Here is a 72,089-nt window from a genome sequence, read left to right on the forward strand (position 1 = left end):
GGATGAGGGCTTTCAGGCAGATTTTAGGAAGCTAGAAAAGAGATTAAAAAGCAGGACCTCAAAGGTAGTAATCTCTGGATTACTCCCTGTGCCACGAGCTCGTGAGTATAGAAATAGGAGGATACAGCAGATGAATGCGTGACTGGAGAGATGGTGCAGGAGGGAGGGTTTCAGATTCCTGGGACATTGGGGGAGGTGGGACCTGTACAGAGCAGGGACCAATGTCCTCGCAGGTGGGTTTGCTAGTGCTGTTGGGGAGGGTTTAAACTAATTTGGCTGGGGAATGGGTACCAGGATGTAGCATTAGAAAGGAGAAACAAGGTGCACAAAGGATTGGGAGAGACAGATAGCACTAGAGTAAGAAATATTATGGTACTGTATTAGGTGGGGTCAGACTAAGAAAGAATACAAGAAGGTCTAAGATAGGTTTACAGTGCATGTGTGTGAATGCATGATGAGTGGTAAATAAGGTTCGTGAGCTGCAGGCGCAAATAGACACATGGGAATATGATGGCATGGTAATAATGGAGACCTGGCTGAAAAAAGGGCAGGATTGGGTACTAAATATTTCTGGATATAAGGGGGTCGATTTTAATTCAGGTGCGGACAATTGTCGGGTTCCCCGAATTTCGTGACTCCCACATGAATCTAAATGGATGTGTGAGATTGATGCAATTTTAACTCAATTGGCCAATTGATTTCCAACGTGTGGGAAGCCTTTGCAAATGGATTTTTCATGACTGCAAGTCCCTTCCGATGACGTCATCAACTGCTGCATTTAAGGTCCACAGCAAGCCTTGCTTCCTCTGCAGGCTTCCAAGCTTTCCCCTTATGCTGGCACAGGAGCCTGCAGGAACAATGGCCAGCGGGAGGGCAGGAGCTGCACCTAAATTTGATGAGGCATCACTGCAGGCATTGTTGGATGGGGCTAGGGCCCACAGGGAGGTCCTGTTCCCTTCTTCAGGGAGGAAGAGGCCTCCCAGTCAGACCAAGGCTGTGTGGCTACAGGTGGCTGGGGAAGTCAACTCCTTGGGGCTCACACGGCGCACCAGGATGCAGTGCAGGAAAAGACTCCATGACCTTCATCGCACTGGAAAAGTAAGTATGAAGTCTCCATCACCCTCAATCTGATCCCCATTGCCTTTCCTCACCAGCACTCAGCTTTAGCAATCTCTTCCTCCACATCCCACTTGAAACTTACATCCATGCACCCTTAGCCATTCCCTCTCTCTCTATGCTCACATTCACCTAACTATTCGACCATGCAGCCCTCACACTCCCTCTCATTCTGATGCTTTGAACACAACTGACAACACACAGGGAGGGCCCTTGGTCTTGCAACCTCACTCCATCTTTGTCTCCTTCTAAGTATCTATGCTATGCAATCTCTACACTCACTCCTTCATTCTCACTCAACCTCCACTTGTCTCCCTCATTGCAGGAGAAGAGAGCTCACAACAGGAGAGAGCGAGCCAGGACAGGAGGAGGGCCACCCTCATTAGCCCAGCTCACCCCCTGGGAGGAAGCCGTCCTGGAGATTGTTGGGGCTGATACAGATGCGGAAGTTGGGGAAGGACAGACAGGTGCATCCCCGCAAGCTGGTGACAGAATAGTTTTCCATCTCTCTCATTGACATTGCATGAGTCGCTGATAATGATTCTGAAGCTACATCATATGGACTTATGATCATCTGCAAAATGCAATGTGCATGTAACCTTGGCATCACATCTCTAACTTTTTCCTTGACTCCCCCACAAGACCATCGAGAGCCCCCGTCCCCACTCTGCAGGAGGAAGAGCCTGAGATTCCAGACTCCTCAGAGGAATCTGCAACCTCTGAGGGCGCAGCGTCAGCAGAAATAAGCGCACCCAGCACCAGCGCAGTCACTCACACCTCGGGGGGACCTTCGGGACATAGAGTAGTGTTGTCACCTGGTGTATCACAGCTCACAAGTGAGCATCAGCAGATTGTGGAAACAGGGACAGCAGTGGAGAGCCCTCATCGGAGGGCACAGGATTCTGCCAGCTCGGCTCAGCTGCATGTCGACCCTCTGCCTCTGGGTCCATCCATAAGATCAGAGGTGATGGAACTCCATGCACAGATGCAGGAGTCTCTGGCAGGTTTTGTCTCCAGGGTCGCTGCGAGTGTGGAGCGAATGGAGGAGTCCATAGCGAACATGAGCAGAGCCTTTGTGGAGTCATTGGTGCATGAATGCATCAACATGGAAAGGATGGCTACCTACGTGGAAATGATTGCTGCCTCCATGGTAAGGCTGGCTACGGTAGAAGAGAGGAGGGCTACGGCCATGGAGGAGGTTAGTCGCCAGGGTATGGAAAACATGGTGAGTGTTCAGAATAGAATGACATCTCTTTAGGAGCAATGGCCTTCTATTGAACAGAGAAACCAGACCTTCATGGAAGTCCTTCTGAGTAGGACTGCCATTGCAGATATGGGTCCCCATGGCCCCCCTGATGTGGAGCAAGGTGCTCTCAAGCCACTTGCAGGCGCGGAGGGGGAGCTGACCCATGAGAGGGAGGTTGGTGGCAGGCCTCAAGGAAGTGGGGGTTCCTCTCCAAGCGCTCACACTTCCATGCCACTGCAGAGCCCTCGATCAGAGCCCCGCCAGAGTCCACACCCAAGTGAGATAGACATCTCAACCCCTGCACAGCCGCAGGAGCAGCAGACTGCTGACGAGCCCTCACAGGCTCGCCACCCCAGAGGATACCCGCCAAAGGTGTCGAGACAGGAGCAGCAGGAAAATGAGCAAGGGGCCTCCGCATCTGCTGAAGCCACAGGGAAAGCACCATGTAGGAGCACGCGTAAGAGGAAAATAAAGCACAAGTAGTCGCAAGGGTAGTCACTTGGGTGAAATGTTGTGTATATTGTAAAAATGCCATCAGTTGGTTCTTGTGCATAAAAATTCTGATGTCAACTATTGCAGTTCTGGCGTGTGTCATTTCACGAATGGGGCTTTCACAATGAGGGCTTAGGATTACTTGCAGTTGTCAGGATGCTGGTCAAATAGTTAGGAATCCGCAGGGATTGGCCATTGTCGATGCTCAGGTAAGAAGCTGTGAGGCAAAAGAGTTTGATTTACTAGGCTAAGCAAATCTGGCCAGGATGAGTGCGTTCCTTGCATCCTGGGCAGCAATGTTCTCGTGTAATGCTGCCGCTGGTTGATGGGCCTCTGCAGGATGCTCGTTTACGCCCTCCTCCTCCTCCTCCTCCACCTCCTCATCATCATCATCATCTGAGGAGGGTATGTGAGGAGCCACTTGGTCCTCAGGAATCTGCAAGCCATGACGCTGTGTGTGCCATGTTGTGAAGTGCACAGCAAACCACGACGATTCTGTAGACCCTGGCTGCTGAGTACTGTAGGGCTCCACCTGATCTATCCAGGCATCTGAAGCGCTTCTTCAGCAAGCCGATGGTTTGCTCGAATATGGATCTGGTGGAAATGTGGCTGGAGTTGTAGCGCTCCTCAGCTTCGTTGGCTGGCCTCCTCAACGGCATCATTAGCCAAGTCCTCAGGGGATAGCCCTTGTCTCCAAGTAGCCATCCGTGAAGTTGGTCTGGCGGCCTGAATAGCGGAGGCACACTAGACTGGCGCAGTATGAAGGAGTCATGGCAACTGCCAGGGTACTTGGCACAAACATGCAAAATCTCCTTCTTGTGGTCACACACTAGCTGAACGTTAAGGGAGTGGAAGCCCTTGTGGTTGACAAAAATACCTGGATTGCGATGGGGTGCCCTGAGGGCCACATGTGTGCAGTCAATGATGCCCTGCACCCTTGGAAAGTCTGCCAGATGAGCTAATCCAACCGCTTGCGCCGTCACATTTGCGCAATCCCTGGTGAAATGGATGTGATTGTGCGCGAGGGCAAAGAGGGCATCGGTTACCTGCGTGATGCAAGTGTGTGCGGCCGACTGGGAGATGCCGCTGATGTCTGCTGATGATCCCTGGAATGAGCCTGAGGCAAAAAAGTTGAGTGCGGTGGTGACTTTGATGGCCACTGGTAAGGAGTGTCCACCAGGTCCTCTGGGCAGCAGGTCTTGCTGTATCATTGCGCAGATGTCAGCCACTACCTGTCGCGAAAGTCAGAGCCGCCTTTGGCACTGCTGCTCAGTCATGTTGAGGTAGCTGACCCTGTGTCTGTAGACCCTGTTTGGGGGGTATCTCCTGCGCCGACGGGCTTCCATGCGCTGGCCCCTTCTGGCCTGTGCTGCCTCAGGTGGGTGAGCAGCAGCCTGTCGCTCCTGCCCCTGCTGCTGCTCCTGCTGCTGCTGCTGTTGCTGGTGCTGCTGTTGTTCCTGGTTCTGCTGCTGCCGTGCCTGGTGCTCGATCTCCTCTAATGCCAAGAAGGGAAGGAGAAAAATGGCTCCCATGCTTCTGGCATATGCCTCCGCTGAGAAAGCGCTGAGTGAGGGTGGCGAGAGGGGTTTCCCAGGAGTTCACACTGGAGATGTGTGTGAGGCTCCAACCTTCCACAGGTGTGGTTAAGCCTGTTAAAAGTTGCCCCAGGCCTGAAACAACAAAGTCCTGCCACCTGCAAATGATGATTGATCAAATCTCCTCTTTAATGGTTGACCTGCAGCTGATAGTCAGCAAGCCAATAGTGCTCACACCAGGTTTCACAGGCGTGATCCCCACAAGGCGTGTTTTATGTGGGAAAAGGGTTAAAAATGCAAGGGCCTGTTAAAATGGCATTATAAAGGCCAATTATTGCTGATTAAGGGCCTGTTGGAGGTGGGACTGATTCGGGACCATCAGACACGCCTGGGTTAAAATGGCTCGGGGTTGGAAACCAGGCGGGGGAGGGTCCCGACCCCCAGTTCCTGCGATTTTAACCCCCCACATGCCTCAAAGCCCGCCTGACGGCTGAGTTAAAATCAACCCCATAGAGTCACAGAGTCTCAGAGTCACAGAATCATAACGGCACAGATGGAGGCCATTCGGCCGATCTAGTCCATGCCGGCTCTCTGTAGAGCAATCCAGTCAGTCCCATTCCCTCGCTCTCTCCCCAGAGCCCTGCAGGTTTATTTCCCTCAAGTGCCTGCCTAGTCTCCCCTTCAAAATCTTGAGTGTCTCCGCTTCCACCACTTCCGCCGGCAGCGAATTCCAGGTCATCATCACTCGCAGTGTAAAAAAGTTTCCCCTCACATCCCCCCTGTATCGCTTGCCCGAAACCTTAAATCTGTGTCCGCTCATCCTTGTACCATCAACTACTGGGAACATCCTTTCCCAGTCTAGCCTATCTAAACCTGTCATAATCTTGTACACCTCTATCAAATCACCCCTCAACCTCCTTTGCTCTAATGAAAACAAATCTAGCTTCTCCAACCTGTCCTTGTAGCTAAGATCCCCCATCCCCAGAACCATTCTGGTTAATCTCCTCTGTACCCTCTCAAGGGCCTTCACATCCTTCCTAACATGGTATCCGCCTCAGGGCGGCGAGAGCGGACCAGTGGGAAACGAGGCGGCTGAGCGGCAGCGGTTATTTAAAGCGGTGGCTGAGACTCAGGTAGGCCTCAGAGTGTACTAATTTTCAATCTCCGAGCTCAGAGGGAGGGAGAGATGTAAAAAGTAATCGAAGTGTGACGTCACCAGAAAGCAGGTAAGTGATTGGTTGGTGAGTATTTCTTTCTTTTTAAACTATAACTCTGTGGTTTATAGTTTTTAAGCTCTCTGTGGTGTAGCAGGGACTGTTGGTAAATCAGGGCCCTTAAATATATAATTTAACTGTAGTGTAATTGGTGGGATTGATTTGATTTAATTTAAATTCATTAAAGGGAAACTCATTTGATTTAATTTAATTTCAATTAATTAAAGGGTAAGTCATGACAGGAGAGCCCGGCCCAGTGGTATGCTCCTCCTGCGCTATGTGGGAACTCAGGGACACTTCCTGTGTCCCTGACAACCATGTGTGCAGGAAGTGTGTCCAGCTGCAGGTACTGGCAGACCGCATTGCGGCGCTGGAGCTGCGATTGGATATATACTGGACCATTTGCAATGCTGAGGACGTCGTCGATATCACATTTCAGCAGTTGGTCACACCGCAAGCAAAGGTTGGACAGGCAGAAAGGGAAGGGGTAACCAATAGGCAGAGTAGTAGGCGCAGGCAGGTAGTGCAGGGGTCCCCTGTGGACATCCCCCTCTCAAACAGATACACCACTTTGAGTACTGTTGGGGGGGGTGGCTTATCAGAGGAAGGCAGCAGCAGCCAACTTCCTGGCACCAGGGGTGGCTCTGCTGCACAGGACGGGAGGAAAAAGAGGGGTAGAGCTATAGTAATAGGGGATTCTATTGTAAGGGGAATAGATAGGCGTTTCTGCGGCCGCAAACGAGACTGCAGGATGGTGTGTTGCCTCCCTGGTGCAAGGGTCAAGGATGTTTCAGAGCGGCTGCAGAATATTTTGGAAGGAGAGGGTGAACAGCCAGTTGTCGTGGTGCATATAGGTACCAATGATATAGGTAAAAAATGGGATGAGGTCCTAAAAGCTGAATATAGGGAGTTAGGAGGTAAATTTAAAAAATAGGACCTCAAAGGTAGTAATCTCAGGATTGCTACCAATGCCACGTGCTAGTCAGAGTAGAAATAGAAGGATATTTCAGATGAATACGTGGCTAGAGGAATGGTGCGAGGGGGAGGGATTCAAATTCCTGGGACATTGGAACCAGTTCTGGGGGAGGTGGGACTAATTCAAACCGGACGGTTTGCACCTGGGCAGGGCAGGGGCCGATGTCCTAGGGGGAGTGTTTGCTAGTGCTCTGGGGGAGGGTTTAAACTAAAATGGCAGGGGGTTGGGAACCTGAGCAGGGGGACAGAGGAAAGGGAAACAAGGATAAAAACAAAAGATAGGAAGGAGAAAAACAAAAGTGGCAGTCAGAGAAATCAACGGTTTAAATCAAACATGGCCACAGTAAATAATAATTCTAATAGGTCTAAGAGTGTTAAAAAAACAAGCCTGAAGGCTTTGTGTCTTAATGTGAGGAGCATTCGTAATAAGGTGGAAGAATTAGCTGCGCAAATAGAGGTAAACGAATATGATTTGATTGGGATTACGGATACATGGCTCCAGGGTGGCCAAGGCTAGGAACTCAACATCCAGGGGTATTCAATATTCAGGAAAGATAGGCAAAAGGGAAAGGGAGGTGGGGTAGCATTGCTGGTTAAAGTGGAGATTAACACAATTGTAAGGAAGGATATTAGCTCTGATGATCTGGAATCTGTATGGGTAGAACTGAGAAATACCAAGGGGCAGAAAACGTTAGTGGGAGTGGTATATAGACCTCCAAACAGTAATGCGGAGGTTGGGGATGGCATTAAAAGGGAAATTAGAGAATCATGCAATAAGGGCACAGCAATCATCATGGGTGAATTTAACCTACATATAGATTGGGCTAACCAAATTAGTAACAATACTGTGGAGGAGGAATTCCTGGAGTGTTTACGGGATTGTTTCCTGGACCAATATGTCGAGGAACCAACCAGAGATCAGGCCATCTTAGACTAGGTATTATGTAACGAGAAAGGATTAATTAGCAATCTTGTTGTACGAGGCCCCTTGGATCGGAGCGATCATAATATGATAGAATTCTTCATTAAGATGGAGAATGAAGTAGTTGACTCAGAGACTAGGGTCCTGAATTTAAATAAAGGAAACTACGATGGTCTGAAGCGCAAGTTGGGTAGGATTGATTGGGGAATGTCAATCAAAGGGTTGATGGTGTATAGGCAATGGCAAACATTCAAAGACTGCATGGATGATCTACAGAATTTGTTCATCCCAATTTGGCATAAAAATAAAACAAAAAAGGTGACTGAACCGTGGCTAACAAGGGAAATTAGGGATAGCATAAGATCCAAGGAGAGGACATATAAATTGGCCAGAAAAAGCAGTAAACCTGAGCATTGGGAGCAGTTTAGGATTCAACAAAGGAGGACAAAGGGATTAATTAAGAAGGGGAAAATAGAATATGAGAGTAAGCTTGCAGGGAACATAAAAACTGACTGTAAAAGCTTTTATAGATATGTGAAGAGAAAAAGATTGGTGAAGTCAAGCGTAGGTCCCTTGCAGTCAGAATCAGGGGAATTTATAATGGGGAACAAAGAAATGGCTGACCAATTAAATACATATTTTGGTTCTGTCTTCACAAAGGAGGACACAAATAACCTCCCAGAGATGTCGGGGAACATAGGGTCTGATGAAAGGGAGGAACTGAAAGAAATCAGTATTTGTAGGGAAATGGTGTTAGGGAAATTGATGGGATTGAAGGCCGATAAATCCCCAGAGCCTGATAATCTACATCCTAGGGTACTTAAGGAAGTGGCCCTAGAAATAGTAGATGCATTGCTGATCATCTTCCAACATTCGATGGAATCTGGAACAGTACCCATGGATTGGAGGGTAGCTAATGTTACCCCACTATTCAAAAAAGGTGGTAGAGAGAAAACAGGTAATTACAAACCGGTAAGCCTGACATCATTAGTGGGGAAAATGCTAGAGTCCATTATAAAAGATATAATAGCAGAGCACTTGGAAAACAGTGACAGGATCAGACAGTCAACATGGATTTACAAAAGGTAAATCGTGCTTGACTAATCTACTGGAATTTTTTGAGGATGTAACTGGTAAAATAGATAAGGCAGAACCAGTGGATGTGGTGTATTTGGACTTTCAGAAGGCTTTCGATAAGGTCTCGCATAAGAGATTAGCGTGTAAAGTTAAGGCACATGGGATTGGGGGTAAGGTATTGATTTGGATAGAGAACTGGTTGGCAGACAGAAAGCAAAGAGATGGAATAAACGGGTCTTTTTCCGAGTGGTAGGCAGTGACTAGTGGGGTACCGCAGGGATCGGTCCTTGGACCCCAGCTATTCACAATATATATAAATGATCTAGACAAGGGAACTAGATGTAATATCTCCAAATTTGCAGACGACACAAAGCTGGGTGGGCGTGTGTGCTTTGAGGAGGATGCCGAGAAACTCCAGTATGATTTGGACAGGTTGGGTGATTGGGCAGAAGCATGGCAGATGCAATATAACGTGGATAAATGTGAGGTTATCCACTTTGGTGGCAAAAACAGGAAGGCAGATTATTATCTGAATGGCAATAGATTGGGAGAAGGGGAAGTGCAACGAGACCTGGGTGTCCTTGTGCACCAGTCGGTGAAGGTAAGCATGCAGGTGCAGCAGGCGGTTAAGAAGGCAAATGGTATGTTGGCCTTCGTAGCGAGAGGGTTTGAGTACAGGAACAAGGATGTCTTGCTCCAGTTGTACAGGGCCTTGGTGAGACCACATCATGAGTATTGTGTGCAGTTTTGGTCGCCTTATCTGAGGAAGGATGTTCTTGCCATGGAGGGAGTTCAGCGAAGATTCACCAGGCTGATACCTGGGATGGCAGGAATGACGCATGAGGAGAGATTGGGTCGATTGTGCTTGTACTCACTGGAGTTTAAAAGAATGAGAGGGGATCTCATTGAAACTTATAAAATTCTGACAGGGCTGGACAGACTAGATGCAGGAAGGATGTTCCCGATGGTTGGAGAATCCAGAACCAGGGGTCACAGTCTAAGGATAAGGGGTAGGCCATTTAGGACAGAAATGAGGAGGAATTTCTTCACCCAGAGAGTGGTGAACCTGTGGAATTCTCTACCACAGAAGGCAGTAGAGGCCAATTCATTAAATATATTCAAGAATGAGTTGGATATATTTCTTAAGGTTAAAGGGATCAAGGGATATGGGGAGAAAGCAGGGACAGGGTACTGAATTTGGATGATCAGCCATGATCGCATTGAATGGCAGAGCAGGCTCGACGGGCCGAATGGCCTACTCCTGCTCCTATCTTCTATGTTTTTATGTGGTGATCAGAACTGCATGCAATACTCCAGTTGTGGCCTAACCAGTGCTTTATAAAGGTTCAGCATAACTTCTCTACTTTTGTATTCAATAACTCTATTTATGAAGCCCAAGATCCCATATGCTTTGTTAACCACTCTCTCAATATGTCCCGCCACCTTCAGGGACCTATGCACATTAACTCCCAGGTCCCTCTGTCCCTGCACTCCCTTTAACACTGTGTCATTAAGTGTATATTGCCTCTCCCTGTTCCTTCTGCCAAAATGCATCACCTCACACTTCTCTGTATTAATTTTCATCTGCTACTTGTCTGCCCATTCTGCTAGCCAAGTTCTGGACAACTCTCCATTTGTTTCATTAGGTCACAGTTACAAAGGTGGTATAAAAGCTACCATTTTACAGCTGGTCACTGTAATGATATCAGCAAATAGTGATGATATTTGCCTGTTTGATTATGATGCCTTACCAGCATGTTTGCCTGATTGATTGCTTATGCCTGACCAGCAGAGGTCATGTGAGAGACAAGCAGTTTAGTTTAGTTTTGGTTTCACTTTAGAGGGATCACTAGCATGGTGTCTCCTGTAATGCTGTTATAAAGAGTTGAACAGACTTTAGATTAAAAGACATTCTCTTTCATAAATGTCTCGTCATTGAACCCACATACAAGTCGATACATGGTGTTAGAAGTGATTGAAAGAGATGAGAGGAAAAATCTGAAGTGAAATCAGCTCTCCACATATTAGCAAGCCAAAAGAGAACATCGTTACTTACCATTGGAGAATAGCTAACGAAGTGAAAAAATGGAAGGTTTACTCCCACCGGCGAAGCTTCAGTTGACAGGTAATGTGGCTGAAAATTGGAGGAGATTCAAACAACGTTTAGAGTTGTATTTAGCGGCAATCGGAGCTGACGAGAAAAGTGATAAACAGAAATCGTCAGTGTTCTTACATGTCGTGGGTGTTGAAGCGCTGGAGGTGTATAATAACTTCACATTCGCTGCTGATGGAGACAAAATGAAGCTAGATAAAATAATGGAACAGTTTGAGGCCTAATGCATCCCTAAACGTAACGTGATGTTTGAGAGGCACAGATTTTTCACATGTGTACAGAAAACGGGTGAGACTATTGATCAGTATGTGACTGAACTGAGAAACAGAAGCAAAACATGTGAATTTGGGGGACTGACAGACTCGCTGATAAAAGACAGACTGGTGTGTGGTATTCCAGATAATGGTCTAAGGGAAAGACTGCTAAGAGAGCAAGATCTAGACCTGGGAAAAGCCATAGCACTGTGTCGGGCTACAGAGACTGTGAAGTCGCAGGCAAAGGAGCTGTTCAGTGACAGTAGCTGCAACATGGATGCAGTGAGAAAGAACGGACACAAACCGTTTAACAAAAAGAGCGCCAATGTGCAAAAAGAGGCGTGGCCAGCGAACAAAAATGAAGGGGACAATCGAAAGTCATGTAGTCGATGCGATACACAGCATCCACCAAAAAAGTGTCCAGCATATGGTAAAAAATGCAATAGTTGCAACAAAAACAACCATTATGCCCGTTCTGTAAGAACCAAGCGCAACAAAGCAAGGTCCATGCAGTAGATGAAAGCGGGATAGAGGAGTTCAATGTGGATGTTGTGTCTGAAAACAAAAAAGAAGAAAGAGACTGGATGTTGACACTAAAAGTGAATGACATACACATTCCATTTAAATTGGATACTGGAGCACAAGTTAATGTGATATCAGAGACTGATTTTAAGAAAATTAGACCCAGACCAAAGATACATGGAATAAAAGTGAAAGTGACAGGATACTCAGGTACTGATATACCAGTGAAAGGAAGGTGCATTGTCAAAGTAACACACAAGGACAGAGAGCACATGCTAGCATTAATCGTGGTGCCAAAGGATGTGCAAGCCATACTAGGTTTAAAAGCCTGTGAGAGACTGAACCTGGTAAAGAGAGTCCTCGTTGTGGAAAGCGAAGGAGAGACAGTCTATGATGAACTCATGAAAGAGTACAACGACCTATTTAAGGGTCTAGGCTGCATTCCAGGAGAACACATGATCAGAGTAGATAAAAGTATGACACCGGTTATACATCCATGCAGAAAAGTTCCGTTTGCTCTTCAAAAGCAACTGAAGGCAGAGTTGGACAGGATGGAAAGCCTGAACGTGATTCAGAAGATAGATGAGCCAACTGAGTGGGTGAGTTCCCTCATCGTTGTGGACAAAAAGAATGGAAAGCTCAGAATTTGCCTGGATCCAAGAGAGCTAAACAGAGCAATAAAGAGAGAGCACTTCAAGCTTCCTACACGTGAGGAAATCATGTCACAGTTTGCAAATGCAAAGTATTTCAGCAAGTTAGATGCATCATCAGGATTTTGGCAGATGAAATTGGACGAAGCAAGTTCAAGACTGTGCACGTTCAACTGTCCATTTGGCAGATACAGATTCCTAAGGTTACCATTTGGCATTGCCTCAGCTCCTGAAGTGTATCACAAAACTATCCATATGATCTATGAGCACCTGGAGGGAGTTGATACATCAATGGATGACATCATAGTATGGGGAACCACGAGAACTGAGCATGACGAGAGTCTGAAAAAAGTGCTGGAAGCAACAAGGAAAACAAACCTGAAGCTGAATAGAGAGAAAGGCCAGCTCGGGGTGACAGAACTGACATTCGTGGGAGATATCCTTAGCAGTGAGGGCATCAGACCAGATCCCAGAAAGGTGTCCGCCATTGAGAATATGGCAAAGCCACAATGCAAAAAGGACGTGCAGAGGTTTACTGGAATGATCAACTACATGGGTAAATTCATATCCAACATCTCAGAAAAGATGGCACCACTGAGAAGACTAACTGAAAAGAACATAGAATGGGAATGGAATCATGAGCATGAGAAGTCATGGAGCGATCTAAAGAAACTGCTCACAGAGGAACCAGTTCTGAGGTTTTATGACCCAGCGAGACCCATCAAGATATCATCAGATGCATCACAGAGTGGGCTCGGTGCCGTTCTTCTGCAAAAATATGACTACTGGCAACCTATTGCATATGCATCGCGCTCAATGACAGACGCGGAGACGCGATATGCTCAAATAGAAAAGGAGCTGCTCAGCATCACATATGCCTGTGAAAGATTTCACCAGTTTGTGGCAGGACAAGCAATCAGTGTAGAGACTGACCATAAGCCCTTGATTGCATTGTTCCAAAAGCCACTAAATAGCTGTCCACTTAGAATACAAAGAATGATGATCAGGCTGCAACGCTATATACTGAATGTTGCGTACACACCGGGTAAGCTGATGTATACAGCAGACACGTTGTCCAGAGCTGTTGACCCAAATGAGCCCGCAAACACCAAAATGGATGAAAAAGTGAACGCCTACGTGGACATGATCACAAGTCCACTGTCCATAGCAGATGCAAAAATGGAGCTCATAAAGACTGAGACAAACAAAGATGAAACAATGAGATGACTGAGGAAAAGCATCTTGGATGGATGGCCCAACATGAAGCAAGACTGCTCACCTGACATGGCAGAGTACTGGAACTGCAGGGCGGAACTATCAGTGGTCGAAGACATCATCTACAAAGGAAGTAAAATAGTTATCCCAAAGAGTCTGAGAAGAGAGATGCTAAAAAGGATCCATGGAGGACATCTGGGAATCGAAAAGTGTAAGAAAAGAGCACGAGAGGTGATGTACTGGCCACGAATCAACCAAGATGTGACAAATGAGGTGTCAAACTGCACAATATGCCTGAAATATTGAGCAAGCAATCCGGTAGAACCACTAAAGCCACACCCAGCGCCAGACAGACCTTACCAGAAGGTAGGCGCTGACCTATTCGTATGTCAAGGGAAGGACTATCTTGTACTCACAGACTATTACTCCCTGTATCCAGAGGTTTGTAGACTGTACACCACTACTGCAGATGCTGTGATAAGATGTATGAAAGCCATATTCTCCAGACATGGCGTGGCAAGCGAGGTCTTCACAGACAACGGACCTCAGTTTTACAATGCAAGTTTCTGACACTTTGCCAAAGAGTGGGACTTTGTCCACACAACGTCAAGTCCTCACTATCCACAGTCCAATGGACTAGTGGAAAAATCGGTCCAGACAGTGAAAAGACTGATGTACAAGGCAAAAGACAGTGGAACTGACTTCTACCAGAGCATGCTTGTATACCGCACAACGCCGCTCGAGTGTGGTATGTCACCAGCCCAACTCCTGATGGGACGTCGGCTAAGGTCAAACCTACCCATCCCGGAGAACCTCCTGAAAACAAAAGAGGGGGAGAAAGTGAGGAAGTTCAAAGAACAACAGAAAGAAAAGCAAAAGTACTACTATGACAGAGGAACACAAAACCTACCTGAACTCCACACTGGTGACCAAGTAAGGTTCAAAGACAAAACAAACATATGGACTCAGAAGGGAACTGTCCTGAGTGAAGTTCAACCAAGATCATACACCATTCAGACAGATGAGGGTGCTGTTCTGAGAAGAAATCGTCGGGATCTTCTCATGGGACCAGCCACAGCAGGTCAAAAGACTGATACTGTTGAACAACCTGATCACACAGCAGGTCAAAAGACTGATACTGTTGAACAACCTGATCACACAGCTGAGAAACCATCATCTGAGGCAACAACTCAGGTTCAAGGACAATCAATCAGAAAATCCTCAAGACATGTGAAGCCTCCTGAGAGACTCATTGAGCAAATTTAAGGACTATTGTTATAGAAGGAAGTAATGTTATCTTATTCTTTCTTCAAGTTCTAGTGTATTTACATATTTCATGTGAACACACAAAGCAAGGTTAAAAAACCTTGATCATGATAATGATAATGTAAGTTCATTAAGTGTTACAGTTAAAATGCAGATTAATACAAAGAAAACATGTTGTTAGTTTAAAGTAAAATACTTTTGTTTTAAGAAAGGGAGATGTAATGATATCAGCAAATAGTGATGATATTTGCCTGTTTGATTATGATGCCTCACCAGCATGTTTGCCTGATTGATTGCTTATGCCTGACCAGCAGAGGTCATGTGAGAGACAAGCAGTTTAGTTTAGTTTTGGTTTCACTTTAGAGGGATCACTAGCATGGTGTCTCCTGTAATGCTGTTATAAAGAGTTGAACAGACTTTAGATTAAAAGACATTCTCTTTCATAAGTGTCTCGTCATTGAACCCACATACAAATCGATACAGTCACTTTCCAAACTCAGAAGCTTCAGCCTTCAGTAGTTGGAACCCAATTTTGAGCTTTATGCACTTTTGAAGTGTTTGGAGTAATCTCTATATCCACTGTCACCTCCTTGGAACAAACTATCTCAACATTGACAGGTTACTTCTGTCATCTCAACCTCACCTGCCATCTATTCCATCAGCTTCAGTGCCCTTGAAAAAATGTCACCTTGGTCCTCAGCCCCAACACCAGCATCACCGGGCACACCAGCAGCACCAACATCCATGCCAGCCTTCTCCACAATCAACTGATACTGCATAGGACACAGGGCATCAGCACCCAACCACATTGCTGCCCGGGAGGCCAGAGATGGACTCACCATGTCCAGATTAGCTTCACTTAACACTGTACACCCTGGCTGCCACATGATGCACCAGGTTGGCACCACCCCACACCAACACCGTAAAGCATCCCTACAATGTCCAAGCCATTTCTTTCAAACCCATCACCATTGGGGGGGGGGCGGCGGGGGGAGGTGCAACTGACGTTATATCTCACCATTCACTGCAACTCACTAAGACACTTTCAAAGGTGCACACAAATCTGTCCAAGAACGCAAAGTGTTGAAAATAAAGATATAATTGTTTGACAGCACATTACCAGAAACTTCACATGAACATTGGCTAAAACACACAACCCTTGTGTGTTGTTAGTTGGTATGCTTGCAGTAGGATGAGGATGAGTGTGAGGGGTGGCTAGTGAGATGGGGAAGTGATAATGTAGATAGAGAGGGATGGGTGGAGGTGCAAGATAAGTTGGTGTGAGTAAAGATGTGCAGGAGTAGGGTAGGGAAGGCAGAGTGATGGGGATGTGATGAGTGGCACAGCAGGATGAGGTTGAGTGTGACATGGCAATAACGTTTCGTAATCTACTGAGATTATTGAAAGGTTTGTGCCACTGCAGCCTGGACCTCCTGACGACATCCCTGCTTGTGTCCTCCTGTGCAACCAGGCTGCGTTGGTGTCCTGGGGCGGTGTCTTCTGCCCATTGGAAGGGAAGAGAACATCCCTGCGTGCTGTGACTCCCTCCATAAACATATGGAGGGAGTCATGGGAGAGCCTAGGTGCAGTGCTTGTCAGTGTTTGCAGCACCTCAATGCTGCAGAACACTGACAGCAGAACTGTCAAAATCAATTTGGATGCAGCTCCTTTAAGGAAACTGGCTGATGATGAGTCATCAAATGACGTCATCAGGCCAGCTTCCTATAAATTGGCCGGGAACCGCGCAGGGCGGGTTTAAAAAAAAAACAAACCCCATCAGCGGAATATCTTGTTGGAGGCCGGGATCGAGACAGGTGCGAGGACCCCACACACTTCCGACGTCGCCCGCCCCGGACCCGCCGAGGTTGGAAAAACCCAGCCCCATGGATGCCCAGCACCGATGACGTCACGCCAGCTGTTTGATTGACAGATCGGGGTGTGAATGGGATTAAAGTTACCAGCCAATGGGAGCTCGGCCAGAGTGCGCTATATAATCCAATGGGAACCTGCGGCACGTTCGGACACCAATCAGCGTGGCGCGGAGGTCGGCCTGAGGTGGGAACATAAGAACATAAGAAGTAGGAGCAGGAGTAGGCCATACGGCCCCTCGGACCTGCTCCGCCATTCAATAGGATCATGGCTGATCCGAATCTAGACTCACGTCCACTTCCCTGCCCTCTCCCCGTAACCCCTAATTCCCTTATCTGCTAGGAAACTGTCTATCTCCATTTTAAATTTATTTAATGTTGCAGCTTCCACAGCTCTCTGGGGTAGCAAATTCCATAGATTTACTACCCTCTGAGTGAAGAAGTTTCTCCTCATCTCAGTTTTGAAAGGGCAGCCCCTTATTCTTAGACTATGCGCCCTAGTTCTAGTCTCACCCATCAGTGGAAACATCCTCCCCGCATCCACCCGATCAAGGCCCCTCACAATCTTATATGTTTCAATAAGATCGCCTCTCATTCTTCTGAACTCCAATGAGTAGAGTCCCAACCTACTCAACCTTTCCTCATACGTCAACCCCCTCATCTCCGGAATCAACTGAGTGAACCTTCTCTGAACTGCCTCGAGAGCAAGTATATCTTTTCTTAAATATGGAAACCAAAACTGCACGCAGTATTCCAGGTGTGGCCTCACCAATACCCTGTATAACTGCAGCAAGACTTCCCTGTTTTTATACTCCATCCCCCTTGCAATAAAAGCCAAGATTCCATTGGCCTTCTTGATCACCTGCATACTAACTTTTTGTGTTTCATGCACCAGGACCCCCAGATCCCTTTGTACTGTAGCACTTTGCAGTTTCTCTCCATTTAGATAATAACTTGCTCTTAGATTTTTTTCTGCCAAAGTGCATAACCTCACACTTTCCAACATTATATTGCATCTGCCAAATCTCTGCCCACTCACTTAGCCTGTCTATGTCCTTTTGCAGGTTTTTTATGTCCTCCTCACTCATTGCTTTCCCTCCCATCTTTGTATCGTCGGCAAACTTGGATATGTTGCACTCGGTCCCTTCCTCCAAATCGTTAATATAGATTGTAAAGAGTTGGGGTCCCAGCACTGACCCCTGCGGAACACCACTAGTTACTGATTGCCAGCCCGAGAATGAACCATTTATCCCAACTCTTTGTTTTCTGTTAGATAGCCAATCTTCCACCCATGCCAGTATATTACCCCCAATCCCGTGATTTCTTATCTTGATCAGTAATCTTTTGTGTGGAACCTTGTCAAATGCCTTTTGGAAGTCCAAATACACTACATCCACTGGTTCCCCTTTATCCACCCTGTATGTTACATCCTCAAAGAATTCGAGCAAATTTGTCAAACATGACTTCCCCTTCATAAAACCATGCTGACTCTGTCCTATTAAATTATGTTTATCCAAATGCTCTGTTACTGTTTCCTTAATAATGGACTCCAACATTTTGCCAACCACAGATGTTAGGCTAACTGGTGTATAGTTTCCAGCTTTTTGTCTACTTCCCTTCTTAAATAAGGGTGTTACATTAGCAGTTTTCCAATCTGCCGGGACCTTTCCTGAGTCCAGGGAGTTCTGGAAAATAATCACCAATGCATCCACAATCCCTACCGCCACTTCTCTCAAGACCCTAGGATGTAGGCCATCAGGTCCGGGGGATTTATCCGCCTTAAGTCCCATTATTTTACTGAGTACCATCTCCTTAGTGATTTTAATTGTCTTTAGCTCCTCCCCCCCCCATTGCCCCTTGTTTGTCCAGTGTTGGGATATTTTTAGTGTCCTCTACTGTAAAGACTGATACAAAATATTTGTTCAGCGTCTTTGCCATCTCCATGTTCCCCACCACTAGTTTCCCGGTCCCATCCTCTAAGGGACCAACGTTCACTTTAGCCACCCTTTTTCTGGAAGCGCAGGCTGAGAATTACATTTGTTTCTTCTATCCCTGTTCATCCAAGTAAGATTATTTTAAAAATATAGTTACAAATCTTTTAATTGCTTTATTTATTTTGGAGGGACCGTATATTTATATTTCAAAGCCATTACTTAAATTAACTTTAGGTGAAAAGTTTAGCAAAAAAACTAATGCAAATTAAATAAATGTTATGGTTTTGTTTTAATAAACATATAAAGTATTTGAGAAGATGAAATAAGATTTTGTTTAGTTTCAAAATCAAGATTTTAACAAAAGGTTAAGCTACGGTTTCATGTTTAGTTTAATGCAGGAACACTTATAATTCCCGACCTGGAAGAATAATCCATTTGGATGCATCGTAGCTCTGCGAGAGAATTCTCCTGAGTATTGACTTTGTGCACTTAAACACATACTCCACCAACAAGCTATTTAAACTGGAAGGATCGAGAATGTTATTTGTGCTCATCCATTGAGAGAAAGGGCTAAATGGCCTACTCCTGTTCCTATGTTCCTAACTAAGTAATTCCCAGGTTCATGCTGAAAACCCGCATTCTTGCCGAATGGCGTTTTAAAAAATCTGCCAATGGGACTCATTACATTCTTAATATAAAACATACAGTGCTTTCTCCACAAGTGGACTAAAACTATTCACTCAAAGTCTTACCAGGAGGAGCCCTCACTTTTTTCCTATTAAATCCGATTTATAAAACTCTTGCTTGTTTTGCAGTAAAGCGGTCACCATGCCATTCAGCAACAGTCACAACCTTCTGAAGATGAAATATTCTCCTGAAGAAGAATTATTTCCGGATTTTCGCAAATATAACAACCTCATGATAAAGTACTCACTCTGGATCGCTACAAGAAACTCAAAGACACATCAACCCCCAGTGGCTTCACCTTGGATGATGTAATTCAGACTGGGGTTGACGATCCCAGTAAAACGCTTCAATTGACCGGAATAATGTAAAGTCTCTACTTTGTCACAAGATTTATCGATCCAGTTACAATGTAGTGTGATAAATATTTCAGTACCCTCATATGATTTGTGTCTGCCATAAATTCCCATATGATCATCACCGGAACGTAAAACGAGTCTCTTTAATTTAATTTAACTTTGAATGCACCTTTCACTTTAGTAAGTAAATGTTTCAGACGATTTAATGTTCAGTACGTAATGCTAATGTTGCAAGAAGTTGTTTCCACCCACCTCCCCCCCCCGCCCCCCCATGAGGTTAAATATTCCTGATGAATCCATGAATCATAACAACTGAGTGATGTTTTCAGATCCCTTTCAGCATTTATTTGTCTTTTATTTTAAAATGCTAACTGCTCTTCACAGTGATTAGCCTAATTGGTTGGAAATCCGTATGTATCAGGTTAAGGAAACGCTGTATGCATTTATTCCTACCTTTTTCTATATAGATGACCCATTTGTCCTGTCAGTAGGTTGTGTCGCTGGTGATGAAGAATCCTATGAGGTTTTCAAGGACCTCTTTGATCCAGTAATTCGGGGCTATCATGATGGCTACAAACCTACCGACAAGCATAAAACTGATATTCAGCATGAAAATCTCAAGGTCAGAGAATGAGGATAAATTCCTTCCTAAATATAAAATGCAATAGAATATAACCTGCATACGTGTGAAACCGCAACTGTGCACAGTGAAACGCCCAGCGTAACTCGCAATTTATGGTACTTCCTCCACTGTGCTGAATCCAGCCAGGGCATTTGTTAGTATCATTTAATATTATTCTGCGTTGTAAAATGGGATAAGCAGATTTTTCTGAATAGTTTTTAATGATTTGAGGATTTTTGAGTTTCCATTCACCGGGAGATATTTTTATAGATTCCTAATGAAGTATTTTGATGAGACTGGCAAAATTTACGTTTGACCTATTATTTGAAAGAACTTTATTTGTAGTTTTTTTTAATTTGTTCATGGGATGTGGATGTAGCTGGCAAGGTCAGCATTTATTACCCATCCCTAGTTGCCCTTGAGAAGGTGGTGAAGGTACTCCCACAGTGCTGTTAGGGAGGGAGTCCCAGGATTTTGACCCAACGACAATGAAGGAACGGCGATATACTTCTAAGTCAGGATGGTGTGACTTGGAGGGGAACTTGGAGGTGGTGGTGTTCCCATGCGCCTGCTGCCCTTGTTCTTCTAGGTGGTAGAGGTCGCAGGTTTACGAAGTGCTGCTGAAGAAGCCTTGGCGAGTTGCTGCAGTGCATTTTGTAGATGGTACACACTGCAGCCACGGTATGCTGGTGGTGGATGGAGTGTCAATCAAGCGGGCTGCTTTGTCTTGGATAGTGTCAAGCTTCTTGAGTGTTGTTAGTGCTGCACTCATTCAGGCAAGTGGAGAGTATTCCATCACACACCCGACTCGTACCTTGTAGATGATGGAAAGGCTTTGGGAAGTCAGGAGGTGAGACACTCACTGCTGAATACCCAGTCTCTGTCCTGCTCTGGTTGCCACAGTATTTATGTGGCTGGTCCAGTTAAATTTCTGGTCAATGGTGACCCCCAGGATATTGATGGTGGGGGATTTGGCAATTGTAATGCCGTTGAATGTCAAGGGGCGGTGGTTAGACACTTGCTTGTTGGAGATAGTCATTGCCTGGCACTTGTGTGGTGCGAATGTTACCTGCCACTTATCAGCCCAATCCCGAATGTCATCCAGGTTTTGCTGCATGCGGGCATGGAATGCTTCATTATTTGAGGAGATGTGAATGGCACTGAACACTGCAGTCATCAGCGAACATCCCCATTTCTGACCTTATGTTGGAGGGAAGGTCATTGATGAAGAAGCTGAAGATGGTTGGGCCGAGGACACTGTCCTGAGGAACTCTTGCAGCGATGTCCTGGGGCTGTGATGATTGACCTCCAACCACCACAAGCATCCTCCTTTGTGCTATAAAAAGAGCGGGAGCGGAGAGCCAGAGCGGCAGAGTACTATAAACAGAGCGGGAGCAGAGAGCCAGAGCGGCAGAGTACGATAAAAACAGTGGGAGCAGAGAGCCAGAGCGGCAGAGTACTATAAACAGAGCGGGAGCAGAGAGCCAGAGCGGCAGAGTACTATAAGCAGAGCGGGAGCAGAGAGCCAGAGCGGCAGAGTAATATAAAAACAGTGGGAGCAGAGAGCCAGAGCGGCAGAGTACTATAAACAGAGCGGGAGCGGAGAGCCAGAGTGGCAGAGTACTATAAACAGAGCGGGAGTGGAGAGCCAGAGCGGCAGAGTACTATAAACAGAGCGGGAGCAGAGAGCCAGAGCGGCAGAGTACTATAAACAGAGCGGGAGTAGAGAGCCAGAGCGGCAGAGTACTATAAACAGAGCGGGAGTGGAGAGCCAGAGCGGCAGAGTACTATAAACAGAGCGGGAGCAGAGAGCCAGAGTGGCAGAGTACTATAAACAGAGCGGGAGCAGAGAGCCAGAGAGGCAGAGTACTATAAACAGAGCGGGAGCGGAGAGCCAGAGCAGCAGAGTACTATAAACAGAGCGGGAGCAGAGAGCCAGAGCGGCAGAGTACTATAAACAGAGCGGGAGCAGAGAGCCAGAGTGGCAGAGTACTATAAACAGAGCGGGAGCAGAGAGCCAGAGCGGCAGAGTACTATAAACAGAGCGGGAGCAGAGAGCCAGAGCGGCAGAGTACTTTAAGCAGCACAGGAGCAGAGTGGCAGAGTACTTTAAGCAGCGAGGAACTAATTGGAGACAGCAGCGGCGGCGGCGGGACCTGCCATGATTTCTAAAAATAAGGTGTGACATCATAGGACAGCAGTACAGTCTGAGTGAGCGGACCTTCAGGAGGAACGGAGTCAGAGACTGGGGATAAAGGCAGCGCAGAGCAGAGGCCTGGGAGTCTGAGTGAGTGGAGTACCTGCGAGGGTGACAGTCAGCAAGTGAAACAACAAAGGAGTGACATCAGAGTTCACAGTTGTCGCTGGCACAAGGGAGCTGAGGTGTGTGTATAGGGTGGGTATTTGTGGTAAGTTTTTTTGTTCTGTTTTGAGTATATTTCTGCTAATTAGTTAATAGCCTATCTAATAGAGTGAAGTGCTGATTGGTGGGTAGCTGTTGAGTATTTCTTGTTAAGTTTTAAGTTTATTCTCCTAAATTACCTTCATAGTCTGGTAAATAGAGGCATGGCAGGGCAGCTCAGTCCTGTGATTTGCACACCCTGTGCCATTTGGGAAATTCTGGACGCTTCGTGTTTGACAAACCTACTGGAGTTTTTTGAGGATATAAAAATAGATAAGGGAGAACCAGTGGATGGGGTGTATTTGGATTTTCAGAAGACCTTTGATAAAGTCCCACATAAGAGGCTAGTGTGAAAAATTAAAGCACATGGGATTGGGGGTAATATACTGGCATGGATTGAAAATTGGTTAACAGACAGGAAACAGTAGGAATAAATGGGTCTTTTTTGGGGTGGCAGGCGGTGACTAGTGGGGTACTGCAGGAATCAGTGCTTGGGCCCCAGCTATTCACAATATATATCAATGATTTGGATGAGGGAACCAAATATAATATTTCCAAGTTTGCTGACGACATGAAACTAGGCAGGATTGTGAGTTGTGAGGAGGATGCAAAGAGGCTTCAAGGCGATTTACACAAGTTGAGTGAATGGGCACTTCGGCAGGAAAAACAGAAAGGTAAGAGTATTATTTAAATGGTGATAGATTGGGAAATGTTGATGTACAAAGGGACCTGGGTGTCTTTGTACACCAGTCACTGAAAGCAAACCTGCAGGTGCAGCAAGTAGTAGGGAAGGCAAATGGTATGTTGGCCTTCATTGCAAGAGGATTTGAGTACGGGAGCAAGGATATCTTACTACAGTTGTACAGGGCCTTGGTGAGACCACACCTGGAGTACTGTGTGCAGTTTTGGTCTCCTTACCTAAGAAAGGATATACTTGCCATAGAGGGTATGCAGCGAAGGTTCACCAGACTGATTCCTGGGATGGCAGGACTGTCGTATGAGGAGAGATTGGGTCAACTAGGCCTGTATTCACTAGAGTTTAGAAGAATGAGAGGGGATCTCATTGAAACGTATAAAATTCTGACAGGGCTAGACAGACTGGATGCAGGGAGGATGTTTCCCCTGACTGGGGGGTTCAAGAATGAGGGGTCACAATCTCAGGATACGGGGTAGGACATTTAGGACTGAGATGAGGAGAAATTTCTTCACTCAGAGGGTGGTGAACCTGTGGAATTCTCTACCACAGAAGGCTGTGGAGGCCAAGTCATTGAATGTATTTAAGAAGGAGATGGATAGATTTCTAGATATAAAAGGCATCAAGGGGTATGGGGAGAGAGCGGGAATATAGTATTGAGATAATGGATCAGCCATGATCATATTGAATGGTGGAGCAGGCTCGAAGGGCTGAATGGCCTACTCCTGCTCCTAGTTTTCTAAGTTTCTGTGTTTCGTGCGACCTGGACAACCACGTGTGCAGTAAGTGTCACCAACTGCAACAACTCGAGCTCTGGGTTTCGGAGCTTGAGCGGCAGCTGGAGTCACTACAGTGCATCCGCGAGGCTGAGAAATACTTGGAAAGCACGTTTCTAGAAGTGATCACCCCGCAGCCTCAGAATATGCAGGCAGAAAGGGAATGGGTGACCACCAGACAGAGGAGGATGACCAGGCAGGTAGGGCAGGAATCCCCAGAGTGCATCTCGCTCGCTAACCGGTTCACAGTTCTGGAAACTGGTGGGGGTGATGGCTCCTCTGGGGAGAGCCGCCAGAGCCACAGGTGGCTCCGCTGCACAGGGTGGGAGGAAGAAGAGTGGAAGAGCAATAATGATAGGAGATTCATTGGTTAGGGGAACAGATAGGCGTTTCTGTGGACGCAGACGTGACTCCAGGATAGTATGTTGCCTCCCTGGTGCCAGGGACAAGGATGTCACTGAATGGCTGCAGAACACTGAGGGGGGGAGGGTGAACAGCCAGAGGTCGTTGTCCATATCGGTACCAACGACCTAGGCAGAAAGAGCGATGAGGTCCTGCAGGCAGACTAAAAGGAGCTAGGAAAGAGATTAAAAAGCAGGACCTCAAAGGTAGTAATCTCTGGATTACTCCCGGTGCCACATGCTAGTGAGTACAGGAATAGGAGGATAGAGCAGATAAATGCATGGCTGGAGAGATGGTGCAGGAGGGACCATTTCTGGGGAAGGTGGGACCTGTACAAGCAGGACGGGTTACACCTCAACAGAGCTGGGACCAATATTCTCATGGGGGGGGGAGGTTTGCTAGTGCTGTTGGGGAGGGTTTAAACTAGCTTGGCAGGGGGATGGGTGTAATGTATGTACCTTTAAGGGGGAGAACTACTTTTTAGAGCTCCTGTATCCTGTAGTACCGGCAGTGACCACACCTGTATATAAACCCTGAGTAGTGATCTGTACAGTCAGTTGCAGTTTGAACCCTCATTCAGTAAACACCTGTTGATCATTCCCTGCAGTCTGTTGTCTGATTATTGAAGGACACAACATTAAGATACACGGATATAACATTGGCGACGACGCAGATTCGAACCTACATGCAACTCTGCATCACCTCCCAGGGATTCGCTCCTGGAGAACAGTGGAAGGAGGTCGAGTCCAGAAGCACGGGCGTCGACCACGGGCAACCGCCCAGTCATCCAGCAGAGATTTGAGCATCGCAGGGGAGGCTGTCGAGAGCCAGGCTTGGCTTTCCAGTCACGGTGGTCCAGCGAAGCGGGCTGGCAACAGGTACTGCGCAGACCCTTCCCGGACAGCGGCGGCTAGAGCCGACCGAGTGGCACAGAAAAAGGCCGAGCAGCGTCGACGGGGGAGAGAGACAGGGCAGAGCGCACAGGGTACAGCTGGTGTTCAGGACCGAGCGGCGTCAATGGGGAGAGACGAGAGAGAGCAGAGCACAGCCGGTGTTCAAGGGCCGAGCAGCGTCAACGGGGGAAGAGAGGCGCGCAGGAAAATGCGAGGTGCTGCCATTGCCACGAGGACCGCGGAGAGCGGCATTGGCAGCAGCGCAGGAGCAGCGCACGAAACCCACAGGGCATCGCCATTTGCCACGAGGACCGCCGAGAGCAGCGTTGACAGCAGCGCGGGAGACGCCATTTTAAGCCGCAGCAGGGAAGAAAGGAAAGCGCGGGAGACGCCATTTTAATCCAGTCTAACCACACCAAAAAATGCCGAAGAGTGGCAGTATCACAGCGTTCGACAATGAAGTCGAAGATTGGACGACATATGTCGAATGCATAGAAGTATACTGCAAGGCGAATGAAGTGCCAGATGACAAGAAAGCACTGGTATTGTTGAATTCAATGGGTGCAAAAACGTATGGCTTACTACGAAACCTAGTAACCCCAGAGAAGCCAGTAGAAAAGGATTTTGAAAACATAGTGTCAATCCTACAGGACCACTTAAACCCCACACCGCTGCTGATAGCAGAAAGATTTAAGTTTCACAAAAGGAACCAGCATAAAGATGAAAGTAATGCTGAGTATTTAACGGAACTGCGCAAGCTATCGAAACACTGCCAGTTTGGAACGGGACTAGCAGATACTTTAAGGGACAAGTTTGTGTGTGGGCTTCAAAGTGAAGGAACCCAGAAACGGCTTCTATCAGAAAAGGATCTTACGCTGGACAAGGCTTTCAGCATTGCAGTATCACATGAAGCAGCAGCACGGGGCGCTGCAGAGATACAACGGAGACCGCAAGAATATGGCACAAATGAAATGTCATACGGAACAGTGAAGTGTTATCGCTGCGGCAGAACAACACACGACCATAATGATTGCTGGTTCAAGTACAAAGTGTGCAGACAGTGTGGAAAAGTAGGACACATAGCAAGAGTCTGCAGGTAGGGAAAGAAAACCAGCAGCAAGAAATCTCCACAGGAGAAGTACAAGAAGGTACATAAGGTGACGGAGAGTAGTTCAGACGAACAGAAGAGTGATACAGACTCCGGAAGCAAGGAGCTGGGTTGTCTGAAACTACATAATGTGATCAAAACGGAGGATCACCAAACTATCTGGGTCACGCTCAAGATAGCAGGAGTCCACGTGAAAATGGAATTGGACACAGGATCAGCCCTAACAGTCATAAACCGAAGGGACTACAAGCGGCTATTCTCACATAAACCCTTGAGAGATACAAAGATTGTCTTGAAGACGTACACGGGGCAAAAAGTCTACCCCAAAGGAAAAATAAGGGTAAACGTTATATATAATGGCAAGGAAACACCAAAAATGGACCTATATGTATTGCCAGATGGAGGACCACCACTACTAGGGCGTGAATGGATCCGGAAGATACAGCTAGATTGGCATTCCATACAAGCACTGACTGTAGATGCCAAAAAGGATGACGACGTCACACCTGGACGACTGTCAAAAATGCTAACTGATGCACAAGAAGTGTTCCAGCAGGGACTCGGAACACTAAAAGGCATAACAGCGACGATCAAAATAGAGGAAAATGCAAGGCCAAAGTTTTTTAAGGCCAGACCGATACCTTATGTGATCCGCCCAGCCGTCGAAGCAGAGCTGGAAGGTTTGGAACGTTCAGGAGTACTGTCCAAAGTGGACTGGAGCGAGTGGGCTACACCCATCGTTCCTGTAATGAAGAGGTCGTTGAGTAATACGCCTGGGGAACCAAAGAAGGTTCGCATCTGTGGGGACTTTAAGGTGACAGTGAACCCAGTCCTTCACACTGTACAATATCCGCTTCCGCAGATTGAAGATATTTTCGCCTCGCTATCTGGAGGGAAACGCTTCACTAAGATTGATCTGGCCCAGGCGTACCTGCAAATGGAGGTAGAAGAAGCCTCGAAACAGTACCTCACGATCAACACTCAAAGGCCTCTACCAATACAACCGGCTGGTGTTCGGGGTAGCATCAGCTCCGGCTATTTGGCAAAGGGCAATGGAACAAGTCCTGCAAGGGATTCCAGGGACCCAGTGTTATTTGGACGACATCCTGGTCACGGGCGAAAATGATAGTGATCACCTCGCCAACCTGGAGCAGGTGCTCACTAGATTGAAGAAAACTGGGCTTCAAGCTAATCGCCACAAATGCGAGTTTTTCCAGAAACAGATCTCGTATTGTGGCCACATTATTGATAGAGGGGTTACATAAGTCCCCTGAAAAGATTGAGGCAGTAGTCAAGGCTCCAGCACCGGAAAATGTGTCACAACTGAGGTCGTTCCTCGGGCTGGTGAACTACTACCATAAGTTCTTGCCGAATTTGTCTACCGTACTACACCCACTGAACACCCTACTGCAAACGTGGGTATCATGGAAGTGGAGTGACGAATGTAAACGAGCTTTCCAGAAGAGCAAAGCATTGATCACATCAAAAGAGGTGTTGGCTCATTTCAACCCAGCACTACCAATTCGGTTGGCGTGTGATGCATCATCCTATGGCATTGGAGCGGTGCTGTCGCACAAATTCCCGGGTGGCTCGGAGAGGCCAGTAGCCTTTGCGTCTCGGTCACTAACCTCAGCCGAGCGTAACTATGCCCAGATTGACAGGGAGGCCCTCAGCCTAGTGTGGGGAGTGAAAAGGTTCAATCACTATCTGCACGGGCAGAAGTTCACCTTGCTGACTGACCACCAACCACTTGTCTCCATCTTTAATCCAAAGAAGGGCATTCCGGTGATGACTGCGCAACGGCTACAAAGATGGTCCCTTTTTCTAGGGGCGCACCAATATGAAATCGAGTATAAGGGCACGAAACAGCATGGAAACGCTGATGGGCTATCACGCCTGCCACTGCCTACTGCGGAGGAAGCACCAGCAGTGGATCCTGTCGAAATATTTCATTCGAATATAATTGAATGCTTGCCAGTAACTAACGCTGGTATAGAGGAGACCCGAAATGACCCGACACTGTCCCGGGTATATGATTTGACGGTGAAGGGATGGCCAGCACATGGCGACTCACTGTTGCCAGCATTCTCATCCAGAAGAGAACAGCTGTCAGTATGCCAGGGGACCTTGATGTGTGGATCCCGAGTGGTAATTCCACCCAAGTTAAGGGAGAGAGTGCTCAATGAGCTTCACGAAGGTCATCTGGGAGGGGTGAAAATGAAAAGCCTTGCTAGGGCTTATGTGTGGTGGCCGGGGATCGATCAGCAAATCGAGGACCTGACAAAGAGCTGCTCAGGATGCCAGAAGGTCCAAAATGCACCACCACATGCCCCTCTACACCCATGGGAGTAGCCCTCATCTCCATGGCAACGGGTGCATATTGATTTTGCTGGTCCATTCATGGACTCAGTGTTTTTAATAGCCGTGGATGCGCACTCGAAATGCCCTGAGGTGATCAAAATGTCCTCCACCACCACGGAGAAAACTATTGCAGTCCTACGGACCATTTTTGCCAGGAACGGCTTGCCAGAGCAGATTTGCTCTGATAACGGACCACAGTTTGTGTCCGAAGAGTTTTGAAGATTTATGAAAAGGAATGGGGTAAGGCATTACACATCCGCCCCGTATCATCCAGCCACAAATGGATTGGCTGAGAGGTTCGTACAAACCTTTAAAAAAGCAGTAACGGCCATGTGCGATGGCGACATTCCACTGCAGCATAAGGTGGACAATTTCCTGTTAGCCTACAGAAATGCGACACATGCAGTCACCAACCAGGCCCCGGCCATGATGTTCTTTAACCGAAGGTTGAGATCTCGTCTGGATTTGCTCAGACCAAATGTATGAAGAGATGTTGAGAGTAAGCAATTCCAGCACATCAATGAGAAGCCGACAAGGAGCTTCAATGTAGGGCAACCCAGTCTTGGCCCGCGACTACCGAACAGAGAAATGGCAACCAGGAACGATATGCACATGGCAGGGGCCACTAATGTACACAGTGGATGTTGGGGAGAACATTGTGAGATGCCATGCTGACCAGATCCTAGAGTCACAGGAACGAGTCAACCCCATGTCTCGGCCATACGTACCTGGTGAGGAACCCGACGTACAGGTCGCATCTACCTCAGAAACAATAGCATTGGAAGCTGATGAATCAACTGACGACAGGGTGTTAGAATCGTCTCCGCACCAAGAGCGAGACACTCGGGAAAGGCGTTATCCAGAAAGAATCAGGAAGCCTCCCCAAAGACTGAATTTATAAATAGACTATTTCCAGTTAATGTTGCATGTTAAAAGTGTTAGTTGTAATTAGTTTGATATTTAATTGTTAAATGAGTGTTATGGTACTGTTAATCTAAAAGGGGAGGAATTGTAATGTATGTACCTTTAAGGGGGAGAACTACTTTTTACAGCTCCTGTATCCTGTAGTACCGGCAGTGACGACACCTGTATATAAACCCTGAGTAGTGATCTGTACAGTCAGTTGCAGTTTGAACCCTCATTCAGTAAACACCTGTTGATCGTTCCCTGCAGTCTCTTGTCTGATTATTGAAGGACACAACATTAAGATACACGGATATAACAATGGGCACCAGCATATAGGAGTAGAAAAGAGGAATAAGAAGCATAAGAGTGAGTGTGTTAGAAAGTACTAGAGAAGAAAGTAGTACTAGAGGCGGTAGTAGTACCATATTAGATAGGAGCAGACTAAGAAAGACTATGAAAGGAAGGAGGCATTGCTGGATCTGGTGCTGGGGAATGAGGTGGGCTAGGTCGACCAAGTGTCTGTGGGAGAACACTTTGGTACGAGTGATCATTGTATCATAAGATTTAGATTAGCAATGGAGAGGAGCAAGGAACAATCTAGAGTAGAACTTCTAAACTGGAATAGGGCTGACTTCAATGGGAAGCAAAAAGATCTAGTCAGGGTAAAATGGTATCAAAGACTGACAGGAAAAACTGTAACAGAACAATGGGTGATCCTTAAGGAGATGTTCCAAGTACAGGCTAGGTACATTCCAACAAGAGGGAAGGGTAAGGGAACCAAAGCAAGGGCTCCTTGGATGACGGGAGAGATGGAGAAGGTGATGAAACAAAAAAAGAGGGTGTATGATGCATGTCAGGTGAATTCTTCAAGGGAGAACCAGACAAAATACAATAAGTTGAGAGGGGAAGTGAAGATGAAAATAAGATTGACAAAGAGAATATGAGGGTAGAATGGTGGTTAACATAAAAGGGAATTCAAAAATCTTCTACCGGCATGTAAACAGTAAGCAGGTAGTAAGAGGCGGGGTGGGGCCTATTCGGGACAAAGAAGGTGATATATGCTTAGAGGCGCAGGGCAAGGCTAGAATACTCAATGAGTACTTTGTATCGGTGTTTACTAAGGAGGTGGATGCTGACAAAATATCGGTAGAAGTGGAAAAGGTAGAAGCAATGGAAGGGGTGAAAATTGATAGGATGCACTAGAAAGGCTGGGTATGCTTAGAGTGGATAAGTTGCCTGGTCCAGATGGCTTGCATCCCAGGTTGCTAAGGGAATTGGGGGAGGAGATAACGGAAGGGTATGCCATAATTTTCTAATCTTCCCTAGATGTGGGGGAGGTGCCCGAGGATTGGAAGTGGCAAATGTGACACCATTGTTCAAGAAAGGGTGTAAGGACAATCCTAGTAACTATAGGCTGGTCAGTTTAACATCAGTGGTGGGTAAAGTTTTAGAAACAATAATCAAGGAAAAAAATGAACGGACACTTGGAGAGGTTTAAGCTAATTAAGGAGAGCCAACACTGATTTGTAAAAGGCAGATTGTGTTTGACTAATCTAATAGAATTTTTTGATGAAGTAGCAGAGAGGATTGATGAAGAGAATGCAATGGAAGTTGTCTACATGGATTTTCGGAAGGCATTTGACAAAGTACCACATAGAAGGCTGGTTAACAAAATTGAGGCTCATGGAATAGGTGGGTTAGTGGCAGCTTGGATAAGGAATTAGCTTAAGGGCAGAAAACAGTGAGTTGTGGTAAATGGCTGTTTTTCAGACTGGAGGATGGTAGACAGTGGTGTTCCCCAAGGGTCAGTGCTGGGCCACTGCTTTTTTTGATATATATAAATGACCTGGATATTGGAATAGAGTAGAATTTCTAAATTTGCCGATGACACCAAACTTGGGAGGGTGGCAAACCGTGATGATGATTCCAATCGATTGCAACAGGACATAAAAAGGTTAGCAGACTGGGCAGACAAGTGGCAGATGGAATTTAATACAGAGAAGTGTGAGGTGATGCATTTTGGCAGAAGGAACAGGGAGGGGCAATCTACACTTAATGACACAGTCTTAAAGAGTGTGCAGAGACAGAGGGACCTGGGAGTTAATGTGCATAGGTCCCTGAAGGTGGCAGGATATATTGAGAGAGTGGTTAGCAAAGTATATGAGATCTTGGGCTTCATAAATAGAGGCATTGAGTACAAAAGTAGAGAAGTTATGCTGAACCTTTATAAAGTGCTGTTTAGGCCACAACTGGAGTATTGCGTCCAGTTCTGGTCACCACACTTTAGGAAGGATGTTAAGGCACTTGAGAGGGTGCAGAGGAGATTTACCAGAATGGTTCCGGGGATGGGGGATCTTAGCTACAAGGACAGGTTGGAGAAGCTGGATTTGTTTTCATTAGAGCAAAGGAGGTTGAGGGGTGATTTGATAGATGTGTACAAGATCATGACAGGTTTGGATAGGCTAGATGGGGAAAGGTTGTTCCCACTAGTTGATGGTACAAGGACTAGGACACAGATTTAAGGTTTTAGGCAAGAGATACGGGGTGTTGTGAGGAAAATCTTTTTTACGCAGTGAGTGGTGAGGACCTGGAACTCGCTGCTGATGGAAGTGGTGGAAGCGGAGATACTCAATGTTTTCAAGGGGAGACTGGACAGGCACTTGAGGGAAATAAACTTGCAGGGCTACAGGGATAGAGTGGGGGAATGGGACTGACTGGATTGCTCTACAGAGAACTGGCACGGACTCGATGGACTGAATGACCTCCTTCCTTGCCGTTATGCCTCCAGCCAGTGGAGAGTTTCCCCCCCCGATTCTCATGACTTCAGTTTTACTAGGGCTCCTTGATGCCACACTCTGTCAAATGCTGCCTTGATGTCAAGGGCAGTCACTCTCACCTCACCTCTGGAATTCAGCTCTTTTGTCCATGTTTGGACCAAGGCTGTAATGAGGTCTGGAGCCGAATGGTCCTGGCGGAACCCAAACTGGGCATTAGCGAACAGATTATTGGTGAGTAAGTGCTGCTTGATAGCACTGTTGACGACAGCTTCCATCACTTTGCTGCTGATTGAGAGTAGACTGATGGGGTGGTAATTGAACGGATTGGATTTGTCCTGCTTTTTGTGTAAGGACATACCTGGGCAGTTTTCCACATTGTCTGATAGATGCCAGTGTTGTAGCTGTACTGGAACAGCTTGGCTAGAAGCGCAGCTAGTTCTGGAGCACAAGTCTTCAGCACGATAGCCAGGTTGTTTTCGGGGCCCACAGCCTTTGCTATATCAAGTGCGCTCAGCCGTTTCTTGATATCACGTGGAGTGAATCGAATTGGCTGAAGACGGGCTTCTGTGGTGGTGGGGACCTCAGGAGTTTAATAAATGGAATCTTATGAAGCTACAAGGAAACTGCAAAGAAAAAGTGCCCACTACGTAAAATAAGACATGTCCTTCAATGCATTGTAGCATATAATCAAATTAGAAAGGATTTCTGCAGAATTACCTTAAAAGAAAGCCCTTTCTCTGTCTCTCTCCATTCTTTGCATAGAAATTAAAACTTGGACCACATTGCTGGATTTATTTCCCCACTTTCAGCTTGTTATTCAACTGAAAGAGGACCTACTTCATGCTGTGTCGGTGTCAGTATTGCACCAACCATTGGAAAGTGCATCTGAATACCTGAAGTGATTTGGCTTGCATTTGTTCTCTTCCATAAGCATTTATGGTTGTGTCTATTTGCAACACCAAATTTCTGATTGGTCCCCTTGGAGGAGAAGACCAGTTTTCTGATTGGTTCCCTTAGAAGACAAGACACACCCAACTGTTTGTCTGGAATGTGTAATTTGATCCTACCTGCTGGAGTAATCAAGATCTTTGCAATGTGTAATTTTATCCATTCATTGTGACAGCCAGGCTCCAGAGCTCACAGTGCTAACACTGCTGCATTCAGAGAACAGACAGGGCTTACCCTCCCGGGTTAGGAGCACACTCAGTGCTCACACTGCCGAGTTCAGGATGGGGTGAAGCCATGGAGGGATTTTTACATGAGGATGAGAATTTTAAAATCAAGGTGTTGGTGGACAATGTTCCACCTAATTGGGTGCGTGGTCCCTTTAACGGGCTGCGTGGCCCATTCAAATTTTCATGCATGCACAAAATCTCTCATTCAAAAGCCAGTAAGTACCCTGTGCAGGACCTCCAGACAGCGCTGCTTAGCGGAAATATTGTTGGTGGAACATGAGCCAATGTAGGTCAACGAGCACAGGGGTGATGCTTGAATGGGACTTGCTGTGTGTTAGAATACGTGCAGCAGAGTTTTGAATGAGCTCACGTTCATTGAAGGTGGAAGAGGGGAGGCTGGCCAGGAGAACATTAGAATAGTCGAATCCGGCAAATAATCTAAATGGGGTAGTGGAGTAAAGGGATCTCCGAGTACAAATACTTTTAGTGATTTGTTTATCGACACAGTTTAACAAGGCCATAAAAAAGCAAACCAAGCACTAGGGTTTATTTCTCTAGAGGGATAGAATTGAAAACTAGAAAAGTTATGCTAAACTTTTATTGAACCTTGGTTAGACCACACTTGGAGTACTGCATACAGTTCTGGTCGCCATATTATAAAAAGGATATAGAGGCACTGGAGAGGATGCAGATTTACAAGGATGATACCAGAAATGCGAGGGTATACCTGTCAAGAAAGGATGAACAGGCTGGGTCTCTTTTTCTCTTGAAAAGAGATGACTGAGGGGCAACCTGATAGAGGTCTTTAAAATCATGAAAGGTTTTGATAGAGTAGGTACAGAGAGAGTGTTTCCACTTGTGGGGAAGAGCAAAACTAGAGGCTGTCCACATAAGAAATCAAATAGGGAATTCAGAAGAAACTTCCTTACCCAGAGAATGGTGAGAATGTGGAACTCGCTACCACAGGGAGTGGTTGAAGCGAATAGTATAGATGCATTTAAGGGGCGATTAGATAAGCATATGAGGGAGACGGGAATCGAGGGTTATGCTGATAGATGAGGAAAGATGGAAGGAGGCTCGAGTGCAGCATAAACACCAGCATGGACTGGTTGGGCTGAATGGCCTGTTTCTGTGCCATATATCCTATGTAAATAACACACAAATGTTGTGCATGTTGTAGGACCAACACCGAATACGCTCCCATTTTTAAAAATTCACTTATTTATTGCCCATCCCTATTTGCCCTTGAGAGGGTGGCCTTCTTGAACCGCTGTGGTCTTAGAGTGGGGGGAGGGGAGGAAGAGGAGGAGAGGGAGAATGTGATGCAGGTGTAAATGTGGTAGGGATGGAAGAACATGATCCAGGCCTAACAGAGGGTGGGAGAACATGATCTATCTTCCCATCTGAATCAAGTTCTTGCTCTCATCACCCTGTGCTCCCCCCTCCAACAAGTTACTGACCTTCTCTCCCCGAGCTCCTGACCTTTGCCTGCCCGCCCCCCCCACCCGAGTTCCTGACCTTCTCCCTCCACTCAGAGTTCCTCCCTCTCCAAGCTCCTCTACTTTGATTCCCTCTCCTCTTTTTCCCCACCCCCCCTCCGATCCCCTGACCTTCTCTGCACAGAGCCGAAGAAAGCCTGGCAGTGCAGGCCGCAGCACCGTTTGGTACTGCGCATGCGTGACTGGATTGAGTGGAATACCAAATGGACGCGCATACAGAGGGGGTCAAAAACGCCATGCAAATAACCACTCCAAGCATTTATTGGCACCTTTGCCCAGTGGTACAGCTGGAAACAGGAACTTGCTGTGTGCAGGTGTGAGTTTGCATTCTGCCAGTCAGTCATACTGTACTGTTGTTTCTAGGAATACTTAAGCTCATTCTTGTGTCAGATTGTTGTTAGCCAACTTTAATGCTGGTTGTGAAATATATTGCTTTTCAAATCTCTACATCATTCACATCAATGCAGCAGTTGCATGTATGCTGTTGCCTAGTAAATTGGAATTTGGGCAAAAGACCACGTCATGCCATCTGATGACAAAGTATTTTTGCATAAACTTGTTCTGTTGATAACAAATGGCAAAGTCACTAAAAGTGAAGTAACAAACCTGAATGTGTATATATTTGTCTTTTAGGATGGTGATGACCTAGATTCCAATTATGTGCCGAGTAGTCGAGTCCGCACTAGCTGCAGTATACGTGGCTTTTGCCTTCCCCCGCACTGCAGTCGAGGGGAGCGTTGTGTTATTGAGAAACTTTCAGAGGAAGGTAAAGTCAAATGGGCATGACGTGTTACTGAATCACTTAATTGTATTTAAAAAAAAATCTAATGTGAATGATTCATCGCAAAAACTTTTGAAAACAAGTAAAACATTTCCAATAAATTAGATTCACTAGGAAATATAGGCCCGGAATTTGCAGTGGGCCTAACTAACCAGAACTAACTTCGTTCACTGTTATTACCCTTTGAAACTCACCGCAAGTTCAGGATGTAGCACATGCGCACCTAAGCACGGTAATCCTGAAGTTGCGGTCAGTCATTCACTGCTTCGACACAGGCTGCACTGTGGTACCCACTTCCATAGCTGGCAATCAGTGCAACTGAAAAAACTTGGGCTTTTCTGTATTAATATCGCTGTTAAATACCCTATTAAAAGTTAGATCTTGGTGGATTAGGTGTAACTGGGGTTTTAACAGTGTATTGACTGCTAAACAAATGTTATGGCCCTGGAAAACCTAATTTAATTTTCTGGAGTGTCAAATTTCTCCATTACAATTTTTAAGAAACTTAAAAAAAAAGATATTTTTAAAAAGTTTCTTCATATCCATTTCAGGTTTACCTTTCTTTTTATTCGTTCATGGGATCTGGGCGTCGCTGGCAAGGCCGGCATTTATTGGCCTTGAGAAGGTGGTGGTGAGCCGCCTTCTTGAATCGCTACAGTCCGTGTGGTGAAGGTACTCCCACAGTGCTGTTAGGGAGAGAGTTCCAGGATTTTGACCCAGTGACGATGAAGGAACGGCGATATACTTCCAAGTCAGGATGGTGTGTGACTTGGAGGGGAACTTGGAGGTGGTGATGTTCCCATGCGCCTACTGCCCTTCTCCTTCTAGGTGGTAGAGGTCGTGGGTTTGGGAGGTGCTGCCGAAGGAGCCTTGGTGAGTTGCTGCAGTGCATCTTGTAGATGGTACACACTGCAGCAAAGGTACGCCGTGCTTCTTGAGTGTTGTTGCAGTTGCACTCATCCAGGCAAGTGGAGAGTATTCCATCACACTTGTGCCTTGTAGATGGTTGAAAGGCTTTGGGGAGTCTGAAGGTGAGACACTGCAGAATACCCAGCCTCTGACCTGCTCTTTATGCCACAGTATTTATGTGGCTGGTCCAGTTAAGTTTCTGGTCAATGGTGACCTCAGGATGTTGATGGTGGGGGATTCGGTGATGGTAATGCTGTTGAATGTCAAGGGGCGGTGGTTAGACTCTCGTTTGTTGGAGATAGTCATTGCCCGGCACTTCTGTGGCGCGAATATTACCTGCCACTTATCAGCCCACGCCTGAACGTCGTCCAGGTCTTGTTGCATGCGGGCATGAACTGCTTCATTACTTGTGGAGTTGTGAATGGCACTGAACACTGTGCAGTCATCAGTGAACATCCCCATTTCTGACCTTATGGTGGAGGGAAGGTCATTGATGAAGCAGCTGAAGATGGTTGGACAGACGACACTGCCTTGAGGAACTCCAGCAGCGATGTCCTGGGGCTGTGATGATTGACCTTCAACCACCACAACCATCTTCCTTTGTGCTAGATATGACTCCAACCAGTGGAGCGTTCCCCCCACCCCCCCCCAATTCTCATTGACATCAGTTTTACTGGGGCTCCTTGACACCACACTCGGTGAAATGCTGCCTTGATGCCAAGGGCAGTCACTCTCACCTCACCTCTGGAATTCAACTGAATGGCTTGCTAGGCCATTTTAGAGGGCAGTTAAGAGTCAACCACATTGCTGTGGGTCTGGTGTCACATAGGCCAGATCAGATAAGTGTTAAGTCCGTGAATGATTGAGACACGGGCTAGCAGGAGAGAAACAAACAGAACTTTACTGGTGGAAGGCATAAACGAATCTCACAAAACAGAGGCTCTCTAGCGCCTTTTATACAGGGGTGGTCACTGCCGGTATTGCAGTCTGAGACCAGTTATTCTCTTAAAGGTACATACACAACAATTCCTCCCCTTTTAGATAAACAGTACATAACATTCATTTAACACTAATGATAACGAATTACAATCACAATTACTGTTGCTAGATGCATTGGTTAAGTTTAAGCAATTATAAGTTCAGTCTTTGAGGAGGCTTCCTGATTCTGTCTGGATAACGCCTCTTTGGAGTATCAGGTTCTTCTGGCAATGTTGAGTCGAAATCAATGTCATTGTTTGGTTCATCTGCTTCCAATATTACCGGTTCTGCGGTAGCTGCAATTGGAACATCGATTTCATTACCAGGTGTATCAGGTCGTGGTGTGGAGTTGACGTTTTCCAGTGACTCTAGAATCTGGTCAGCATGGCGTCTTACAATGCTCTCCCCAATGTCCACGGTATACATGAGAGGTCCTTGTCGTGTACAAATCGTTCCTGGCTGCCATTTCTCAGTGCGGTAGTCCCGGGCCAAAACTGGTTGACCTATCTTAAAACTCCTGGTCGGCCTTTCATTCATATTCTGAAACTGCCTGTTCTCCACATCTCTTCGGACGTTTGGCTTAACCAAATCCAAGCGGCATCGTAGTCTTCGATTGAAGAACATCATGGCTGGAGTTTGGTTGGTAACCGCATGTGTCGCATTCCGGTAGGCAAACAAGAAGTTGTCCACCTTGTGTTGTAGGGGTATATCTTCATTACACATTGCCTTGATAGCCTTCTTGAATGTTTGGGCAAACCTCTCGGCCAATCCATTAGTGGCTGGATGATATGGGGCAGATGTGTGATGCTTAACACCATTGTTCTTTAAGAACCTCCGGAACTCTTCAGACACAAACTGTGGTCCATTGTCAGAGCAAATCTGTTCAGGCAGCCCATTCCTGGCGAATATGGTTCGTAAAACTGCGATAGTTTTTTCCGTGGTGGTTGAGGACATTTTTATTACCTCTGGCCACTTTGAATGTGCATCCACCGCAATTAAAAACATCGAGTCCATGAAGGGACCAGCAAAATCAATGTGCACCCTTTGCCATGGGGATGAGGGCCACTCCCATGGATGCAGAGGAGCTTGTGGTGGGGTGTTTTGGACCTTCTGGCATCCTGCACAGCTCTTGGTCATCTCTTCGATTTCTCTATCGATTCCCGGCCACCACACAAACGCTCTGGCTAAGCTCTTCATTCTTGCCCCACCCAGATGACCCTCATGAAGCTCATTGAGCACTCTATCCGTCAACTTAGGTGGAATTACTACTCTGGATCCACACATCAAGGTTCCTCTGCACACTGACAGCTGTTCTCTTCTTGACGAAAATGCTGGCAGCAGTGGTTCGCCATGTGCTGGCCATCCCTTCACCGTTAAATCATAGACCCGTGATAGTGTCGGGTCATTCCGTGTTTCCTTTTCTATGTTTGCATTCGTCACAGGGAGACATTCGACTATGGTCGAGTGGAATAACTCCATTGGATCCACTGCAACGTCTTCTTCTTCCACCGTCGGCAACGGTAGACGTGACAATCCATCAGCATTTCCATGCTGTCTAGTTCCCCTGTACTCGATGTCATATTGGTGTGCCCCTAGGAAAAGGGACCATCTCTGCAGCCATTGTGCTGTCATTATCGGTACGCCCTTCTGAGGGTTGAAAATGGAGGCAAGAGGTTGATGATCGATAACATTTTGCAAATCCCCGTGTCATTTCGTGGGTGCTGTATTCCTGTGGTTTTTGTTGAATTTCTGCAGCTCCCCTGGCTGCTGCTTCATACGATACTGCCACGCTGAAAGCCTTATCTAGCGTCAGCTCTTTTTCTGCGAGTAACTTCTTCTGTGTTCCTTCACTCAGGAGTCCACAGACAAATTTGTCCCGTAGGGTATCTGCCAGTCCTGCTCCGAACTGGCAGTGCTTTGATAGCTTGCGTAGTTCCGTAAGATACTCAGCATTGCTCTCATCTTTGTGCTGAGTTCTCCTGTGGAATTTAAATCTTTCTGCTATCAACAGCGGTGCAGGGTTTAAGTGCTCCTGTAGAACAGCAACAATTTCGTTAAAACTCTTCGCCTTCGGTTTGGCTGGAGTAATCAGGTCCCGCAATAGGCCGTACGTTCTAGCGCCCATTAAGTTTAACAATACCGATGCCTTTTTCCCCTCCGCCATATCGTTTGCCTCGAAATATACCTCTACTCTTTCCACATACGTGGTCCAGTCCTCTAATGTATTATCAAAAGCAGTGATACAGCCAGTCTTCGGCATCTTGCAAATCTAAAATGGCGCCTCCCGCGCTTTGCCTTCTTCTCCGATTTAACAAAATGGCGCCTCCCACACTTTTCCTTCTTCCCCGCTGTTGTTAGTGCTGCTTTCCACGGTTTCCTGCGCGTTAAATATTAATTCGTTTTCTTTTATTATCTTCCCGTCGTGGAGCGGACCCTCTGGAACACTTCCCTCCCTCTTCTGAGGTCCAAACGCTGCCCAGCTTCGAAACACCGGCCGCGCACTGTATGCTCCACCCTCTCTCTCTCTCCTTGCTTCCCGACTCGCTGCCCGGCCCCGTTGCAGCCCAGGAAGGATCAGAGCACTACCTGCCACCAGCCCGATTAGCTGGGAAACCACGGACCGAGGAACCCAGCCTGGCTCGGGAAAGTCGCTCCTGCAAAGCGTTGAACCCGATGATTGACGGTCGACGCCCATTCCTCGAGTTTCAATGGACTCTTTTTTTTTCTTCTTCCGACCTTCAGCGTCGTCGGAGCTGCTGCTGAGTTGCAGGTAAGTTCTTTCTACCTCGTCGCCAGTGTTAAGTCCGTGAATGATTGAGACACGGACTAGCAGGAGAGAAACAAACAGAACTTTACTGGTGGAAGGCATAAACGAATCTAACAAAACAGAGGCTCTCTAGCGCCTTTTATACAGGGGTGGTCACTGCCGGTATTGCAGTCTGAGACCAGTTACTCTCTTAAAGGTACATACACAACAATAAGGACGGCAGATTTCCTTCCATAAAGGACATTAGTGAACCAGATGGGTTTTTACAACAATCCGATAGTTTCATGGTTACTATTACTGATACTAGCTTTTAATTCCAGATTTATTTAATTAACTGAATTTAAGTTCCCCAGCTGCCGTGGTGGGATTTGAACTGATGGGTTGGATTTTCATTCAGAAGTCGGGAAGGAGGCGGGACTACAACTTTCGGATTGTAGTCCCACCTCCATCAAGATGTGGCCAATCCACGCGATTTTCACTTGATTGACCTTGTTGAGCCCGCCCAGCGGGTGCAGCAGGCCAATTAAGGGCCACCCGGCAACAGGTGATGTCACAGACTGAAATTTAATCTGTCAAGACGTGTTGACAGATGAAATATCAATGTTTCACAGCTGTTTGAAGCTGTCAAACACTGACAGTCTTACTTCTAACCTGAGTCCTTCTACGCAGACTCAGTTAGAAATCTCACCGGCACTGAAAGCTGCAGGCTGTCACTTTTGACAGCTCGCGACCATTCTGCTTTCTGTGCCGGCTGAATGATGGACTCCCGAAGCCTAGAGGAAGGGAGGCTATAAAGGTAAGTACAAGTAATTTAAACTTCTTTACACACTTTAGACACACCAAGCACGCTTACAGAACAGAACAGAACAGAAACCCCACAGTGCAGATAGAGGCCATTTCGGCCCATCGAGCCTGCACCGACACATATCCCACCCGATCCCCGTAATCCCTACACCAACACATATCCCACCCTATCCCTGTAACCCCACGTATTTAATCCCCCTAGCACTAAGGGTCAATTTTATCATAGCCAATCAACCTAACCCGCACATCTTTGGACTGTGGGAGGAAACCGGAGCACCCGGAGGAAACCCACGCAAACACGGGGAGAATGTGCAAACTCCACACAGACAGTCGCCCGAGGCCGGATTCGAACCCGGGTCCCTGGCGCTGTGAGGCAACAGTGCTAACCACTATGCCACCGTGCTGCCCTACCTTTGTACTCATGCACCCATCACTCACCTGAACACCGACATCTCGACCCCTCCAAGTCCTTCAACCCGACGGCCCGACTCCTCTAACCTGGCGTGGTTTGGAGCCGTCGGGAATCCCACACGACAACCTTCAAAATAGGGATTAGGCTAAAAACTGCCTGTTAACTACCTGTTAACAGGCAGTTAATTGGCACTAATCCCTTCCCGCCTTGGGTCGGCGGGTCTCAGTGCCGGGCGGGTACCTGCCTCCTTTGAAACTTACATGGAGGCGGGTTTTGGGCGGGATGGTGTCGGGACCCCCGAATTTGGGATTTTAGCCCCCCGCACGCCTAAAGGCCCGCCTCACGGCACACTGAAAATCGACCCCCATGTCTCTGGATCATTAGTCCAGGCCTCTGGATTACTAGCCCAGTAACATTACCACTATCTCTCCCCTCCCCCATTTGTCTCTGTCCCTTTTTCTTTCTCTGCCTTGCCTGTGGTCTCACTCCCCAACCCCTCTGATTTCTCCATTCTGCCCCCTTCCATTTTCTATCTCCCTCACATCTCTCCATCAATTGCGTTCCCCTGTCCACATTCAGCAGATCATTTTCTGCCATGAAACACATCTTCCCCTCCTTTCAGCATTCCGAAGGGACTGCTCCCTCCACGACACCCTGGTCCACCCTTCAATCACCCCCAACACTCCCTCCCATGGCACCTTCCCATGCAAGCTGAGGAGAAGCAACAACTGCCCTTTTACCTCCTCCCTTCCCACTGTCCAGGGCCTCAAACATTCCTTCCAGGTGAAATAACGATTTACTTGTACTTCTTAAATTTAGCATACTGTATTCACTGCTCATGATGCGGTCTCCTCTACCTTGGAGAGACCAAACGCAGATTGGGTGACCGCTTTGCGGAACACCTCCAATCAGTCCATAAGCATGACCCCGAGCGTCTGGTCGCCTGTCACTTTAATTCTCTGCTCCACTCCCACTCTGACCCCTCTGTCCTCTGCCTCTCACATTGTTCCAACGAAGCTCCACGTAAGCTCGAGGAACAGCACCTCATGTTTACAGCCTTCTGGACTCAACATCGAGTTCAACAATTTCAGACCATAACCTCTGCCCCTGTTTTTTCAGACAGCAGCTGTTGATGATTCTGCTATTCCCATTTACACCTCTTCTAGACCCATCTTTTGTTTCTTTACTTGTCCAATTAGCATCTCCTTTGGTTTGTACAATCATACCTTTTGTCTTTTTTATTCTCTCCTGCCTTCCATCCTATCACAGACCTTCCCTTTTGTTCTTTCCTCCCCTCCCCCCCTTTCCCTGCCCCTGCAGTTATTTAAAATCTGTTACATCTCTACATTTTTCCAGTTCTGACAAAAGGTCATCGACCTGAAACGTTAACTCTGTTTCTCTCTCCACAGATGCTGCCTGACCTGCTGAGTAGTTCCAGCATTTTCTGTGTTGTTTCAGATTTCCAGCCACCGCAGTATTTTGCTTTTCTATTGGAGCTCCCCTGTCTCTTTCCCACTACCTCTCGGTTTCTTTCTTTCATCTGTCTCTCCCCTTCCTCTTTTCTCTGTATCTCACTATTGCCTTTTCCTACCTGCCCTGTCTCTCTCTCTCTCTCTCTCTTCCCCATCTCTCCTGCACTCCTTTCCATGCACCCCGCTCCTCTTCCCCCCCCCCACCACCGACCACATCAATCTCTTTCTTTCACGTCTCCATCCCTCTCTCTCTTCCCCCCACCCCCCTCTCCACTGGTCTCCATCTCTTTCCCCCTCCCATGCGTCTCATCCTCTCTCTCTCCTTTGTACCCCCATCTCTCACATTCCTCTGTACCCTATCTCTCTCCTATTCTGCTCTCTGCATCCCATCTCTTTCTCTCTCGCATTCCTTTCTCCACCTTCATCTCTCTCCCCATTCCTCTTTGTACACCATCTCTCTCCCTGTCACTCTTCCCCAATCTCTCCCTCTCTCTCTACCTCCATCTTTCTCTCCACCCCATCTCCCTGTCACTCTCCACCATCTTTCCTCTCCCACCACAACCCCCCTTCCCCAACCACCCCACCCCAAGTCTCACCCTCAACTGATCGCACTCGCTGACTCTGCCGAACTGCTTAAACAACGGCTGGACCTCTCCCGCTGCAGCTTCCCCACGAAGAGCTTCACCATCCTTTGCGCGCAGGCAGGTGATCAGTGCCGTCGCCATACAGCTCGGCCCGGGGAAGGGAGAAACGCAGAGCCGCGGCCTGACTCCAACTGCCCCCAATTCACAAAATGGCGCTTCCATTGGTTGCGCCCTGTTACTTCACTTTGTGATTGGTTCCCGCTGCTGTCAATTAACTGCCAGATCCATGAGCAGCTGTCAGTGAATTTTGCAGCTGTTAGGCTGCCAATCAAGCATCTGCTGGCCCGCGGTCTCTTCCCCACCCCCCCCCCTTTTCCTGCAACGCACAGCCGCTCCTGCCGCCGCCATGGTAACCATTCACCGCCCGGTTCAGCAGCGCCCGGCTCGCTCTCCATCACCGGTTGAGGTTTTTTTGTGGACCCCCTGCAAAATGTCTACGGACCATCAGGGGTCCGCGGACCCCAGTTTGAGAACCACTGACCTAGTGCATTCCCTTTATCCAATTCATTTTATTTTAAAAAAACTTAAATATATCAAACACAATTTGCCTTTTATAAATCATGCTGGCTATCCTTGATCATCCATGCATTTCTAAATTCTTACTAATTTGATCTCCAATTATGGATTCTAAGTTTGTTCCTAATTGATTCTGCAACACTTATTGTTTGTTTGGTACAGTAGTTAAAATGGAAAATAACTTTCAAAGATTCTACAATTCTATTTTGAGAAATTGCTTTTCAATACATTCCTATGGAAAATATGTACGTACACAGTGGGCACTCTGGTAAATTTTGAGCTTTGATCTGGATGGTCACAAATGTAACTCCTCAGCCTGAAGTCTGAATGGTACGGGTTTCTTGCTGAGCTGGGTATAACATTCACTATACCTCTAAGAAGAATAGGTGGTAATTTTGAAGAAGCTCCACCTCGTGTATGGAGCCTGGTTAAGATGGAAGTGCAGGTCCCAGGATTAGCCATCTAGTGGTAGAGCCCGAACCCTGACCTATGTTCTCATAATAGCCTTTCAACATGACCCCTATAATCCAGACCAGATTACTTCTCTCCCAGTATCGTGCTGGCACGTGCCTAGCTTGCTAGACTGTCAGGGAAGGACAAAGGCAAACAATTGAACTGCTATAAACATAAAATGCTCTTACAAGTGTTGACCAATAGAAGGAACAAATATGTAGCATAGCAGAGAATGGCAGCTTGTGTATATCTCAGATGGGGTGGACAGGAGTTCTGAACCAAGCCAGTTTCTGTGATTTCAAACCACTATTCGGAGATGCTTGTAAATTGCCTGGAAGCATCCTTGCTTTCTGCATCAGTGTCTGGGCACCATTTTGTATTTGGTTGCTTTTGTCATCCTTTGAAAGAGACCAGTTATCTACTAGGCTAAATTTGGATTCTGTTGAACAAATCTAAACCAGTTCTGTTTGGGTTATCAATTTAGATTTGGCATTCTTCCCCAGTAGATCTAGATTATAAATTTGAGTTGCTATTTTTATTTCTACAATTCAAACTCTGGCAGAAGTTTAAAGCATGATGCAGTCTACATTAGGACATTTTGAAGCAATGAAGTAAAAAATCCATTTTCTATTTTCATTTTTGCATTCTATGTAATTGCATGGCATGCTTGAGTTTTGTAAAAATCTGATTAACCAAATAGCTTTGAACATTTAAAAAATGAACTATTGTAGATAAGCAATAAAAAGTGCCACTGGCAATCACTTCCTTAAAAGGAACTTGGTATGATTTAAAACATGTATTACTGCTTGGTAACTAATTTCCACTTTTATTCGATATTCTATCTGTCTTGGAATGCTTATTTTTAAATCTGCCTTGGAATGCTTATATCATTCAATGACTGAGATTTTCTTGAAAGGGAAAACTAAGTACATTTTTTAGACAGAGATTTTAGCATTTCTTTATAAATCTGATAATTTCCAGTATAGAAGTAGCTTTTGTATTTGAGCCAAGAGGCTTCTGCAGTTGTACTAATGCAGCTGATGTTTATGTTGCTTTCTCATTGCTAGGTGGCGTCAACGCTGCTCCAACTGGTGGTGTTTTTGATATTTCCAATGTTATCCGTCTGGGCTTATCTGAAGTTGAATTGGTTCAAATGGTGGTCGATGGTGTGAAGCTGCTAGTTGAAATGGAGAAATGCCTTGAAAAGGGCCAGGCCATTGATCTAATCCCAGCTCAGAAGTAAAGTCACTTTATCACACAACTTCTAACCTAACTCGCCTCTCTCGACCCCTTCACAGTCCCTAAATTGTCAGACTGCTTATCCATCACCCAATACTGGATGAGCAGAAATTTCCTCCAACTAAGTATTGGGAAGACCAAAGCCATTGTCTTCGGTCCCCGCCACTCGTTTCCTAGCCACCGACTCCATCCTTCTCCCTAGCATCTGTCTGAGGCTGAACAAGACTGTTTGCAACCTTGGTGTCATATTTGACCATGAAATGAACTTCCGTCCACATATCCACAGCATAACTAAGACCGCCTATTTCCACCTCCGTAACATTGCCCGACTCTTCCGCCCCAGCTCAGCTCATCTGCTGCTGAAACCCTCATCCATGCCTTTGTTACCTCTATATTATTCCAACACACTCCTGGCTGTCCTCCAACTTGAGGTCATCCAAAAATCTGCTGCCTGTGTCCTAACTCGCATCAAGTCCCGTTCACCCATCACCAAAGATTCTTGTATGCTGCGCAGCTGTTTGCTGGTCTCGCACAGCTAGGGACCGGCTTTTTCAGTGTTAAGTTTCGCGCTTGCGCGAGACTGTGAATGGGCTGCACAAGCTGTGCAGCCCAAAAGAAATTAGGGGGAACATTGCCCATCACCCCTGTGCTCGCTGACTGACACTGGCTCCCGGTTAAGCAATGCCTCGATTTTAAAATTCTCATGCTTGTTTTCAAACCCCTCCATGGCCTCACCCCTCCCTATCTCTGCAATCTCCTGCAGCCCCACAACCCTCCGCGATATCTGTACTCCTCATATTCTGGCCTCTTGAGCATCCTTGATGTTAATCGCTCAACCATTGGTGGCTGTGCCTTCAGCTGCCAAGGCCCAAAGCTCTGGAATTCCCTGCCTAAACCTCTCCTCCTCACTATCTCTCTTTCCTCTGTTTAAGACGCTCCTTAAAACCTACCTCTTTGACCAAGCTTTTGGTCACCTGCCCTAATTTCTCCTTATGTGCCTCGGTGTCAAATTTTATTTGATAACGCTCCCATGAAGCGCCTTGGGACATTTTACTATGTTAAAGGCGCTATATAAATACAAGTTGTTGTGGATATATTGTATAATATTATGAAAACCTCAAGATGCCAGTCTGAATTGGGAAAGGTGATGTCATCTTTCGCAAAATATCTTCCATAAATGTAGTAACTTGAAGATATAATCAGTGTATTGTTGCTGATGATGGATTTAAAAAAATGAATAAATATACTTTGGTTCCTACAAATGAGTACACAGTAATTTTCTTAGAAACTTGGTTAAGCGTTCCTTGGGTCAGCTGTTGTAGCTTACATTTTTAATGCTTTGGTGGTTTCAGCATTTCTCTACGTTGCTTCCTGCCTAATAACTCTTATACCAAGTCTATGCATTAATATCCAAATTAACCTTTGAACTTCTTAAACTATTCCGCTAATAGGAGTAACTTGTAATGGTGGCAATAGGTTTCTTCTGCTGTATTACTTAGAATTTACAACACAGAAACAGGCCAATTGATCCAACTGGCCTATGTTGGTGTTTATGCTCCACTCAAGCCTCCTTCTACCCTTCTTCCTGCTCTATCAGTATATCCTTCTATTCCTTTCTCCCTCATGTACTTATCCAGCTTCCCCTTAAATGCATCTGTGCTATTTGCCTCAACTCCACATTCTAACCACTCTCTGGGTAAAGAAGTTTCTCCTGAATTCCTTATTGGATTTATTAGCGATTAAATTTATGACCTAGTTTTGGATTCCTCCACAAATGGAAACTCATTCTCCACGTCTACCATATATTGTAAAGACCTCCAGGTCACCCCTCCGCCTTCTCTTTTCTAGAGAAGAGCCCCAGACTTTGTTGACTAAGTGGTTGTTATGGCTCATTAAGGTAAATTCACTAATACTGTGCTAATCGCAAAAAGCCATTGCTTTCAATTTATAAAGCCATTATATTGTTGCAGTTCTGAACCAACTAATCCTCTTGCATGAAACTTTTTATACTTAAAGACCACGAAGTATGGTGGTATCTGAAGGTGGACTAAAAGGCTACTATGGTTATAAACATAGTATAGTCATTCATATCTGGATACCTAAACATTACACTAGTGGCAGGTTAACTTTTTTGTGTATTCTTCCTTCCTCTCCAACTCCACTATTCCTCAAACCATTTCAAGACAAGTTGTTAGGCCTTTGTCAATACCACTTGAGTTTTGTGGGTTGACTACTTTTTAAAAACTAATTCTTGCTACGTAATCCATCCCCTTCCTATGTGTAGACTGTGGGTGCTTTCTAGTGGTCCAATATGTATCCCTTGAATAAACTTTGCTGAGAAACATTAAGAGATTTCCTCTGGTCTCTGTATTGACTGCGTAAATATAGTGAAAAGATTTTCTCTAACTGCTATTTCTAATTAAATTATGCCAGTTCTTTTAGAATACAATTATAATTTTCCAGAAAGAGTGGACCCAGGAAACCTTCCTGCTACACTTATGATGTCACAAGCAGGGACCTGAGAAATGCATTACTTCCACCTCCATTAAGGTTTTCAAAAATCTGGATACTTTTACGCAGTTTCCAACATCAACAGCATTGTACTGGAAAAATGTGAAGCTTCTTGAGACCTTTCAACTGCTCTAAACTCATCATTTTATGTTCAGCTGCACTTGACTGTAGTGGGCTTTAATTTGTTACCTTTTGATGAAGTATCGTTAAACATCTGGTATTAAGTAACTACTTTTCATTGCTGTTTCCATTTTTCTTTTTCTGTCTAAGTTGGATATCATAGAATGGTTACTGTAATGTATATACCTTTAAGGGGGGTAACTACTTTTTACAGCTCATGTATACTGTAGTACCGGCAGTGACCACACCTGTATATAGCACTGAGTAGTAATCTGTACAGTCAGTTCAACTGTGAGCCACGTTGAGTAAACACCTGTTGTACCGTTTCTGCTGCAGTCTGTATCTTATTATACCCAGACACAACATTGACGACGAGGAAAGTTCGAACCTACCTGCAACTCTGCATCACCTCCCGGGGATTCGTTCTTGGAGATCAGTGGATTGGAGGTCAAGGCCAGAGACTCGGGCGCCGACCACGGGCAACCGCCCAGTCATCCAGCAGAGACTCGAGAATTGCGGGGGAGGCTGTCGAGAGCCAGGCTTGGCTTTCCAGTCGAGGTGGTCCAGCGAAACAGGCAGGCAACAGCAGACCCTTCCCGGACAGCGGCGGGCTAGAGCCCGACCGAGCGGCATAGCAAAGGGCCGAGCAGCGTCGACGGGGGGGAGAGAGAGAGAGAGAGGGCGGAGCGCACAGGGCGCAGCTGGTGTTCAGGGGCCGAGCAGCGTCGGAGAGAGGGAGAGAGAGACGCGCAGAAACCCGCGAGGCGCCGCCATTGCCACGAGGACCGCCGAGTGTGGCATTGGCAGCAGCAGGGGAGGAAGGAAAGCGCGGGAGACGCCATTTTAAGCCATTGGGAGGCGCCATTTTAAACCACACCCAAAATGCCGAAGAGTGGCAGTATCACCGCATTTGACAATGAAGTCGAAGATTGGGCTACATATGTCGAGCGAATAGAGGTGTACTGCAAGGCAAATGAGGTGTCAGATGACAAGAAAGCGTCGGTATTGTTAAATTTAATGGGTGCAAAGACGTATGGGTTATTACGAAATCTAGTAACCCCAACAAAGCCAATGGAAAAGAGTTTTGAAGACATAGTAACGATACTAATGGAACATTTAAACCCCACACCGCTGCTGATAGCAGAAAGATTCATGTTTCACAAATGGAACCAGCATAAGGATGAAAGCAATGCTGATTATTTAACAGAACTGTGCAAACTATCGAAACACTGCCAGTTTGGAGTGGGACTGGCAGATACCTTAAGGGACAAGTTTGTGTGTGGGCTTCAAAGTGAAGGAACCCAGAAACGGCTTTTATCTGAAAAGGACCTTACGCTGGAAAAGGCATTCAGCATTCCGGTATCATATGAAGCAGCAGCACGGGGCGCTGCAGAGATACATAAGAACATAAGAAATAGGAGCAGGAGTAGGCCAATCGGCCCCTCGAGCCTGCTCCACCATTCAATAAGATCATGGCTGATCTGATCCTAACCGCCAATCTACTATCACAGAACCATCTCCTGAATCTAACAGAATTAGACACACGAAATAGGAGCAGGATCAGGCTACACGGCCCCCTGGGCCCGCTCCACTACCCACAGGGCCATGACCGATCCGAACCTAGACTCATGTCCAAATTCCTGCCCGCTCCCCGTAACCCTTAATTCCCTTTACTTCTAGGAAACTGTCTATTTCTGTTTTAAATTTATGTAATGATGTAGCTTCTACAGCTTTTTGGGGCAGCATATTCCATGGACCTACCACCCTCTGAGTGAAGTAGCTCCTCCTCATCTCAGTTTTGAAAGAGCAGCCCCTTATTCTAAGACTATGCCCCCTAGTTCTAGTTTCACCCATCATCGGGAACATCCTCCCCGCATCCACCCGATCCAACCCCTTCACAATCTTATATGTTTCAATAAGATCGCCTCTCATTCTTCTGAACTCCAATGAGTAGAGTCCCAATCTACTCAACCTCTCCTCATATGTCCATCCCCTCATCCCCGGGATTAAGCGAGTGAACCTTCTTTGTACTGACTCGAGAGCAAGTATGTCTTTTCTTAAGTATGGACACCAAAACTGTATGCAGTATTCCAGGTGCGGTCTCACCAATACCTTGTACAACTGAAGCAATACCTCCCTATTTTTATATTCTATCCCCCTAGCAATGAAAGCCAACATTCCATTGGCCTTCTTAATCACTTGCTGCACCTGTATACAGGTAGACTACCCTTTATCCGGACTTCCGAAAACCGAAACCCTCTAAAAACCGAAGGTTTCTTCGTTCAGCGTAAGTCGTGCGTACGAACGAAAAAACCTTCGGTTTTTAGAGGGTTCCGGTTTCGGAAGTTCGGATAAAGGGTAAGTCGTGCGCACAACCCCCCGCTGACCCCCCCGCGGACCCCGCCGGCCCCGACAACCGCTGATCCCGCCAGCCCCGACAACCCCCCCGAGGACCCCGCCGGCCCCGACAACCGCCGACCCCGCCAGCCCCGACAACCGCCGACCCCCCCACAGACCCCGCCGGCCCCGACAACCGCCGACCCCGCCAGCCCCGACAACCCCCCCGAGGACCCCGCCGGCCCCGACAACCGCCGACCCCGCCAGCCCCGACAACCGCCGACCCCCCCACAGACCCCGCCGGCCCCGACAACCGCCGACCCCGCCAGCCCCGACAACCGCCGACCCCCCCGCGGACCCCGCCGGCCCCGACAACCGCCGACCCCGCCAGCCCCGACAACCGCCGACCCCCCCGCGGACCCCGCCGGCCCCGACCCCCGCCGACCCCGACTGACTTACGCTGAGCGTCAGCGTAAGTCGTGCGCACGACCCCCCGCCGACCCCCCCCGCGGACCCCCGCCGACCCACCTTCCGAAATCTGAAATTTTCCTTTATCCGAAACTCGGCTGGTCCCGAGGTTTTCGGATAAAGGATAGTCTACCTGTACTAACCTTTTGAGTTTCATGCACCAGGGCCCCCAGATCCCTTTGTACTTCAGTACTTTCCAGTTTCTTGCCATTAAGATAATAACTTGCTCCAAGATTTTTCCTGCCAAAGTGCATAACCTCACACTTTCCAGTATTGTATTCCATCTGCCAAATCTCTGCCCACTTACTTAGCCTGTCTATGTCCCCTTGCAGGTTTTTTATGTCCTCCTCACTCACTACTTTCCCTCCCATCTTAGTATCATCTGCAAACTTTGATATGTTACACTCGGTCCCCTCCTCCAAATCGTTAATATAGATTGTAAAGAGTTGGGGACCCAGCACTGACCCCTGCGGAGACCAGGGAGACCAGGGAGACCCTGCGGAGACAACAGAGACCGCAAGAATATGGCACAAACGAAATGTCATATGGAACAGAGAAGTGCTATCACTGCGGCAGAACAACACACGACCAGAATGATTGCTGGTTCAAAGACAAAGTGTGCAGACAGTGTGGAAAAGTAGGACACATAGCATGAGTCTGGAGGTCGGGAAAGAAAACCAGCAATAAGAAACCTACCAAAGGAAAGTACAAGAAGGTACATAAGATGACGGAGAATAGTTCAGATGAACAAAAGAGTGATAACGACTCTGAAAGCAGGGAACTGAGTTGTCTGAAACTACATAATGTGTTCACAATGGAGGATCACCGAACCATTTGGGTCACTCTCAAGATAGCAGGAGTCCAGGTAAAGATGGAATTGGACACAGGATCAGCCCTAACAGTCATAAACCGACGGGACTACGAGCGGCTATTCTCACACATACCCTTGAGAGACTGATGCGCCATCAATTACTCAAAAGACTGAAGTTGAGCGAGTAACAATCAGGCTTTTATTAACTAAAGAATGAAGGTCTTGTCTCGAGTGGTCGACCCGTCCAGAATACTAAGGGACTGGGAGGTAGTCACTTATATACCTGGAATAGTGGGAGGAGTCAGCCGAGGCATGTCCAGACCTGTACCTAGTGGAATACACATACAGACACAGACAGGTATGACAGTGGTTTACCACATTCACCCCTTGTTTAAAAATGAGTCCGGCGGGGTGAAGTGTATTTAAAAGTTCGTGTATTGGAGTCTCTCCGGAGGTCTTGTCTGCCGCTGTGATCGACGTGGCGACGGCAGGGGTGGTGGAGCTTCCGGCGTCGCGTCCCGTGTAGGCTGGGGCCCTGGAGTGTAGTCCTCATGGGTGACGGTCCAAGGCGAGCCGGCTGCTGGGGTTGGATATCGGGTCGTGGGGGGGGGTGGTAATGGGTAGTGGGTTACAGCGGTCCCCGAGGGTGCGAGGTCTCGTATGGAGACTGTGTCCTCCCGCCCGTCCGGGTACGCAATGTAAGCGTACTGGGGGTTGGCGTGGAGGAGGTCGACCCTCTCGACCAGGGGGTCCGTTTTATTGGCCCTCACGTGTCTTCTCAGTAGTACCGGCCCTGGGGACGTCAGCCATGGCGGTAATGATGTCCCCGATGTGGACTTCCTTGGGAAGACAAACATTTTCTCGTGAGGGGTGGCATTGGTGGCAGTGCAGAGAAGTGACCGAATCGAGTGGAGCGCATCGGGGAGCACCTCCTGCCAGCGGGAGGTCGGAAGGCCCCTAGACTTTAAGGCTAGTAGGGCAGCCTTCCAAACAGTTGCATTCTCTCTTTCCACCTGTCCGTTCCCCCGGGGGTTGTAACTGGTGGTCCTGCTTGTGGCTATACCCCTAGCGAGCAGGTACTGGCGGAGTTCGTCGCTCATAAACGATGAGCCCCGGTCGCTATGGATATAGCTGGGGAAACCGAACAGGGTGAAGAGGCTGTTCAGACATTTAATGACCGTGGCACTGGTCATGTCCGGGCAGGGGATAGCGAACGGGAACCGGGAGTACTCGTCAATGATGTTGAGGAAGTACACATTGCGGTCGGAGGAGGGGAGAGGCCCTTTAAAATCGACGCTCAGGCGTTCGAAAGGGCGAGTGGCTTTTATCAGGTGGGCTCTGTCTGGTCTATAAAAGTGCGGTTTGCACTCAGCGCAGACTTGGCAGTTCTTGGTCATGGTCCTGACCTCCTCAATGGAGTAAGGCAGGTTGCGGGTCTTGATGAAGTGGAAGAACCTGGTGACCCCCGGGTGGCAGAGGTCATTGTGGAGGGCCCTCAGCCTATCGATCTGCGCGCTGGCGCAGGTGCCACGCGATAGGGCATCTGGGGGTTCATTGAGCTTCCCGGGCCGGTACAAGATCTCGTAATTGTAGGTGGAAAGTTCGATTCTCCACCTCAATATCTTGTCATTTTTGATTTTGCCCCTCTGCTTGTTGTTGAACATAAAAGCAACTGAACGCTGGTCAGTGAGCAGGGTAAATCGTTTTCCGGCCAGGTAGTGCCTCCAATGACGCACAGCCTCCACGATAGCCTGGGCCTCCTTCTCGACCGCGGAGTGTCTGGTCTCCGGGCCCTGGAGGGTTCGTGAGAAGAATGCCACAGGTCTCCCCGCCTGATTAAGGGTGGCGGCCAGAGCGAAGTCGGACGCATCGCTTTCCACCTGGAAGGGGATGGATTCGTCCACTGCGTGCATGGTGGCTTTGGCAATGTCTTCCTTGATACGGTGGAAGGCTAAGCGGGCCTCTGCCGTCACGGGAAAAGAGGTGGACTTGATCAGCGGACGGGCTTTGTCTGCATAGTAGGGGACCCACTGAGCGTAGTAGGAAAAAAACCCTAGGCACCTCTTCAGAGCTTTTAGGCAGTGGGGCAGTGGGAGTTCCATAAGGGGACGCATCCGGTCCGGGTCGGGACCGATGACCCCGTGTTCTACAACACAGCCAAGGATGGCGAGGCGGTCTGTGCGGAATATGCACTTCTCCTTGTTATATGTCAGGTTCAGGAGTTGGGCGGTGCGGAGGAATTTCTCGAGGTTTGCGTCATGGTCCTGCAAGTCATGGCCGCAGATGGTCACATTATCTAGGTAAGGGAAAGTGGCCTGCAGCTCGTTTTGATCGACCATCCGGTCCATCTCCCTTTGGAAGACGGAGACCCCGTTGGTAACGCCGAAGGGAACCCTAAGGAAGTGATAGAGGCGGCCGTTTGCCTCAAAAGCAGTATACTGGCGGTCTTCAGGGCTGATGGGGAGCTGGTGGTACGCTGATTTCAGGTCAATGGTCGAAAAGACGCGGTACTGCGCGATCTGGTTGACCATGTCAGCTATGCGGGGGAGTGGGTAGGCGTCCAGCAGGGTGTAGCGGTTTATTGTTTGGCTGTAGTCGATGACCAGGCGTTGTTTCTCGCCGGTCTTAACGACCACAACCTGGGCTCGCCAGGGGCTGGAGCTGCCCTCAATAATCCCCTCCTTCAGGAGCCGTTCCACTTCGGTTTTGATGAAAACCCTGTCCCCGGCACTGTATCGCCTGCTCTTTGTGGCGATGGGCTTACAGTCGGGGGTGAGGTTAGCAAACAGTGGGGGGGGTGGGACTCTGAGTGTGGAGAGGTTGCATCTAGTGCGCGGCGGGCAATTTGGAGGCTGCTGGCTGCGGACTGTGAGTGGGGGGAGGGGGCCACCGTACGCCATCGTAACGCTTTTGAGGTGGCACTGAAAATCTAACCCCAGTAGAACAGCAGCGCAGAGGTCGGGCAGGACCAGGAGTTTAAAATTATTGAACACAGTCCCGTCTACTACTAGTGTCACCACGCAGTAGCCGCCAATGTCCGCTGACTGGGACTCGGAGGCCATAGAAATCCGCTGGTGCGCAGGCAGGACTGGGAGAGAGCAACGCCGCACCGTGTCGGGGTGGATGAAGCTCTCTGTGCTCCCGGAGTCAAAAAGGCAGTTTATTGCATGGCCGTTTACCTTAACGTCCATTTTGGACCGAGCTAGCTGGTGCGGTCTCGTTTGGTCCAGCGTCACAGAGGCCAGCGTAGGGGTCGGTGTGTCGCTGCGAGTATCAGATGGGGGGGGGTTGGCGGTCTGCTGCGTCCCGGCTGGTGTCCAAGATGGCGGCGCCCATGATTCCCATGTGGCTGGAGTCGTCCAAGATGGCTGCTGCTGCGGTGGTTCGCACATGGCTGGGGAGGCCCAAGATGGCGGCTCGCACGGCCCACACGCGGCGCTGCTGGCGTTCGGGGTGGCTTTGGCCTTGCAGACGCTGGCGTAGTGTCCCTTTTTCCCGCAGCCCGAGCAGGTTGCATTCTTCGCCGGGCAGCGCGCTCTGGGGTGTTTGGCCTGGCCACAGAAGTAGCATTTCTGGCCTTGGGATACTGCTGTCTGGCTTTGGGACACTGCTGCGGTAGTTGGGCCGTTGTTGGGCTGTGGCTGGGGTGGCACGGTGCTATGGGGCTGTCCTACCGTGTCCCAGGTTGTCGTTCCCTGCGGCGTCCACGGTGCAGAGGAGTAGGCATCCATGCCCCGGAAGGCTGCGTCCAGCGTTAGTGCGATGTCGGAGGCTTTGTCGAGGGTGAGGTCACTCTGCTCCAGCAGTCGCTGTCTGGTGTAGTTGGACCTGTGGCCCGCTACGAAGGCATCCCGGATCAGTTCCTCCGTGTACTTAGTGGGCGTTACCGCCTTACACCCACAGGCCCGGCCAAGCACGGACAGTGCTTGGAGGTATTCCTCAGTCGATTCCCCAGGTTGTTGCTTGCGACTCCCCAGAAGGTGCCTAGCGTATACTTCGTTCACAGGGCGCGTGTACTGGGTCTTGAGGAGCTGGAGGGCGGCTGTGTACGAGGTCGCATCCCGGATGACTGAGTACACTCGGTGGTTCACCTTGGAGAACAGGACAGACAGTTTGTCCGCATCCGTTTCGACTGCAGTGGAGGCAGTCAGGAATGTCTCGAAGCACATGAGCCAGTGAGCAAACTTGGTGGAAACGTCCGCTTCCCGACTGTCCAGGTCCAGGCATGCTGGTGTGAGGATCTTCTCCATTATAAAAAATTTAGTTAATAAAATTGATGCGCCATCAATTACTCAAAAGACTGAAGTTGAGCGAGTAACAATCAGGCTTTTATTAACTAAAGAATGAAGGTCTTGTCTCGAGTGGTCGACCCGTCCAGAATACTAAGGGACTGGGAGGTAGTCACTTATATACCTGGAATAGTGGGAGGAGTCAGCCGAGGCATGTCCAGACCTGTACCTAGTGGAATACACATACAGACACAGACAGGTATGACAGTGGTTTACCACAGAGACACAAAAATTATTTTGAAGATGTACACGGGGCAAAAAGTCTACCCCAAAGGAAAAATAAGGGTGACCGTTATATATAACGGTAAGGAAACACCAAAACTAGGCCTGTATGTATTGCAAGATGGAGGACCACCATTACTGGGACGTGAATGGATCTGGAAAATACAACTGGATTGGCATTCCATACAGGCACTGACTGTGGCTGACAAAAAGGATGACGACGTCACACCTGGGCGACTGTCAAAGATCCTAACTGACATGAAAGAAATGTTCCAGCAAGGACTCGGAACAGTAAAAGGCATGTTAAAAGTGTTCATTGTAATTAGTTTGATATTTAATTGTTAAATGAGTGTTATGGTACTGTTAATCTAAAAGGGGAGGAATTGTAATGTATATATATATACCTTTAAGGGGGGAACTACTTTTTACAGCTCATGTATACTGTAGTACCGGCAGTGACCACACCTGCATATAGCACTGAGTAGTAATCTGTACAGTCAGTTCAACTGTGAGCCACGTTGAGTAAACACCTGTTGTACCGTTTCTGCTGCAGCCTGTATCTTATTATACCCAGACACAACAGTTACAGCACAGAAGGAGGCCATTCGGCCCGTCGAACCCGTGCTAGCTCTCTGCAAGAGCACATCAGCTAGTTCCACTCTCCCGCCCTTTCCCCATAGCCCTGCAAATTTTTTTCGTTCAGGTACTTATCCAATTCCCTTTTGAGAGCCACGATTGAATCTGCCTCCACCACCCTTTCAGGCAGTGCATTCCAGATCCTAACCACTCGCTGAGTAAAAAAGTTCTTCCTCATGTTGCCTTTGGTTCTTCTGCCAATCACCTTAAATCTGTGTCCTCTAGTTCTCAACCCTTCTGCCAATGGGAACAGACTCTATCTACTCTGTCTAGTCCCCTCATGATTTTGAACACTTCTATCAAATCACCTCTCAACCTTCTCTGCTCTAACGAGAACAAGCCCAGCTTCTCCAGTCTATCCACATAACTGAAGTCCCTCATCCCTGGAACCATTCTTGTAAATCTTTTCTGCACCCTCTCTAAGGCCTTCACATCCTTCCTAAAGTGTGGTGCCCAGAATTGGACACAATACTCCAGTTGAGGCCAGACCAGTGTTTTATAAAGGTTCATCATAACTTCCTTGCTTTTGTATCCGTTACTTTTTTTTAACCGCTTTCTCAACTTGCCCTGCCACCTTCAACGATTTGTGCACATATACTCCCAGGTCTCTCTCTTCATGCAACTACTTTAGGATTGTACCCTTTAGTTTATATTGCCTTTCCTCATTCTTCCTACCAAAATGTATCACTTCGCACTTTTCTGCATTAAATTTTATCTGCCATGTTTCCACCTATTCCACCAGCCTGTCTGTGTCCTCTTGACGTCTATCACTATCCTCCTCACTGTTCATTATACTTCCAAGTTTTGTCATCTGCAGATTTTGAAATTGTGCCCTGTACTCCCAAGTCCAAGTCATTAATATATATCAAGAAAAGCAGTGGTCCTTGTACCGACCCCTGGGGAACACCACTGTATATCTTCCTCCAGTCTGAAAAACAATCGTTCACCACTACTGTCTGTTTCCTGTCACTTAGCAAATTTTGTATCCATGCTACCACTGTCCCTTTTATTCCATGGGCTTCAACTTTGCTGGAAGTCCATGTACACCACATCAACTGCATTGCTCTCACCAACCCTCTGTTACCTCATCAAAAAACTCAATCAAGTTAGCTAAACACGATTTGCCTTTGACAAATCCGTGTTGGCTTTCCTTAATTAATCCACACTATTCCAAGTGACTATTAATTTTGTCCCAGATTATCTTTGATTCCAATTTACCCGGCCAGATCTGTTCTGAACCCACTGAAATTGGCCCTCCTCCAATTAAGTATTTTTACTCTAGGTTGCTCCTTGTATTTTCCATAACTGACCTAAACCTTATGATACTATGATCACTGTTCCCTAAATGTTCCCCTACTGGCACTTGCTCCACTTGACCCACCTCATTCCCCAGAACCAGATCCAGCAATACCTCCTTCCTCATTGGGCCGGAAATGTATTGATCAAGAAAGTTCTCCTGAACACACTTCAGAAATTCTTCTTCCTCTCTGCCCTTTACACTATTACTATCCCAGTCTATATTAAGATAATTGAAGTCCCCTATTATCAGTACTCTATAGTTCTTGCATCTCTCTCTAATTTCCTGCAAATTTTCTCCTCTATATCCTCCCCATTAGTTGGTGGCCTATAGAATATAGCTAGTTGTTTAATGTCTCCTCTAGTGTTTCTTAACTCTAACCAATTGGATTCTGTCCTTGACCCCTGCAGGACATCCTCTCTCTCCAGCATTGATATGGTATGATGAGAGCACACAGATAGAATCTGTGGACTCTGTAAATTCTTGATTCAATTTATGTAACTATACTATGATAAAAGGGGGGAAAAATTTGGTACATTAACACCTTCCGTTAACCACCCCTCCCCCACCCCCGCAGTGCCGCCGCTAACAGCTATCGCCGGGAGCTTCAACTCCAGGTGGATCGTGACATCAGTGAGTGTGTAACGCTCACTGAGTGCCCAATCTGCAAAATTAATTGTCGCCACCTACCTTAGTGCCTGGAGTAAACAGAGACAGGGAGAGCTGGTGTGAAGCAGCAGGAAGGCGGCTCCAGGGATGTTATTTAAAGGGATCATCAGTAATGCCTCGCAGCTGTCAGGTTAGTAGAGTTTCAGTTGTTTCTTGTCAGTTTCACATAGTGCAACAGTTTAATTCAGTAATTTCAAGGTTAAAAAGTAGCTACATTTATTCTTCAAAAATTCAAACTGGAAAGCTTGGTTACATTAACAGAGGCTTTACTGGCAGACAACTTCGCCCTCCAGGATCTACAGTGGAGGCAGTGGGCAAGACTGGAACATGTGCCCAGAGGAAGGAGGAGGGTAATCAGGGCTCGCTATGGGAGGCCTTACCCTCTGAGGCTATTCCAAGAGCTCTTCCCCTACCTCCAATTAAGCGAGGAGCTGTGTATTAGAAGGCTCCACTTCACCAAGGAGGTGGTCACTGAACTCTGCCACCTCCTGCAACCAGACTTCGAGCCTCAGATCAGGGCGACCAAAGCGCTCTCAGTGGCAGTAAAGGTCACCGTCAGCCTCAATTTCTTCGCCAGCAGATCCTTCTAGTTTGCAGCAGGAGACATAGTTAACTCCTCACAGTTCGCCATCCATCGCTGCATCCGGGAGGTCACAGAGGCTCTCTACAGTTGGAGAAGGGACTACATTTCCTTCCCCACCACCAGAGAGAAGCAGGATGAATGTTCACGTGGCTTTGCCAGGATAGCGGGATTCCCCATGGTGCAGGGTGCCATTGACTGCACCCACGTGGCTTTGCGGGCACCACATAACAATCCTGAGATCTTCCGTATCCGCAAAGTCTACCATTCACTTAATGAGCAGTTGGTGTGTGACCACAGACAGCGATTCCTCACTGTCAATGCCCACTATCCTGGCAGCAGCAACAACGCCATCATCCTGCACCAGTGTGCCAGCACTCTTCAAGCCACCACGTCAAGCTCGTGACTGGCTGCTCGGAGACAAGGGCTATCCACTCTCCACCTGGCCCATGACTCCCCTCCGCAACCCCAACACTCCTGCCCAGCACTCATATAATGAGAGCCATGCTGCCACCAGGAACATCATCGAGCAGACCATCGGCTTGCTGAAGCAACGGTTCCATTGCCTTGCCCGGTCAAGAGGAGCCCTCCAGTGCTCGGCTGAGTGGGTGTCCCATTTCATGGTGGTCTGCTGCATGCTCCACAACTTGGTCATCATGAGGGCCCAGCCCTTGACACCAGGGATTGCGGGACCACCACAGGAGGAAGAGGAAGAGGAGGACGATGAGGATGACGAGGAGGAAAAGAAAGATGAGGAGGACATTGAGGAGGATGAGAAGGAGACATGGAGTCATAACGGCACAGAAGGAGGCCATTTGGCCCATCGAGTCCATGCCGGCTCTCTGTAGAGCAATTCAGCCAGGTCCATTCCCCCCAACTATCCCTGTAGCCCTGCAAGTTTAATTCCCTCAAGTGCCTATCCAGTCTCCCCTTGAAAATATTGAGTGTGTCCGCTTCCACCACTTCTGTCGGCAGCGAATTCCAGGTCATCACCACTCGCTGTGTAAAAAAGTTTTTCCTCACATCCTCCCTGTATCTCTTGCCCAAAACCTTAAATCTGTGTCCTCTAGTCCTTGTACCATCAACTAGTGGGAACAGCCTTTCCCCGTCTAGCCTATCTAAACCAGTCATAATCTTGTACACATCTATCAAATCACCCCTCAACCTCCTTTGCTCTAATGAAAACAAATCCAGCTTCTCCAACCTGTCCTTGTAGCTTAGATCCCCCATCCCTGGAACCATTCTGGTAAATCTCCTCTGCATCCTCTCAAGGGCCTTCATATACTTCCTAAAGTGTGGTGACCAGAACTGGACGCAATACTCCAGTTGTGGCCTAAACAGCTCTTTATAAAGGTTCAGCATAACTTCTCTACTTTTGTACTCAATACCTCTATTTATGAAGCCCAAGATCCCATATCCTTTGTTAACCACTCTCTCAATATGTCCTGCCACCTTCAGGGACCTATGCACATGAACTCCCTCTGTCCCTGCACACTCTTTAGACTGTGCCATTAAGTATATATTGCCTCTCCCGGTTCCTTCTGCCAAAATGCAACACCTCACATTTCTCTGTATTAAATTCCATCTACCACTTGTCTGCCCATTCTGCTAGCCCTTCTATGTCCTGTTTCAGTCGATTAAGAACATAAGAACATAAGAAATAGGAGCAGGAGTAGGCCAATCGGCCCCTCGAGCCTGCTCCGCCATTCAATAAGATCATGGCTGATCTGATCCTAACCGCCAATCCACGATCACAGAACCATCTCCTGAATCTAACAGAATTAGACACACGAAATAGGAGCAGGATCAGGCTATACGGCCCCTGGGCCTGCTCCGCTACCCATAGGGCCATGACCGATCCGAACCTAGACTCATGTCCAATTTCCTGCCCGCTCCCCATAACTCTTAATTCCCTTTACTTCTAGGAAACTGTCTATTTCTGTTTTAAATTTATGTAATGATGTAGCTTCTACAGCTTTTTGGGGCAGCATATTCCATTGACCTACCACCCTCTGAGTGAAGTAGTTCCTCCTCATCTCAGTTTTGAAAGAGCAGCCCCTTATTCTAAGACTATGCCCCCTAGTTCTAGTTTCACCCATCATCGGGAACATCCTCCCCGCATCCACCTGATCCAACCCCTTCACAATCTTATATGTTTCAATAAGATCGCCTCTCATTCTTCTGAACTCCAATGAGTAGAGTCCCAATCTACTCAACCTCTTCTCATATGTCCATCCCCTCATCCCCGGGATTAACCGAGTGAACCTTCTTTGTACTGACTCGAGAGCAAGTATGTCCTTTCTTAAGTATGGACACCAAAACTGTACGCAATATTTCAGGTGCGGTCTCACCAATACCTTGTACAACTGAAGCAATACCTCCCCTATTTTTATATTCTATCCCCCTAGCAATGAAAGCCATCATTCCATTGGCCTTCTTAATCACTTGCTGCACCTGCATATTAACCTTTTGAGTTTCGTGCACCAGGACCCCCAGATCCCTTTGTACTTCAGTACTTTCCAGTATCTTGCCATTAAGATAATAACTTGCTCTATGATTTTTCCTGCCAAAGTGCATAACCTCACACTTTCCAGTATTGTATTCCATCTGCCAAATCTCTGCCCACTTACTTAGCCTGTCTATGTCCCCTTGCAGGTTTTTTATGTCCTCCTCACTCACTACTTTCCCCCCCATCTTAGTATCATCTGCAAACTTTGATATGTTACACTCGGTCCCCTCCTCCAAATCGTTAATATAGATTGTAAAGAGTTGGGGACCCAGCACTGACCCCTGCGGAACACCACTAGTTATTGATTGCCAGTCTGAGAATGAACCATTTATCCCAACTCTCTGCCTTCTGTTATATAGCCAATCCTCTATCCATGCCAGAATATTACCCCCAATCCCGTGATTTTTTATGTTAAGCAATAATCTTTTGTGTGGCACCTTGTCAAATGCCTTTTGGAAGTCTAAATACACTATTTCCACTGGTTCCCCTTTATCCACCCTATATGTTACTTCCTCAAAGAACTCCAGCAAATTTGTCAAACATGACTTCCCCTTCATAAAACCATACTGACTTTGTCCTATTAAATTATGATTATCCAAATGTCCTGTTACTGTCTCCTTAATAATGGACTCCAAAATTTTACCTACCACAGATGTTAGGCTAACCGGTGTATAGTTTCCAGCCTTCTGTCTACTGCCCTTTTTAAATAAGGGTGTTACATTAGCAGTTTTCCAGTCTGCCAGGACCTTTGCCGAGTCCAGGGAGTTTTGGAAAATTATTACCAATGCATCCACAATCCCTACCGCCACTTCCCTCAAGACCCTAGGATGTAAGCCATCAGGTCCAGGTGATTTATCCGCCTTGAGTCCCATGATTTTACCGAGTACCACTTCCTTAGTGATTTTGATCGTGTTTAGCTCCTCCTCCCCCCCCATAGCCCCCTGTTTGTCCAGTGTTGGGATATTCTTAGTGTCTTCTACTGTAAAGACTGATACAAAATATTCATTCAGTATTTTTGCCATCTCCATATTTCCCACCATTAATTTCCCAGTCTCATCCTCTAAGGGACCAACATTTACTTTAGCCACCCTTTTTCTTTTTATATAACTATAAAAACTCTTACTATCTGTTTTTATATTTTTTGCTAATTTTCTTTCATAATCTATCTTCCCTTTCTTAATCAATCTTTTTGTTATTTTTTGCTGTCTTTTAAAGTTTTCCCAATCCTCTATCCTCCCACTAGATTTGGCTACCTTATATGCCCTTGTTTTTAGTCGAATACTATCCTTAATTTCTTTACTTAGCCACGGATGGCTGTCTTTTCTTTTACACCCTTTTCTTCTCAGTGGAATATATATTTTTTGGAATTTGTAAAATAACTCCTTAAATGTACACCACTGATCATGTATCGTCTTACCCTTTAATCTATTTTCCCAATCCACTCCACTCAATACCGCTCTCATACCTTCATAGTCTCCTTTATTCAAGCTTAGCATGCTTGTTTGAGATCCAACCTTCTCACCCTCTAATTGAATATGGAATTCAACCATGTTATGGTCACTCATTCCAAGGGGATCCTTTACTAGGACATTTTTAATTAATCCTGTCTCGTTACACAGGACCAGATCTAAGGTTGCTTGCCCCCTGGTCGGTTCAGTTAAATACTGCTCAAGAAACCCATCCCTAATACACTCAATGAACTCATCCTCAAGGCAGCCCTGCCCAATTTGATTTGTCCAATTAATATGATAGTTAAAATCCCCCATAATTATAGATGTTCCCTTATTACAAGCCTCAACTATTTCCTGATTGATACTCCATCCAACAGAGTTGCCACTGTTCGGAGGCCTATAGACCACGCCCACTAGTGTTTTTTTCCCCTTATTATTCCTTACCTCCACCCAAACTGTTTCATTATCCTGACCTTTTGACCCAATATCATTTCTCTGTATTACAGTGATTCCTTCCTTTATTAACATAGCCACCCCACCTCCCCTTCCTTCCTGCCTGTCCTTCCTGATCGTTAAATAACCTGGTATGTTTAATTCCCAGGCATTGTCACCCTGCAGCCATGTTTCTGTAATGGCCACAAGATCATACCCATATGTAGTTATTTGTGCCATTAACTCGTCTATTTTGTTACGAATGCTACGTGCATTCAGATAGAGAACTTTCAAAGATGTTTTGTGACACTTAGTTCCTGCTTTTGCCCTTTTTATTACTTTACCTTTTACTCCATACCTTCTGCCCCTTCCTGACACGCTCTGGTTTTCAATTTCCCCACTGCTACCTAAGTCTATGACCTTCTCAGTTGTCATTTTTATTATTTGCCCTCTAGGAACCCCCCCCCCCCACTAGTTAGTTTAAAGCCCTCTCTACAGCCCTAGCTATATGATCCGCCAGGACTCTGGTCCCAGCACTGGCCAAGTGAAGCCCGTCCCAACGGAACAGCTCACTCCTGCCCCAGTACTGGTGCCAGGAGGCATCATCACTGTTTGCCACACCCCCAAGTTTGGTGTCATTGTCAAATTTAGAAATTCTACTCTGTATTCCAATATCCAGGTCATTTATGTATATCAAAAAAAGCAGTGGCCCCAATACTGACCCTTGGGGAACATCACTGTCTACCATCCTCCAGTCTGAAAAACAGCCATTTACCACAATTTGCTGTTTTCTGTCCTTAAGCCAATTCCTTATCCAAGCTCTCACTGACCCACCTAGTCCATAAGCCTGAGGCCTAGAAATTCAGTGGCGCCCCAAGCTCACCTGGGCGCCGCAATTACCGCTGCGAACGGAGCCGCTTGCGCCATCCCGATATTCAGTTTCAGCGCCCTAAATGGAAGCGGGGCACTGCTCGAGGCACCCCGCTTCCCTCTTGGGGCGCTGCAACTGAATATCGCAGCGCAACGTGCCGCAGCGCCTCACGCTGCGGCACGGCCAGTACTGCAGGCCTTCTGCCCCTTCTTAAAGGGGAGGGGCCTGCACCAGCGCGATTGGAGATCGCGAGTGCCGGCAAAAGAGCCCGGCACCGAGGAGAAGTACCGGGCTCTTGGGACACAGCCGGCACTGCCCGGGGGAGGGGGGGCTCAGGAGGCCGGGGACGGTGGCACGAGGAGGTGCTGGCAGGCGGCCAGCAAAAAAAATGGCCGCCCCGCGCCTCCCCTTTAATTAGTGCCACTACCGCCGCAGGTAGGCCCCCCTGAACCGGTCGCAAATTCCGACCGGCGTTACAGTGGGGGGCGCGACCAAATATCGCGATCGGGGCAGTAGCGGGGCGCTGCGCACACCGATGACATCATCGGTGGCGGCGCAGCGCTACAGGCTAACGCCGCCATTAGCGCCCCGCTAAATTTCGCGGGAGGCGTGGCCAGTGGCGCTAAACCCACTACGTGTACTCTTTGGGCACTAACTGGTGGCGCAGCCCACTGAATTTCTAGGCCTCAATTTTGTTAACCAGCCTTCTATGTGGTACTTTGTCAAACGCCTTCCGAAAATCCATGTAGACAACATTCATTGCATTCCCATCATCAATCCTCTCTGTTACTTCATCAAAAAGTTAAATTAGATTAGTCAAACACGATCTTCCTTTTACAAACCCATGTTGGCTTTCCTTAATTAGCTTAAATGATCATTCATTTTTTCCTTGAGAAGGAGGAGGAACAGGAGCGAGGGAGGAAGCAGCCACTCAATCGGCCTTGCAGAAGGGCGGTCCGTGATCAACTCATCAGGATGCAGTTCGAATGAATTAAAGCCCAGATCCCCGTTGTTCACCACATCCCCATCACTCTGGCCCTGTCGCAGACCATATCACAGCGCAAAGCTGAAATGAGGCACACCATAAAAGAATCCGCACTGAATTAATAAATTTATCAACTATCAGTGGACACATATTTACAATAAAATATTCACTATTCACCATTGTGCAATCCTTTAGTGCCTCTCATTACTGCGTCGTTGCCTTCTCTAGTGCTCCTATGAAGTGTTGGCCCAGTTGAGAGAGGACTCCACTGGCCCACTGCCACTCCCCCGGGGCAGCAGCTCAGCATCCCTGGTAATCTGTTGGAGCACAGTTTGTTGGCCTGCTGTGACACCGTGAAAGCCCCAGTCGATGGTGGCACCAGCCAGAGTTTGTGTGGCATCAAGCTGAGACTGCATGAGAGCAGTCTGAGATTGGATGCCACCAAGCATTGACTACATTACAGCACTAAGATGTGTCACTTCCGCCTGTGCTACAATGGAAGCTGCCAGTTTGCCCATCACACGCGGCATCGGGTCTGGGTCGCCACAGTCTCTCTGGGAGTCAACCATTCTTTGCAGACTGGAAATGATGGGCTCCATGGTGTGCACAGAGCCTTGTGCAATGTTGGAGGTGGACTCCTCCATGCTCCTTACCGTTGCTGAGAGGTTCTCGGGCACCCTTGCCATTGCACCTATAATCTCCGTGTGCATGCCCATCACCCTTCTTCTAAAGGCCTCCCCATCGAGGTCCTCATTTGAGTCCTGTGCAGCAGAACTTGCGGTCAATTCGCTCTCCGTGGAGCTGGCCCCTGAGCTACTCTTTCCCCCCGGCCTTGCTGCAGTACACTTGTCCCCGGTGCCTCATCCTCTGCAGATCCCGTTACTATATTAGCCTCTAAGGAACGCATAGTGGCAGTATCTGAGCTGGTGCCTGTGGTGAGACATGCAGTGATGTGTTGTGTTCTTCCTCCTCCTCTTCTCCCGCCTCGATCTCTACAGTGCTCTCAGGGATAGGCTGCTCAGGTGCTTGCTGATTATCTGAAAGCATAAAGGCACAAGAGTTGAGTTATGGTGAGGGGAGGGGGCAGAAAGAGAGAAATGGTTCAGAAGACTTGCAAAGAGGGCCTCCTGCCACTTGCTGGGTAGAGCACCGTCCTCCATCTCTCCACAGTGAACACCAACACCTCCAATGATTGCTCGCTGAATCTGTGGGCTCTCTCCCTGGGGTGTGGATCTGCCATGAGTACAACTGCTTCAGTCCCCTGGCTCCTTCTCATTGTCCTGCTTCTGCTTGCTGAGGCAGCTGCTCAGCCAGCAATGCTGAGACTGATGTTCTGCAGCATCAATGAACCTCCCCTTTAAGAACTGGAAAAAGCCTGTGGCAATCATGTCTTACGTTTAGACTGCAGTTGATATTGGTCTACCCAATGAGCTTGGGCTTTAAGACTTGAATTAGCACTCCAATCATTTCTTTCAGCAGTTAGAATGAATTTTGCGTGCAGTCTAAAACATTAGCACCTGGCGTTAATTCTCCAACTTTTCTAATTATACCGCCCATTCCTGGGCTATAATGAGTTTCTAGCTCAAGGTGTGGAAGATGCTGTAATAATTTAAACTAAATGAAAGTCCCTGGAATTTAAGCCTACACTGACTTAGAATATGGAAAAGTGAAAACTTGAAACTTAGGTCGCTATTTTGCGAACCTCGGCAGGTCCATGGCGGGCGATGTCGTTGGTGAGTCTCGACCCCACTGCTGTCTCCATCCTGGCCTCTGAAATGAATTTCCCTTGATAGGGCTTGTTAATCGTTTCCCGGCCAATTAGAGGAAATGGGTCTGGTGACTTCGTTTGATGACACATCATCAGCCAGTTTCCTTAAAGGGTCCATGTCCAACATTATTTTGACATTTGTGCTGTCTGTTCTACAGCATTGAGGTGCTGCAAACACTGGCAATCACTGCACAGAGGAACAGGGCTGCACCCAGGCTCTCCCTCCATATGCTTTTGGAGGGAGTCACAGCAAACAGGGATTTCCTCTTCCCTTCCCACAGGTGGAAGAGACCTCTCTAGGAGATCAACACAGCCTGGTTGCACATTGCAGAGGAGGATACAAGCAGGGATGTGGTCAGGAGGACCTGGGTGCAGTGCTGCAAACCTTTCAATGTTCTCAGTAGATCACGAAATGTTAGTACAAAGCCACATTCAACCTCATCCTGCTGTGCCTCTCATCACATTCCCATCACGCTGCCTTCCCTGCCCTACTCCTGCACATCCTTACTCACACCAACTTACCTTGCACCTTCATCCATCCCTCTCTATCATTCTACATTATCACATCCCCATCTCACTAGCCACCCCTCACACTCACCCTCATCCTAGTGCAATCATACCAACTAACAACACACATGGGTAACCACTTGGATGCTTTATGCAATGCTCATGTAAAGTTTCTGTTAATGTGGTGTCAAACATTGAAACCTTTCATTTCAACACTTTGTGTTCTTGGACAGATTTGTGTGCACCTTTGGAGGTGGCTTAGTGATTTGCAGTGAATGTTGAGACATAATGGTACCCCCCGCAATGGTGGTGTGAAAGAAATGGCTTGGGCATTGTAGGGATGCTTTGTGGTGTTGGTGTGTGGTGGTGCCAACCTGGCGCACCATGTGGCAGCTAGGGTGTGCAGCATCAAGTGAAGTACATCTGGCCATGGTGAAGCCTTCCAGGCAGCAATGTGGTCGGGTGCTGATGCCCTGTGTCCTGCACAACATCAGTTGATTGCAGAGAAGGTTAACATAGAAACATAGAAACATAGAAGATAGGAGCAGAAGTAGGCCATTCGGCCCTTCGAGCCTGCTCCGCCATTCAATGAGATCATGGCTGATCATCCAAATTCAGTACCCTGTCCCTGCCTTCTCCCCATATCCCTTGATCCCTTTAACCTTAAGAAATATATCCAACTCTTTTTTGAATATATTTCATGAACTGGCCTCCACCGCCCTCTGTGGCAGAGAATGCCACAGGTTCACCACTCTCTGGGTGAAGAAATTCCTCCTAATTTCAGTCCTAAATGGCTTACCCCTTATCCTTAGACTATGACCCCTGGTTCTGGACTCCCCGGCCATCATAAACATCCTTCCTGCATTTAGTCTGTCCAGGCCTGACAGAATTTTATAGGTTTCGATGAGATCCCCTCTCAATCTTCTAAACTCCAGTGAGTATAAGCCCAATCGACACAATCTCTCCTCATACGTCATTCCTGCCATCCCAGGTATCAGCCTGGTGAATCTTCGCTGCACTCCTTCCATGGCAAGAACGTCCTTCCTCAGGTAAGGCGACCAAAACTGCACACAATACTCAAGGTGCGGTCTCACCAAGGCCCTGTACAACTGTAGCAAGACATCCTTGTTCCTGTACTCGAACCCTCTTGCTACGAAGGCCAACATACCATTTGCCTTCTTAACCGCCTGCTGCATCTGCATGCTTACCTTCAGCGACTGGTGCACAAGAACACCCAGGTCTCTTTGCACTTCCCCTTCTCCCAATCTATTGCCATTCAAATAATAATCTGCCTTCCTGTTTTTGCCACCAAAGTGGATAACCTCACATTTATCCACATTATAGTGCATTTGCCATGTTTCTGCCCAATCACCCAATCTGTCCAAATCGTACTGGAGTTTCACGACATCCTCCTCACAGCTTACCCTCCCACCCAGCTTTGTGTTGTTGTTGGTGCTGCTGGTGTGCCTGGTGATGCTGGTGTGCCTGGTGATGCTGGTGTTGGGGCTGATCGTGGTGAGATTCTGAGGAGCAAGATGAGAGAGTTTCAAGGGCACCCATGCTGATGGAATAGATGTCAGGTGAAGCAGAGATAACAGAAGTGATCTGTCAATGGTGAGCAGCATCCTGAATCTGTAGTGAAAATGCTGTTTAGAGAAACTAGTGGTTACGGGAACATGTCTCAATCAGCTGGGAACTTTGACTTGACATTTGAAGCTGTCAACTCAGCAGCTGATTCAAAGGCCACTGACCTCCCGCCTCCTGCACTATGTGGGAAATCAGGGACACTTCCTGTGTCCCTGACGACCATATGTGCATGAAGTGTATCCAGCTGCAGCTACTGGCAGACCGCATTGCGGCGCTGGAGCTGCGAATGGATACATACTGGAGCATTCGCGATGCTGAGGATGTCGTGGATATCACGTTTAATCAGTTGGTCACACCGCAGGTAAAGGCTGCACAGGCAGGAAGAGAATGGGTGACTGCCAGCAGAGTAGGCGCAGGCAGGTAGTGCAGGGGTCCCCTGTGGCCATCCCCCTCTCAAACAGATATACTGCTTTGGATATTGTTGGGGAGAATGGCTTGTCGGGGGAAGGCAGCAGCAACCAACTTCCTGGCACCATGGGTGGTTCTGCTGCACGGGACGGGAGGAAAAAGAGCGGGAGAGCTATAGTGATAGGGGATTCTATTGTAAGGGGAATAGATAGGCATTTCTGCGGCCGCAAACGAGACTCCAGGATGGTATGTTTCCTCCCTGGTGCAAGGGTCAAGGATGTCTCAGTGCGGCTGCAGGGCATTCTGGAGGGGGAGGGTGAACAGCCAGTTGTCATGGTGCATATAGGTACCAACGATATAGGTAAAAAACAGGATGTCCTAAAAGCTGAATATAGGGAGTTAGGAGATAAATTAAAAAATAGGACCTCAAAGGTAGTAATCTCAGGATTGCTACCAGTGCCACGTGCTAGTCAGAGTAGAAATAGAAGGATATTTCAGATGAATACGTGGCTAGAAGAATGGGGAAAGGGGGAGGGATTCAAATCCCTGGGACATTGGAACCGGTTCTGGGGGAGGTGGGACCAGTACAAACTGGACGGTTTGCACCTGGGCAGGACCGGGACCGATGTCCTAGTGGGAGTGTTTGCTGGTGCTGTTGGGGAGGGTTTAAACTAAAATGGCAGGGGGTTGGGAACCTGTGCAGGAAGACAGAGGAAAGGGAAGCAAGAATAGAAGCAAAAGACAGGAAGGAGAAAAGCAAAAGTGGAAGTCAGAGAAATCAAGGGTGTAAATCAAACATGGCTGCAGTAAATAATAATTCTAAAAGGTCTAAGCGTGTTAAAAAAACAAGCCTGAAGGCTTTGTGTCTTAATGCGAGGAGCATTAGTAATAAGGTGGATGAATTAGCTGCGTAAATAGATGTAAACGGATATGAAATAATTGGGATTATGGAGACATGGCTCCAGGGTGACCAAGGCTGGGAATTCAACATCCAAGACAGGAAAAAAGTAAAAGGCGGTGGGGTAGCATTGCTGGTTAAAGAGGAGATTAACACAATAGTAAGGAAGGATATTAGCTCTGATGATGTGGAATTGTATGGGTAGAGCTGAGAAATACCAAGGGGCAGAAAACATTAGTGGGAGTTGTATACAGACCCCCATCTATTTGCGCAGCTAATTCATCCACCTTATTATGAATGCTCCTCGCATTAAGACACAAAGCCTTCAGGCTTGTTTTTTTAACACGCTTAGACCTTTTAGAATTATTGTTTACTGCGGCCATGTTTGATTTACACCCTTGATTTCGCTGAGGTTGGAAATGGCATTAAATGGGAAATTAGAGATGCATGCAATAAGGGCACAGCAGTTATCATGGGTGACTTTAATCTACATATAGATTGGTCTAAACAAATTAGTAACAATAATGTGGAAGAGGAATTCCTAGAGTGTATACGGGATGGTTTCCTGGACCAATATGTCAAGGAACCAACTAGAGGTCAGGCCATCTTAGATTGGGTATTATGTAATGAGAAAGGATTAATTAGCAATCTTTTTGTGTGAGGCCCCTTGGGGAGGAGCGATTATAATATGATAGAATTCTT

At 47.4% G+C, this 72,089-nt stretch overlaps 1 pseudogene; it reads left to right on the top strand.

Moving 5' to 3' along the window:
* The first annotated feature begins 19,227 nt into the window (after positions 1-19,227).
* On the top strand, positions 19,228-46,035 carry LOC147109362 (creatine kinase B-type-like; annotated as a pseudogene).
* Positions 46,036-72,089: the final 26,054 nt, after the last annotated feature.

The sequence above is a fragment of the Somniosus microcephalus genome, chromosome 12 (genome assembly GCF_052327205.1).
Source record: "Somniosus microcephalus isolate GS21.2 chromosome 12, FLI_Smic_1.0, whole genome shotgun sequence".
NCBI lineage: Eukaryota > Metazoa > Chordata > Chondrichthyes > Squaliformes > Somniosidae > Somniosus > Somniosus microcephalus.